Raw genomic sequence first — 51,407 nt, 5'->3', positions numbered from 1 at the left:
AACAAGGACCAAGATCACTATGATCATCTAGTCCAACCATCAACCCATCTATGTGCCCACTAACCTATGTCTGTCAGTGCCATATCAACACATTTTTTGAATACCTCCAGGGGGTGTGATCCCGCCACTTAACTGGGCAGCCAGTTTCATGGCATTACCACTCTTTCTGACAAGAAAGTTTTCCAAATATCCAATCTGAACCTCCCCTGGTAGAACTTAAAACAATTACCTCTTGTCCTAGTCACTACCGTCTATCAGTGATGACACACAGGGAGAATGGATGGCAGGATGGACTGCTTTGAGAATATTCTGTGGAACCAGAACAATAGCAGTGACACAATACATAAGAAAGTCTCCAGTAAGTTCATCCTCCAGAGCAAATGTGCACTAATGGCAAACGGTATTCAAAAAGTATTAGGAAGGTCCCCTCCCCAGTCAGTTCCTGGGGCTTTTCTGTCTTCACAACCTTGAATTTAGGAAGTTCTGTAGTATCTGTATATATAGTATGTAAGAGTTGGAATTTTACATATAGGACTATAACAAAATTTTGCCTTACTTTGTGTACTTAAGTCTTGTGTTGGGCTGTCTTCCCTCCAGCAAAGTTGACTGAAAAACTGGATGCAGTGGCAATGCTGCCAGCAGCTATTTTCTATAAAAAGCTAATAATCCTTTGTGAGCTGTGAGAGAAATGACAGAAATACAGCTTAACTTCTGAACTGCATGCACTACACTTTGATGAAATAATGCTCTGACAGTGGGACAGTGAGATCACTTTCTCCACATGGAAGTCATTCTTCACAACAGTGGTAGGTCAGAATTTTCTATGTCAGTCAATCATTTTACCTGTGACTTTGAAAATCTACAGTGCTGCCAACATGTTGATAGTGAAAATCATATGATTTCACTGACAGAAGTATTTGACTAATCTTTTAATAGTGCTTAGCAGGATCCATGTGCTGCTTACCTGCCTTTGAATTTTTGACTAAGAATGGATGTCATTTTGCAATATTTTGTATGGAAATAATGTCCAATTCAATGCTGTCTACTATCTCCTTAGACAGTCAACATCTAAATTAGCTATATGTCTTCTCCTCTTATTTCTTTCATTTGGAGTGCAGACAAATTAAATAACAAAATTAGCTGGATGGATAGCATGAGGTATACAAAACTGAAACAGAAAGCAGAAGACCAGAAGTAAGAGTTTTAAAGAAGCTTTGGTGATTTTTTTGATATTCACAAGAAAAACTACAAAATGCTGTACTGGACCTGTCTTAGTTTTGCATAAAATATACTTTGAGTAATTTATTTGGAATCTAGTTATTCAGATTATGATTATGTTTTATATGTTGAAGATGAAAAAAGTGTATTTCTTGATGTCTTTTCTACAAAGGCTGTGATTTCTGTCTTAACAGTGAGGTTTTCTGCCCTGGAGTCTCCTCCTAAGGTATTAAAATTTAGGTTGTTAAGTCTTCCAGCTTTCAGGAAGTTGTAATACCTGGGATTATCCTAGGTTAAGTATCCAGGGCAGTTATGTCTCATCTGTTGCTTAAGGGCCCAGTCTCTTCGTAGGTCCATTCATAATCCATCAGAAATCTGATTAAATGTAATTTAGTCTGATTCACATCTCAGTGTTTGAGTCTACATTAAAGGCAGAACATTGTACTTGAATAACTAGCCAATATATGCTAAGTATGTAGAATGAAGTCTCTCGTACTGATTAAAATGTAGGAATCATTTTATATGATCCCCATGTTCCAAAGAATATGGATCCTTTTTTTTTTTCTTTCCTGGGATGGTAGAGTTTTCTGTTTATACTGATAACTGCTTCCTCATGTACCATCTTTTGGTTTTCCTTTCTTTGAAGCCAGCAAGACACTCTTGTACTGTAATCATATTTATTTATTGCATATGCATCATGTTTCATGAAGGACCAAGACTGGATATACAAAGATTACTTGGGCAAGTGATAACATCAATTTCTACTTATGAAATTTATGCAGAATGCAACAGAATTGTATTCCATTCATTTGTTTATACACTGAGGAATTCAGTGCTGTATGTTATTCCACTATCTACACTACATCACTACATCAAATTGATGTTAGCTTTTACAATAGTTTAAGAGACTGCAGTACTGTACAGTGTTATTTCCACAATGATGATCTTTATTTAATATAATAACACAGCAAGAACCTTAACCAGTATATGACACTTGAAAAGTTGAAAAAATAGGATTTCTGAGATATCACTGGATCAAAACAGCCACTAATCTCATCTTCAGAAAAAAAGAAAATGAAAAACAGTTCTAGCAATTAACAGTATGAACATAAATAAAACACTACATGAAAATATAATAGGCTTATGTAACCTCGCTAATATAGTGACCGTAAATAAATAAATAATTTGTATTGGAAATAGATCTTACAGGTAAATGTGATGTTCTATCCATAAAAGGTTAAAGAACAGATGTGTTGAGGGAATTCACTACATGTTAATATGGAGCCATCAGATCTTGTCCTTTATTTAAATATGAATTGTGCAATTAAAGGAGGAAATCAACTTTGTTTTGTATGAAAAACTATTAGGTATTCTTCCTTTTTTTGAGTACAGAATACTATTTCTGAGAATTCCCAAGTAGATCCACTAATTAAAGGACACTTTTAAAATTCCCTTTAAGGAAAGTCATATCAAATCTTTTTTATTGTCCTGACGGATCTTGATAACACAGACTCTTCAAATTCTCCACAGAATTAAAAGTCATTGGAATATCATGCGTATACTATATTCGAAGATCTCTTTAGGAGTGGTGATCCTTCTATATTTGTAAATTATTTTATCCTGCAAGGCTAGCATATAAAATATTCAAAAAAGTTAGAAAGAAATTACTGCCTTCCAAATGGCTGCCATTTCCCACTTTTGATAGGCATATGGACAGTCTGACTCAAGCAGAGTCAAGCACCTCCACCAGCTTTAGACAGCCTAACAAATCCTAACTAAGGGTAATTTGGCTTCATCCTCATTTTAGTAAGTGCTAGAAAGAAGCAAGACGACTTGTTAAGGCTGCCATCATCATGTACTGAAACGTATTATTTTACAACCATTATTAATAATCATACCAATCTATTAAGATTCAAATGATGAAGGTAGATTTCCCTATTACTCTGTCTTGAGCTAAAGCCAATAATTTTTCAGACTAGGGGTAGAGAAAACAACAAGAAGGAGTAGAAGGAGGTAGATAAGAGCTGTGGGCATGGAAAGAGATATGGGAAGACAGAGAGCTGTACACAATCCATATATTGACAATACTGCAGCACAAATGCTTCAGTCATTCTTAGTAGTTTAAAACGAACATTTACCAGGGAAATTAATGAATGGAATCCTACACTGAGGGACAAGCTTTATCGTAGGAGGAAAGCTAGTGAGTTAACCAAATTTCCACTACTTCTCACAGAATCACAGAATTGTAGGGGCTGGAAAGGACCTCTAGAAATCACAGAATCATAGAATTACCCAGGTTGGAAAAGACCTCAAAGATCATCAAGTCCAACCACAGCCTAACCATAGTACCCTAACTCTAACAACCCTCTGCTAAATCATATCTCTGAGCAAACTCATCTAGTCCAGCCTCTAGACCAGGTTGCACAGGTAGGCATCCCAGCAGGTATCCTTTTCAGGAGACACAATCTCTCCGGACAGCCTATTCCAGTGCTCTGTCACCCTCAGCATGAAGTTCTTACACACATTTGTGTGGAACTTCCCATGTTTCAGTTTGTGGCCATTTCCCCTTGTTCTATTGACATGCACCACTCACCGGAGAGTCTGGCCTCATCCTTTTGCCTCCCTCACCTTAAATACTTATAGACATTAATAAGATCCCCCCGCGGTCTTCTTTTCTCAAGGCTGAATAGACCAAGGCCACTCAGCATTTCCTCACAAGAGAGGTTCTTCAAGCTCTTTATAATCTTTCTGGCCCACCACTGGATTCTCTCCAGGAGATGCTTTTTTTTTTTTTTTTTGTATCAGGGGGCCCAGAACTAGACACAGTACTCCAGGTGAGGCCTCACCTGGTCAGAGTAGAGGGGAGGTGACCCTCCCCGGACCTGCTGGCCACACTCTTTAATGCACCCCAGGATACCATTGGCCTTCTCGGCCACTGGGACACACTGCTGGCTCATGCCCAACCTGTTGTCCACCAGGACACCCAGGTCCCTCTCTGCAAAACTCCTCTCCAGCAGGTTGTCCTCCAACCTGTACTGGTGCATGTGGTTTATTCCTCCCTGGGTACAAGACTCTACACTTGCTTTTATTAAATCTCATCCAGTTCCTCTCTGCCCAAGTGTCCAGCCTGCTCAGGTGTCACTGAATGGCAGAATGGATTTCTGTCATGCCAGCCATTCCCCCTCCAGCTTCATGGACACTATTGCCTCATCAAGGTCATGAATGAAGATGTTGAACAAGACTGAACCCAGCACTGACCCCTGGGAAACACTGCTAGATACAGGCCTACAACTGGACTCTGCACCACCAGTCACAACCCTCTGAGCTCTTCCAGTCAGCCAGCTCTCAGACCACCTCACTGTTCACTCATCTATCCCACACTTCCTCAGTTTCGTTATAAGGATGTTGTGGGAGACAATATCAAATGCCTCACTGAAATCAAGGTATATAACGTCTGCTGCTCTCCCCAATCTACCCAGCCAGTGATGACATCACAGAAGGTTACTAGGTTGGCTGAGCATGACTTCCGCCTGGTGAACCCATACTGACTACTCCTGCAACCTTCATCTCTTCCAGTTGCCTGGAGATAGCATCCAGAACAAGCTGTTCCATCACCTTCCCAGGGATGGATGTAAAGATGACTGGCCTGTTGTCTCACTCCAATTTATAGGAGGGAGAGGAGGTTGTATACCCAGCATGAGATTAAGAACAATGGTTCAAATGTTGGTCTGACCATCATTTGATGGTTGTCATCAGGGGAGAGCAGCAGCAGTGTGGCCTGCCTTAGACAGCAAGCAGGTAGAGCACAGAGCAAGTCCAAGAGGGAGAGGCAGGTCATGAGACTTCTTGTGCCTGATAACCTCCTTCTTCATGAGAAATCTGTTGTCAGAAACCTCCTTGTTGTTCTCCAGTATGCAAATCTCAGGTCGTGAAGAATCTGTTGTGAGAAAACCCCCTTGTTCTTTATGATTGTAGATCCCTCTTTTCACCTTTTTTCCTGCCTACATGACATCCCTGGGTGCACCCCCTGAGATGGCCACCTTCCTCGAGATAAGCCTACACAAAAGACTGCTTCCTGGCCATTACGCTGCAGCTTATCTCTCTCTTGTTGCCCCTGGCCTTGTCCATATGTGTCCCTCAAACAAAGGATTTCTCAACTCTTGACCAGGACTTGCTTGGACTTGTTCATGTTTCCTTCAGAAAGCTTTGAGGCAATTGCATAAAACAATAATTTCTTACACCTGTAGTTGCCTTGATCCTCCTTCTTGCCCTTTTTGAAGACCAGAGTGACATCAGCTATCCTCCAGGCATCTCTTCCATTCTTCAAGACTGCTCAAAGATCATAGAGAGCAGTTCAGCAATCACCTCTGCCAGCTCCCTCAACATACATGGGTGCATCCCGTCGGGGGCCACGGATTTATGTACTCTGATATTGCCCAGGCACTCTCAGACCATCTCCTCCCTCACCAGAGGGAAGCCTTCCATTCCCTAGACACTCTCTCTAACCTCCAGGGTCCAAGATCCCTGAGGGGGATTCTTTTCTGTGAAGACAGAAGCAAACAAGGCATTCAGTATCCGCCTTCTCATCATCCCACACTACCAGAACACCCCCCTCATTTAGTAGGGGACACATATTTTCCCTGTTGACATATGTAAAAAAGCCTTTCTTTTATTCTTTATCTCCTTTTCTAGATTCAATGCCAGGTGGGCTTTAGCCTTCCTCATCATATCCCTGCAGGCCCTGACAACATGCCTATATTCCTCCCATGCAGTCAGTCCCTTTTTCCACATTTTTTGGACCTTTTTCTTTCCCTTAAGTTTATGCACAAGCTCCTTGCTCACACACATAGGTCTCCTGCAACCCTTCTCTTACTTCTTACTCATAGGGATGCACCAATCCTGAGCTTGGAAGAAGTGCTGTTTAAATGCTGACCAGCTCTCACAGGCCCCTTTACCTTCTAACACCTTAGCCCATGGGATAGCTCCAAACAGGTCCTGGAAGAGATCAAAGTTATCTCTCCTAATGTTCAGGGTAGCAATCCTACTTTCTGTTTTGCATCTTCCATTCCAGATCTTGAACTCCACCATCTGTAATTGCTACATCTCAAGCTGCCCCCAACCTCCATTTCCCTAGCAAACCCGTCCTTATTAGTGAGAATAGTACTTGTGGAATGCTTATAGCTGTAGCAGGAAGCATGTGTGAAACCAAGTTCAGTAAAGTAGGAAAATCGCTCTACTAACAATTTTGTCATCTCAAGGCAGAACTCAGTTTCACATGTGTTCTGCCTCCCATTCAGCAGTTCCTCAAGAGTATTTGTAAAATGATGATTTGATAATGCAACTGTTGATGCAAACCCAGTTCTGGATAGCTAGACAAAAACAGTGCTTGATTCAATGGCAACATATCCTATTTACAAGTGGGCAACTTGAGAAGAGGGCACTCTCCAGTGAGAGAACAAAGAAGACAGCATGTGGCATTGGATACTGACTCTGCAAAGACCATCATGATAAATTTGGACTAGCAATCCATACTCTGAAATGTGCTTGTATGACATATTTTACCTTTGCAAGTAACAAACATGACTGTAAACACCTGATGAGTGCTAATATATTGCCAGGAGAAAAGGAAAAAAGCAGTTGTGCTTGGAATGACTTCTGGAATAGTTTGCTTTGTAATTGTGACTTCCACCTTCCACCTTCCCCACAGAAGCATTAATCTTTTGCCCAGCCTCATTCCCAGCCTCTCAGTTCACATCTCTGGAAGGATGCATTCGTGCTGCTGCACTCACTTCTTTGTGTGGAAAGAAAGTGCTTTGCTTTTTGAATGCTATTTATAGAAAGCATCTCCTCAGAGATGGCGTCCCCTCCCCCCGACAGCTCCCAGCATCCTCATTCTGCGGCTACCCACCACCTGATGTCCTATTTTCTCATTGGCTCGAGCTGTTCCCAAACCTTGTGACTCCTGCGAGCTCACACCCAGCTGTACCAGCTCCGAGCCTCCTGCAGTGAGACATAATCTTCACTTCAACTTCTATCATTTGTTCCAAATATACCAAAGCATCTGAACAAGTGCTTGCATTCATCCCCCGAGCCCCCCATCCTAGGTTCAGCCTGGAGGTCACCATGGAAATAAATACACTCCTCAGCTCGTTGGTGTGTCACACAGCTCTGTTACAAGATCTCCGCTACTTGCAGAGGACTGCAACCCATATCATCACATCTGTGACAGAGATTTTATATTCAGATGACCTTTTATTTCCGGAAATTATGAATATCATCTCACCCTACATCTGCTGTTCAAGTAAAAGTCATGAGACCGATTAAGTTTCTCAATGGGATTTCCCTGTGGGTATAAAGCCAGGTGACTGTGACAAGGTCACTCGGAAAACAGTCTTGTGATTTTAAGCTTGACAGAAATCTGGCAGGAAGTGCAGATGAGAGAAATGTCACACTTAGGCAATGATAACCTTAAATATCAGAGAATGAGCTCAGAAATGTGTTTTTTTTTCTTTTCAGACCATCAGAAGGGTTCATGAAATATGTCTGTTTGTTCATTCCTCCAGGAGACCCTCTCTGTTCTTACATCTCACTGTGTTATGATAAATAATGCATTGCCTTCCCAATAGCATTGATAAAACTGCTTCCTTAACCATACGAAGAGTACATTTCAAAAAGAGAACAAGCAGAGCACAGAGATGGAAATTAACCCCAGGACCGCCAGCCTCCATTAGCAATAATGGTGTCTGACAATTCCGGGGTTAAATGAGAAGTAGGTGTCTTTTTACTGAGTTCTGCTCTTTGTTCTTGCTTTAGTGCGTGTCATTGTGGAGACTGTCATGTAAGGTTAATGACAGCCTCTCATTACCCTTGTCAAATATGTAATAATGTGGCCCAACAACAGGGCTGAATGGCTCCTGCTTGTCAGACCCCTATGTTTTGCCTAGCAGATGGTCACTGTGTTTGGAGAGGCCCTCAGATCCATCAGTGCTATCCTGAACACGTGTGTGAGGGCGGCATTTTTCCCTGATGGGACAGCTTGTGGACGGAATACTAATTGGACACAGCAAGACAACTGGGGATTTATTTATTTTTACTCCTGGTAGAAATATGTTGTGTTCCAGGGAGGGGAAAGGAGGGAGTGGAGGGAGGGATGCAAAACCTCACTTCTCCCACTGCCAGCCCCTTTCTTATTGTCTGACTCCTTACACTGGCAAAATCTCCACATTTTAAGTCTTAAGCTGAAAATCTGGACTTAGCCTCAGTCTCAATGGGCAGAGAAATTTAGACTTCAGTCAACTTTTGATTCTACATTTGGAAAAGCTGGCTTCTGTTCTTCTACCTACTGAAAAAAATAAAGGCAAAGATATTGCTTTGGAGAGCATCATGTTAACATATCCCCTTGATATTTCCTCCCTAGTTATTAAGATTAAATATTTATATTATGGTATCTGACCCTCCTGTGTTAGGTAGTGTGCCAACAAAAAATATCTATTCCTACTCAGGGGAACATAACCCCCTTTTGCACTATGCTGGTGGTGTGAAGGGCAGTCATTTGTACCTGTGGAGATATCAGAAGGCTACTCTGAAAGTTGGTATACTCAGCCTTTGACCATACGCCCACACCTATTAAACAGAGGGGTCTTGCAGCAGAAGCGCTCCTCGAAGGTTTGGGCTGGGGCTGCCTCAGTCAAATGGAGAGTTTTTGGTTTTGATTTATTTTTCTTTCTTTCAAAAACATTTTAACTCTTTGTTGTTCAAAATGCAGTCTTTAAAATGTAAAGCGAGTGAAAAGCCATGTAATATTTTTTCCAATTTGGGAAACTTTGCAGTAAGGAACTCAGTTGCTCTTTGTTGAAAATGTATAACATGAGCAGCCTGCACAGACATAAAATAATGCAGTTATGTACAATTCATCTATATCAGGGAGTGGGATTGATGTAACTAAAATTAGGGTAGTTATAATGGTGCAAATGTTCTTAATGTAGACAATACCTCAGTCTGCAGAACATGAAAAATTTGTTCTAAAAAGAATAATCAGACCTATTTGTTTCAGAGTGATGTTAACACTGAAACTTAAATATAGCAGCATACAGATCAACATGGTTAACTACTTCACTGCTAGGCCTTATAATGGAGATATTCCCTATCATGCATGGCTTTTCTTTTATTTTCCCAAGAGTTAGACTAAAATAATGTAATAGTAAAATGAGAGTGGGAAAGTACACTGGTTGCCTTATTCTACTGTGCATTAAAATTATTTAAATTATGGGTTGTGAAATGTGATGAAGCTTCCACAACATTCGTTCATCAGCATTGAAACAGTGCCGAATTGCAGGCTTTAGCAGCAGTTTGTTGTACAATTCATATAGCCAAGCCTATTACAGGCTAGGAAAAAAATTGAGTCAGAAAGAATATTTGCTTTTGTCTTTCCCAGTGGAAAGACATGGAATTCCTACATGGAAAATCCTAATGTTAGTGGATCTTAAGCAAAACTAAACCTAAAAGCCAACACTAAGAATGCCCAAGGTCTTTTTACCCAAACTTTTCAAATCTCAATGATACCTTACCTTTTTGGTAGTTGGGTCCGAAGTGGATGCATTCCATGCTGAAGCAGGGATGACCTTGGCTGGTTGGAGGGTAGCCCTGTCATGGAGCAGCTGTCAGTTGCCATTGTTCTCTGTGTAGCAACGGCATTCTGACGTCATGGGGGCCATGGTCTCTAGGCAGAAAGGTCTGGCAAGAAAGAATGTGGAGTCTTAGACAGAGTGCCCACCTAAAAATATGGCCTTTCAAGTCTCCAGCTGCAGCGAGTGCCTGAGCGTGTTGCTGCTGGTGAGTAGTGGAAGGGATTCTAACTGTGTGAGGTGTGAGCAGGTGGATGATCTGCTCAGTAATGTAGTGAAGCTCAAGGAGGAGGTGGAGAGATTAAGGAGTATCAGAGACTGTGAGCAGGAGATAGACTGGTGGAGTAATTCTCTGCTGAACTTGCAGGAAAGGCAAAAGGGTGATAATCCCCAAACGGTGGTGACCTCCCTTCCCTGCCAAAGTTGAGTAGTGGAAGGTACAGTTTGAGAGGAGGAGTGGAAACAGGTCCCAGCTCAGAGTCAGAAGCAACGCCCATCATGACCTACCTTGGTTCTCCAGGTGTCCCTGCATAATAGGTTTGAGGCTCTGTAACTTGAGGGAGAGGTTAGTTAGGATATGGTGGGAGGTCACCCTGCAAGGCTGTCTGGAGACAGCCATTAGAAGGATTTGGCTTTTTTTTGACCATAAGGTGGCTTACTGAGTACCTATTCTGATGTCTGCTGATGGGTCTTACAGTCTCAAAGGGGGAAACTGATCTTAGCCCAGGAGCTGGTAGGATTCATTGAAATGGATTTAAACTAAATATAAAGGGGAAAGGGTATAAAACCAGGCCAGCTAGAAATGAGCTTGGAGGAATGATAATGGGATCAGGGATGAGGCAAGGGGCTCAGCTGAAGTGCATCTACACCAATGCATGCAGCATGGGCAACAAACAGGAGGCTCACATGGCATGTGTGGGACAACTTGGGGATCAGGGTCAGACAGCATGGGCTCATGAAAGGCAGGTCTTGCTTGGCCATCCTGATCTCCTTCTGTGATCAAGTGACCCACCTGGTAGATGAGGAAAAGGCTGTTGACACAGTCTACCTAGACTTCAGCAAAGGTTTTGGCACTGTCTCCCACAGTATTCTCCTGGAGAAGCTGGCAGCCTATGTATTGTACAGATACATTTTTTTGCTGGTTAAAGAACTAGCTGAAGAGCTGGGCCCAGAGACTGGTGGTTAATGGAGTTAAATCCAGCCGGTGACCAGTCATGAGTGGTGTTTCCCAGGGATCTATACTGGAGCTTGTCCTGTTCAGTATCTTTATTAATGGCTTGGATGAGGACACCGAGTGCGCCCTCAGTGAGTTTGCAGATGACACCAAGTTGCCTGGAAATGTTGATCTACCTACGGGGTAGGAAGGCTCTACAAAGGGATCTGAACAGGCTGGATCACTGGGCTGAAGCTAATGGAATGAGGTTCAACAAGACCAAGTGCCGGGTTCTGCACTTTGGCCACAACAACCCCAGGCAGTTCTACAAGCCTGGGGCAGAGTGACTGGAGGACTATAGAGGAAATGGACCTGGATGTATTGGTCGATGCTGAGCTGAATGTGAGCCAGCAGTCTGCCAATGGTGTCCTGGCTTGTATCAGAAACAGTGTTGTCAGCAGGAGCAAGGAAGTGATCGACCCTCTGTACTCAGCACTGGTGAGGCTGCAACTTGCGTACTTTGTTCAGTTTTGGTCACCTAACTGCAAGAAAGACACTGAGTCCCTGGAGTATTTTCAGAGAAGGGCAACAAAGCTGGTGGGGGGGTCTGGAGAACAGGCCTTATGAGGAGCAGCTGAGGGAGCTAAGGTTATTAAGACTGAAGAAGAGAAGGCTCAGGGGAGACCTTATTGCTCTCTACAACTCCCTGAAGGGAAGTTGTTGTGGGGTGGGGGTCTGCCTCTTCTTGCATGTAACTAGAGAGAAGACTAGAGGAAATGGCCTCAAGTTTCACCAGGGGAGATTCAGGTTGGACACTAGGAAATACTTCCTCTCCAAAAGAGTGGTCATGTGCTGGACTGTCCTGCCCAGGTAGCTGGTAGAGTCACTATTCTTGGAGGTGTCCTAGAAATGTTCAAATGATATACTGAGGGACATGGTTTAGTGGGAAACATTTGTTGTAGCTGGACAGTTGGACTAGATGATCTTGAAGGTCTTTTCCAACTTTGGTGATTCTGTGATTCTAAATTTTGGGGGCAGTAAAATGACTAATTTTCCATCTTTAAATGATTAAAGTAAAAGCCAGATCCAAAAGTGAAGGTTTACAGGGGAGAAGGACATACAGTCTAACTATCTCACTTTTGGGGCTGTGAGTATGAAGCCAAGAGAATGAGAGGCAATTTTTCCACTGCTAGGTTGGCAGCCATCTTCTAACAAATTCTGAAGTCAGCATCCTTTGCTACTTTTTATATTAAAGGTTATAATTATGAATATTAATTACTCAGGTTAACATAGTTCCCTTTTCTCTCTACTGCTTCTCACATACTCAAAGATCAAAGAAATGGGACATTTGCAGTAAACATCTGATTTGCTAGGTACTTGCTCCTTGATACTGGTGTTTTTCCTCACAAGAAGGAATCTAAGTGAAGAAAAGAAATAGTGGGAAATTACTTGAGCTTCCTGAGGGAAAACAAATGAGAAATAGAAAGGAAATAGCATTTGAGTCAGCCTACATGCCTACACACATGATGATGCATTATGTCCTAGGAGATTAAGGCACAAGAAAGGAAAGTTATAATCATGTAGTACATCCACTTCATTAAGAAGACTACTGAAATAAAAAAGTGTAGGCCAAAGCTGCTTATTAATGTACATGAAGAGGACAAAGTAATAAGATAAATAAAGAATGTAATTAAAGCCATGGGCAGCCTTACTGAGTACCTCTGAAATTAGCAGACCTGTAATAGTCATCAGCCATCTCTAGTGGTTTTCTCAGCCTTGTGAGAGAACACACAGCAACATTAGTGTGGAGTCTTTTTTTTTTTTCCCCTCTTTTTTTGTAAATCTCTTTCTAATGCACAAGGTTGTAGATTAGACTTCTAACATTTTAGTCCCTCTAGTCACTTTCTGCTAGTGCAGTTTAGCTCATGACTTTAAAGAATGCTGAAAGATAGGCAGAACTCCCTTGTGACACATTTTAAAACAAAAGCTCCTTGATTTACAGGGAAGAACACAAACCTGGCAACACAGGTTTTGGTTGATCAGGAGGTGTGGTGAATCCAGTAGTATGTTAACAAGAGCCTGGGAAAGAAGTCTGATATTCCTGCCATAGTTGTGAAAACTGAATTTTAAAAGACATTGCTTTTCACAGTGCAGAACATGTGAGAAAGCAAAAGTCATGCTCGGGATGAAGAAAGAAATTGTAGAGGAAAGAACAGTAGCTCCAAATTTCTCAGGCTGAAGGATAAGGACAGAGGTAATGTCTGTTGTAGCTATTCCCTTGAATAATGGGAATGGGTCCAAAGCACAACTCCTGATTTGAAGAAGAGCCTAACTTCAGTGTTGAGATGCACAGCTGATGACCGTAAGGCAATTAAAGTGAATTGGCTGAATTTGTTTATTTGAAGGTAGTATGAGTGATAGCTCTCCTATTTAGGGATTCAGATAAGGCTTGTTTCTGCCTAGGGAGGGTGGGGGGAACTGATTTGACTGATAGAAAGTATAATAGCTTGCTGTTTCAAGCATACTGATATACTGGAGCAGAGCTATGCACCTGGAATTACGCAGATTTTTTCCTAAACTGTCTGTCTTCTGAGCTTGATATGAGAAAGGTATCAAGTTATTTTATGTCAATAAACTAGTCTACATATTTATGTGTAGTGAGCAAAGTGTATTTTGCACTGTTAACTCCCTGAGCCCTTACAGAACCCAATTCTTGTAGTATTTACTATACTTAACAATTCTTTTATGACAGACTGTGACAAATACAGAATAACAATGTCTCAGCTGCTAGCTTAACCCTAGGAGCAGAAAAAAGATCTGCATCCGTAGGAGAGATAGAAGCTCTTGGGGTAACGGTGTGGTTAGGTAGACAAATTAGAAGTCATGGGATGAGCAGTGATGTTTGTGTGAACTCATTACATGTATTTGGATTAGGAGTCATTACTTGGCTACGCTTAATATGTGAATCAGGGTTTTCTCAAAAGACCTCCAACAGTGAAATAATGAAATATTTCTATTTTGTAGACATCAGAAGCTGGGCAACACTGTTGTGGTTATGCATGTTCAGAGACAATAGAGGACAACAGGGAGAAGTGAATATATCCAAACCCGGGTCAAAATCATAGCACTCTATTTAAAAAATAAAGTTAATTAGGATTTGGAGTTAATTGTCTTAATAAGCTTGAATTATTGAACTGAGTAACATTTGCAATAAAAACACAGCTCCATGGGGAGATGCAAAAGTAACCTTTCTCAAGCTAATAGGGGTTGAGATCAGCTTGGACTACAAGTTCTCCAAAACTGTTTTTCCCTGTCTTTCTATGCAGCCAAGGAGTGAAGTAGTTATGACATTTACTGTATGTATTTAAATAAAATGTAACAACTTTCTGCCCCCACTGATGACATTCTAAGATGGGTTAGCAGTTCTGGATATCTGGGTATGCTGAATAGCTGAATTTAGAGGTGATAGCAGGTATAGAAGTCTACTTTAGACATTGGTACTCTGGTGGGGTTATGATTTAGCTACAGACCACCTTGGGAAAAGATTATTATAATAGATTATTTTTTTTTTCAATAAATAAATTAATACCAATTATTAATTTATGGCAGATTTCTTATCTTTTGGTTCCTTTTGGATAGTGTCTTCATTTGAGTGTGGCATACACAAGTCAATCTATATTCACTGTATTTTGGACTTTGGAGAGTAGGTGAGCCATTCCATTAAATGTCCAGTTCTTTCATCCACTGAGCACAAGTAAAACACAGATTTGATTTCTTAAAGATTTCTATTTCCTACAAAGTTTGATGTTTTTTTTTTCTTGTTTTGTTTTGTTTGGTTTTTTTTTGTTTTTGTTTTTGTTTTTGTTTTTTTTTCCCCCAGTGATTTGACTCCCCGAGAAAACACAAAGAATTGGGCCTGAACATATTTAACTGCTATCAAAAGCAAACTGAAATGTATCTTAGTTTTGTGTGGACAGCCAGGACAGATTTGTCTGATCCTAGTTATTTTGATAAGAACCTTCAGCTTTTTAAAACCACAAAACTTTTTTTTTTTCTTTTTTTTTTTTAAATAACTAAAACTTAGACGTTAAAAGTTTTCTTTGCATCTTAACTGTCACTAAATTATGACTGCGAGAAGAAAAGTAATTTGAAAAGGTGCAGAGCACTTCTATTTTAAGGAATTGCCAAATTTAAGAATCTCCTGCGTAGCAGCACAAGAAAAAGAGCAATGCTAACTTTTCTATTTGGAATGGCCATGATTTAATTGGCTCCTACTGATTCCTTATTAATTAAAAAATATTGCAGGCTCTTTGAAGCCTGCATTTGCTTCCTATTTAAAAACATGCTTGTCAATCTTGACCGCCTGCTGCTTTATCAGAATGTGAGCTTATGGATTTTAAGGACACATTAAAAAGTCTGTTTTTCATCCCTTGAGTGCTTATCCTGGACTAGAAAGGGGAGCCAGGAGTTGAGAAGCAGCAGTGTTTCCAAACTCACACATGATTTTTCTAACTGCTGTTGAGCTGCAGGCTTCCCCACTGCCTGTTCTTGACCATCAAACCTGGGCTTTGTGTATCTAACTTTACTTGGGATGATTTCACTGTCCCAAACTTAAAAGGCAAAAAAATAAAAAAAAAAAAAATAAAAAAAAATCTCTATAGTTCTTAATGAGACCCAATTAAATACAAAATTGAAATGCGTGGTTCTATTTCCTCGTGTGACCTTTGTGTCAGGCTGCTGCAAATGGTCACGCTCCCCAGGAAAAATGACAGCCTGCAGAAAGTGGCTGAACAAAAGAGCCACATCTGTCTGCTGTTGGTAAAAAGAAGGCATGCAGCCCATCCCCTGCTGACGGCCTTAATGATGTACCACGGCTTCTCTCAGAGGAAGGCAAGAGAGGCATAAACAAGCCTGACTTCCTCTCCGAATTGCTTCCTGAGTCAGGATGCCTTCTCCTTCAGGAGGAGTTCAATGATGGCTGTGTGCCAATGAGCCCATTTGGCCCATACAATGATGCTGGTACCTAAGTAAGAGGGAAAGTACAGTAGGGACTTTTTCATTTTCATTTCTTTCATATTCTTTCAAATTTACAAAATATTTGAAGTCTGCTGTCGTCCTTTTTCATGAAAATGTGGATAAACAAGATATATATCTCTGCAGACGGCTTTTACTTTAATTCCCCTGCTACTGGTAAATTTGATTAGGAAAAATAAAAGCGCTCAACAAATATTTTAAAAATCTACCAGCTGATTAAATCACACTTTCTCTCTATCTTCTTGCAATATGTGGTTGACTTGGGCATCACTTTAAATCTTCTAGTTTAGATTATGATCTTTAAAATGACATTAAGCTTGCTTTGATGTTCCATGTAAGTATAGGACAAAAGCCTGAGAATTAAATGATTGCTCACGTTGTAGCATTATAATAGCATAGCCTCAAAGTCCAACCAAAAGATAGCAAATGAATCTATTCCAGAAATGTTTGTGCTCCTCCAATGAATCATGTCACCAGTTCTGCCAGAAAGAAAGAAAAAGTGCTCAAAATCTCAAAACACAATTTTTGACAGGACTGAGAGCAGTACCTGAAGTCTGCTTTACTTAACATTTTCTGACACTGTTTTAACTGTCCTATTCTTTGAGGTATATATGTATGTGGGAAGACCTTGGTGTCAGAAGCTGGAATTCTGTCTTGTTTTTGAAAGGTTGTGCCATTCTGGAGCTGAGTAGAGGCAAACTGCAGGTGAGGAAACCATTAGCAGAACAGTTTTTCTCAATAAACATTTTCTCACTGCAGATGGAATCTGCAATTTGGTCCACTGGACGGTAGCTGCTGTGTGAAGTCATTGGGCCAGGTAGAGTAGGGGAAAAAATGAAATTGATAGGGTTTACTAAAATGCTGCCTATCAACTGAGCTATGGTAATTTTCCATTCTAGGCCTGTTCCAATTGTGTGAAAATATGACTTAGCATTAATCTCTTTCAATTAACTTTAAATGGAAAGGCTAAAATTAAGCCACATCACATTACACCTGGGATGGTAACACCATGCCCGTGTTGATTACAATTGCTCAGCTAACAAACAATAACCTGGTAGACTTCTCTGCATCAGTCTGATGACTCTCATAAATGACCTTGAAGAGGATGCTTCATGTACAAAGTAGGCACAGCATCCTACATGGAGGCAGCAAGAAGAAGGCATGAGGTGAAGGCATCAGCAGCAGCTGCTGTTACTTGAGCTTCCAGGGAACAGCCTTCTGAACTGGCTCTGGGATTACCAAGGCCTGAATTGCCTGCTTACCATTCATCTCAGCATCAGCCCTGAAAATCACCAGGGAATGGCTAAATTCATCTGAGAGGAGAGCTGCATGAGCAAACCTGAGGTTTTCGTGGTCCTTTATGGAGACCCCCCAGAGGATAGATCCTTGCTTGTAACTTCTCCAGACAGGCTTCTGTGGAGACTGTAAAAGCATTAAAATTCAGGTTTTCTGGTTTTCTCTCGATTAAGATGAATTTATGTGAAAAGTCTCATGCCTGTGGATCATTGATTGCAAGTTGATGAATCTGGCTGAAAATAATCTGTAAATGACATCTGTAAAATATTTTATCTTTCTTTTTTCCTTTAAATGTATTTTCCTATCATTCTGAAAGGCTCTAGTTATTGATTCATATCTTGTCTGGAAGAAATTGCTATGGATGGGGTAAAGAATAGAACAAAACTGGTAATAGAGCAGAAGGAATAGTAGAAAATCAGGAGAGAAAAAAACACTAAAGAGAATCAGGCTGCTTAAAGGAAGTATTCTAACAGTAAAGCAAATGATGTGTCTTTACTAGTTGCAAAATATGAACTTTGTCCAAGGAAATATATGTATATATGTATAAATATATGGTTTTTCACTGAGTTAGTGGTAGCAAAGTCTTTCTTTGATTAATTTTTCCTGTTGAGAAAAAGATTATGCTTTGATTATGACTGCAGTCCTGACTAAAGTAAAGTATGCTGTGATAAAATTGCTCATAAGTTTTTAAACCTTTGAGAAAACAATTGACACTAGTTTAGTGCCTTTAAGTAATAAAAGTACAAAGAACCTGAACTCAGGTGAAGCCATCCTAGAGTTCGTATAAAAAGAAAGGAAAAGAGAGACTTCCTTTTGAGTCACGTACTAAAGCTGCTTTAAACTGTGCTGTGAGAAAACAACGCTTTGTTTTTCATCTAGTGCAAATGCAGCCAAGCTTGTTAGTTGGTTATGGTCCCTGCTGTACCTAGAGCAAAGAAACCCAAAGGAATGCCTTAACAAGTGCCATCCAGGGGAGGGCAGTGGGGCACAGAAATACTTCTATGCATATTGCTGTGTGGTGTGCAGCAGTCTGCTGGCTGCTTGCTTGATAGCTGGCAGGGAACCCAATTCAGAATTGACAAGATTCATGTCTTCTGCAACGCTTGGACAGCAGGGTCCTGTCCATTCCCTGTTCTTGCCAAGCAGCCTGGCATGCAGAGCAGAGTGCAGATGGAATGGCACAGCTCACCTGGGTGCTTGAGTCTCTTGTATCTGCAGTCTTACTGAACCCTATTTGTCTTTTTGCTGGTATTTTACCAAATGGAAAAAGCTTGAAGCTTAAGCACTGCAGCCTTTACTTAAGTCTCATTTATAGCATAAAATAAAAAACTTTTCAAGTGACAAATTGATGTTATGGGAATATGACATAAGTAGTCTCATACTGATAGCTTTAATTTATCCCACTGTTCTCTTAAGAATCCAATTTATTTGCAAGAAACTTGACTAAAGCATTTACAGGATCATATTTTTACAACTATCCTCTAGATTCTTTGAAGCTACTATTTTCTACTATTTCTTACTATTTCTTCCTTCTTCCACATCTATTCTGTCTATGGACATAATACAGACTTGTGCCAAAGACAGAAGCAAAGTTAGGGTCAGAAAGAACTGGCACTGGATAGTTCTGGGAACTGGCAAAGGAATTCAGCATCTTTTGGTCAAACCTTGATAATGGGAGCCATAGAAACAGATAAAGCAGTTAAATAGTGTGTGCTCCTCATAAGAATGCTGGAATGTGAGGTGTTTTATGAGGGAGAGAGCTGGAAGCAAGAATAAAGGACAGGCTTACAGAAATATAGAAAAGAAGAATGTTGTTCATAATGGAGCCATCAAAGGTAATACAAAAAATCATTGGTGTCTCTGCTAGTTTGTCTTTTTCTTGTCTTCAGTGAGCAAAACACTATTTAACACAAAAATGCTGCTATAAATGTCCATTTTCTCAGAATAAGTGCGATTATTCACAGCTCTGGGTGTGTTAATGGTTAAATATGAATAGTTTCTATGGGTCATTAGAAGGTGAGAGTGCCCAGAGTCATTCATCCGAAACCTTTTATACTCCATAAACTGATATGCAGTAGTTTCATGTAGACAGGGAATGTGTGCAGGTATGCTTTCCAGGCTTCAAGGTAACTTCAGCTTGTATTTGCTGTAAGCTCTGATTCAAGTAGATCCTTTGTGATCATGTTTCATTTGTCCTTTTCCTGAATATCTTGCCTTGTTGCTACTCTGAATTTTAGGCTTCATGACATTCGCTTTGTAACCATGTTAGGCAAGAAATTTAGAGCTACTATTTACCAATATTGTGACTTATTTTAGTGTTTTAGAGATATATACCTTCCAGAGGTTAAAGCAGAAAAAGAAAATGACATTGCTTTGTAATGTATATTGATCACAAGTATGTAATAACATCTCTCGCTTGGAGGACATCACTGCTTACAGTCAAAACCACAGTTTGCTTTTAGCTTTATCCAAATAGGCTATTAAGCTGGCTGGTGAATTGGTTGTTGCCCTTCTCTTTCCTTCTCAGCTCCTCAATGCAGAATATTAACTGCAGGACTGTGTTAAAGCGATGCTGATTTCATTCTAAAGCAGTAAAAGCAAGAGGGAAAGATTGCCAACTTGATACCTTCTCACCTTTGCTAACTGGAAGGTTCCCATAAGTTAGGCAAGATTAGAAATGAAAATCATCTAGACTAAGAAAAAAAAGAAGAAGAAAGCATTTCTAGAGCAGGCTTTGCTCCTACAGACTGAAATGAGCTCTCCTTTCTCTGCGCCAGTTTCTGAAAGAAATGAAAAGCATGCAGCAGAGCACGAATGTGCCCTGAAATTTTAAGGAGAATGTGCGTTGACCTTTAAGCAACATGAGCGCCATGAAGGTCCCTAGCTACCAGCAGGCAATTACAGAGCCCCCAGGTCTGAAGGGAATTCTGCCATGGCTTCCTGCCAGCCCATCTCCTCTTTTGAGCGGCCATATTTTGCAGCATGACCCTGAAAGGGAGAACCAGAGGGAGGTGCAGAGGGGCTGAGCCAGATTGCTGCTGCTGTGGTGGCAAAGACAGGGACTCTGCAGCCCTGGTGTTTCCTCTGCTCAGCACATAGCAAAGAGCACTTCCTCATGTGCTCCTCATCCCATTCCTTCACTCTTCGGTACACTGTGCTCGCTTTGACTCTTGCTGGATTTTGCTGACAGAAGTGACTAATCCTTGTGGGGCTGGCTGTACTGCTGGGAGTGGAGAAGGCACAAGAATGCCCTGACACTGGGTAGAGTGTGGAAGAGGACATCTGAGCAGTGCTGCAGCTCATGGCAAACAGCTGGAGGGATGGCAGGGTTCAGGGCTGCCTCAGAAGGTGATGTGGGCACAGGAGACATTTCTGCACATAACTCGTGGGGGCAGTGATGCCTCTTCCCAGCCAGTCCCTGTCCTTGCCCCAGTTCTTAGCACCCTGCTGGTAATGCCTGAGCAAAAGGGTCATGGCTGCTGAAGCATGTAAGCCTTCCTTCTCTTACAGATAGATGAGGTCTGAGTACACATCTCCTCCAGGTGACCTGATCTAATCTTTCTTTGTTACACATCACTTCTTTTTTTTTTTCTTTTGGAGAGCGGGAAGTGAGGGAAGGCAGCACCTTTTTTTATTCTTCTTCATTTTCTTTTTTTCTCACTTCATTCTGGGATGAATACAACCTTGTAAAGTCTACGACACATTTCTCCCTTTCCATGGGATAAATTAGTGTTATAAATTAAACACACACAGATAACAATTTCAGAATAATGTTAACATCTTCCTCTGTCAGGCTGTGTCCTACAAGTATGCATTAAAATTATTTTTCTTGTGCAAAGTAATTCTTATATGAAGTGCTTGTGTTAATTTATTTTTCTTCCTTTTTTTTTTTTCTTTCTTTCTTTCCTTTAAGACTGTGATATGAAACTGTTCCCTTTAATGTCATCGTTACTGCCCTTCTTTAGCAATCACACCCACACTGTATCCATCCAAACTTGTTACCTGTGCTGCACTGGGTAAAAAAAAAAAGAAAAAAGAAAAAGATAGGAAGAGATTTAACAAGGACAGCTGTAATTTTCCTAACAGGGTAGAAATCAGCCAATTGGAAGCCTTTTCTTGGTAGGCACTGACGAGACACCAGAATATTCACTCCTCAGGTGAATGCAGCAATCACATCCCTTGCTAGCACTACGCCGCGTCAGTGTGGTAGGAGATGGTGAGCTGTAGGCTGCCAGCCTCTGCTATTTATAGCATCAAGAGCTCCGGGGTGTGAGGCAAGCTGTTTTTAACACTGTGGCATTTTCTTCTGTTCAATCATGGAGTAACATCATTTTCAGAAAGTCATTACTTCTGCTTAAGAGAGTGAAAGAATTATACTTCTTTACCTAATTAAATAAGAAACGTCTGTGATATAAAACAAACAAACAAAAAAACAAACCAACAAGAAATTCCACCTCAACCACTTTTTCAAGACTGGTTTAAAGGCCATCATGCTTTCTGGCAAATATAGAAGGGTAAATCAATAAACAACATATAAAAGAAAGAGGAAAAATGCACTGAGGTGCATCAGTCAGCTCCTCCTCTCTCTTTCCCACTTTGGCCTCATTCATTGTGCTACTGTGTAGAGTATGGAGATGCCATGTACAAGGTAAAACACAGAAACCTGCTTGGTCTGATGCTGTGCTTGCCTGACCTAATAAGCAAATGAGCTGACTGATTTGTTGTGGAAGGTTCATTTATAGCTCACAAGGACCTTTTCATTTTCTGCATGCATTTTCCTCAGCACTTTTTAATACTGATAGAGATGTCCTAACACCAAGACAGAAGTATTCAAGGGTCTTGTCTTTGTGCAATGGGATTTAAATGATTCCCATTGAATCACATGGCCTTACAAGGATATCCAGAATGCAAAATGTTCTAGCATGTTCATCAGTTATTAGGGAACCAGGGCAGAAAATTTCCAGTGAAGAACTTATATTTTTCTCATGTACCCCATGGACTCCCTCACACCTACTTTATCATGTTACACAAAAAGGTGACTGGAATTCTTTGTGCAAATGGCCCCAATTTATCTTGAAAAGAGGCATTTGTTTGGTGCACATTTTGTTATATTGAGCATCCACAGGTTATTTTAACAATTGCAATCCAATAAAATTAATGAAAGAGAAATAATGGAAGATGTTTCTTCATCCTCTGAACAATGAAATGGTTGAATATTGCCTGTATACACAGAAGCAAAATATTTCAAACATTTTTCCTTCTAGCCTGCAGAAAGCAAAGTAACAAGTAATAGACCGTGGCTTGGCCTTAGAAGTACAGCAATGGATGCATGAGTGACATGCAAGGAGGAAGGAACCACCTATGGAGGCACAAAGATGGCTGAGTTGACTGCTTCTGAGTGGGTTAATAGTTACTCCACAACCCTAGCTTTGTTCCAGGACCAATGTCCACGGATCACATTCAGCTTCTATGTTAGCTGGAAAAAACTGCTGACTTTTAGAAGGGTCCTGGAATCAGTGAGAACAAGACCAAAGCGTGTGGGACTGGTATGGGGAGCCAGGGATTATGTAGGCAGCAAAATGGTGGGAAGTAACAGACTTTGTACTCAGGAACTGCATCAGCTGGGAAAATTCCCTTGTGACCTTGACTCTGAGCTTTTTGACTCATGTGCTGGATCTGATCATGTCTCATGGATGTATTGGGTTAGTCCCTGTTGTACATAACCCCAGACCATTCAATGTTCTGGGAAAAAACAAAAAACTGTGCTCCTACCTTGTCCCATCTGCAGTGACTAGAGGATGAGTCTTGTTGTGTTGTGAACTCGCAGATCTCTTTGATGGCAGCTTAAATCTTATTATTATCCAAATCATAAGGGTTGAATACTTGTATTTTAGCTTTGGTTCACTTAAGTGGGAAATTCTCTAAAGTCCTTAAAGAGGACTCACTCTGTAAAGACTTTCTGATTTTAGCTGACTGCATTTCTTCAAAGATCTTCCACCCCTGGCACACTCTCTCCTATATTAATGAATGAACTTGTATGTTCTTAGGTTGCTCAGGTGGATTGGCCTTAGAGCCCTTAATTATAATGTACTTAAGGCCTTACTTACTTTGTAGGACTGAACAGAGGGTGGTTTTCCAAATAGCTTCTGGAAGTATAATCTAAATACTGTACTTATCAAGGAAAAAAGCTATTATCAGGACTAGGTGAAAAATTTCTCTATCATGTCCAGAAACTGGACTGGTTTTTAAGGGAACAACCTGCTGTTACAGATGTTATAGATTTATATGGTGATATTATGCTCAAATTTCATAAAACAAACAAACAAACAAACAAAAACCACTTGTGTAGAACTGCTGCTAAAAACAACAACAAGTCCACAGAAAAAAAACCAAACAACAACAACAAAAAAACATCTGAAATTTCATACCTTGGGAATAAGACAGACTGTTTTTCTAAGAGCACTTTGTTAATGCTATCTAAGTCCAAAAACATCAGCCACTGACTTCATCTGGGGCTTGATGGCATATGCTATGGCCGCAAGTATTACATCCTTACTGTATGGAATAGCCATAGCTATCTGAAATTTTACCAATAGAGGGCTCTATTGGTTTGATTTAAGTCACAAAGAAGGGGAATTGGACTTTTTTTTTTTTTTTTTTTTTCCTGGGGGAAGGTTGCTATAGTAAATCCTATAACCTATATAAAAGTAGAGTCAGTCGAAGTGAGTTGAAAGATATGCTTAAAGGGACACCATTTAAGTGTTACTATCATCTCTGATTTGTTGTTGCTTTGTTGTGGTATTTTTAAATACTGATAGTGGCTGATTGCTTATTTCCTTTTGGAAAGGCGCAGTTTATAATGCTGTTAATTATTTTAGGAATAGCAGGATATCAGCAGTGATAATTTTAAATGATATGCAATATTTAAAACCTAAAGAAAATGTATGCTTTACCATTTTTTTTTGTCACGTTTGTTCTTACGATGTATGCTTCTAAGCATGACACACAAAGATAGTTGCACATGCTAATTACAAGAGAAGAATTCATGTTAATAAACATGAAAGTGACTAAAAGGAAAATATTTACTTTCCCAGGAAGAATTTTTATTATAACTTAGTGAAGGTAGAAAATATTATTGATTCAACTGTAGCAGGCCATTCAACAAACTAATATTTCGCCTACTGTATTTTGGGGAATGTTGGCTGCTAATCAGTGCCTGACCTCTATCACTAAACAATGCCTTGATGCCCTGACTCATCTTTCATTGCCACAATAGGCCTTATTCTACTTTTTAATTTTTGTTATTGATTTCTCGGTGACTGGAAAGATGGTACTCTCATAGCATATTCATGCTTTCACAGGTTAGCTACACTGCAGCGTGCATATTCTATAGTGCACAGTAAATGAAATTCATAGTTATTTTAATATGGACTGCACTGAACAGGAAAAAAAATGAAAACAATACTAACAAACGTGTTTACACATGCACAATGTCCAGCATACATATTTTCATATAAATACATCTATATCTTCTAAATGGGGGACTCTGATTTTTAGGTGTACTTCCCTTCTTAAGACAAACACTATACAGTTAACCAAGAAAAACCCACGTCTGCATAAATGTGTGTTTAAAACAACCCATGTGCATATATGTATGAGTACATACATCTGTAAGAAAAATATATAATAGTGCACAATTTCAACATGTGTATGAATGGAGTACACTGAGGTTCATTGTATAGTATAGTTCAAATTCCATTTTTATGCAATGCTGTTGTGACAGTCTTCTTATAAAATAAATATGAACCACAAATGAAAATACTTTAGCTTGTTGTTTTTACATTTTTTGTAGTAATGAATACAGACTTCAACTTGGGAAAAATGGAAAATGATCCTGTTTTCAGTATAAATTTCTCTACAAAAAATCAATTCCAATTTCATCTTTGTTTTAGGGGAAAAAAAAAAAAAAACGAGAAAAAGAAAAAAAAATAAAAGAAAACCAAAAAATCAGGGCTATAAATAATGGCTACCTGTGGTTTTCACAAATAAATACCTCCAAAGCAATGGAAGGCTGTAGAAATGCACAGATATTTTATTTTCCTCTCCCTCATGAATTTGGTATGTTGCAGGAATGTACATAAATAGATGGCTAGATATGGCGTGGATTCAGATTCAGCCATTTTCTCCAAATAAAAACATATGTTTTCCTCTTGATGTTGCTTTCTGCCCTTTGGAATGCATTAACACGTTAATAATGGAAAGGCTGCTGTAATGTATGGTCTACCTATGATGCTTTTAAAAATCTCATAAATATGAATCTATAGGTGCAAGAAAGCCGTATATACTTATGCCTATGTCGTAAATCATCCATCCTTTGTTTAAAAAAAAAAAAAAAAAAAAAAAGGTGGGGGAGGAGGGAGTGAGGGATTTCATACTGGAACCTTTTAATCTTTCCTAGGGAGGACTAAGAAATATGGCCATTAACACTTACCTAGATTTTTTTTACGAAGTCCTATCCCATTCAGTGTTGTTCTATAGGAAAGATTTTGTTCTTCTCTCTTTAATTTTCAGGAAGGGAGAATATTGTTCTGCTTTCTAGCCTTGCAAGAGAGAAATGAATGCCTTTCCCCACCCCCAGGTTACAACTTTAACTCATAATCCCCCCTCCCATGGATATATGTAGATAACAAATAGCCATGATGATATGTATAATGTGAACTGATTTGGGAGAATCTCAGTTTAGTTCTCTTAGGAAAAAAATGGATGCATTTCTGTTCTTTCAGTAGCTGCACACGTTTTCATTTTGGGGTCCATTCTATGTTTTTCTAGAGAAAGGAAAATACACAACTATGCTAGCACATACAACTCTGAATATACTGGAAGCCATATTACTACGTTAATTGCATCTCATGCAGGTATCACTAGTACAAGAGGAAATACATAGAAAAACACCTTAGAAACCACTAGGTTAGCTGATGGTGCTTGAGTGCCTGGCTTCTAATAACACCACACTGGAAATGCTGGTGTTCAACTGTGTTTCATCTTTCTCTTTCTTCAGGGCAGATTGGTTCAGCCAGTACTTTATTCCTGAAACAGTATTCATACAAAATGGATTGCTAGATTTAAACGTACTACCCAGAGCTGCTGACAAATACAATGTTATTCTGTCCCTCCCTCATCACTCTGTAATCAACAAAGCATACATAAGCATAGAGTGTTGCTCAGTAATTTTGGCGATGCTTTCCCTTGTTTGATTGGAAGTATTTCCGAGGAGGATAAATAAGCTCACCCCCAAACTTTCCCCTCTGTTTCCCATGTTGATGCTGTAGAGAGTAGCTCACCACAGGATATGAAGGAAGAAATACAGCAGATAGTGATTCTTCACAGGGAACAAAATTCACATCTTGCTAGCTTTTTCTTCCATCTGTATTATTAGCACTGTATAAATTTAATAATTAGGTGATTGAAGACATTTTAATGATGGAGCAGTTTCTATGATCTGCAAAAGAAAGCATCTGTTTTCCTCATGCAACAATTAATTATTTACACAGCAGAAAATACAGTAGTCTACCTTGAGGATGAGCAGGTTGGTTGTTTGAGTAACGTCAGCAAGGCCTGGTCTGGAAATTATGTCATTCTGACCTTCGATGTCTCTAAACCAATTATTTTTGAGCCAAGCAGTAAACAAACAGTACTCTCTCCTGTCTTCATTTCCACCTCAGTTTTCCCCCTCCTGTCCTCACAAAGGGCCTGTCAGCTTAAACATCACCTTTCCTTTTATTTTCTGTTTCCTGTCTGTGTATTTTATTAGCACCTTTTTCTATCTTACAGTCCCACACATTTTTTTGACATCAGCTTCATCCCTAGCAAGCAGACTGAGCACTGTTCTGCTTTGCAGGAAATATGCAAAAGCACCCAAACCTTTTTGTGATTGTCAGGCGTGGATTCATTTTGGGTAATATATATTTCTAGAGGCTAGGACTTACTAAAGTTTGCAAATGAAAAAGAAGCAGATCCTTGGATCTCACAAAATGTGTTGCTTTGTATTATGACAATGGTGTTCACATGCCTGACATCCTCATAATAATATTAAGGTCTTTTTTTCTAGCATTATGTACTTTATACATTTGTATAAATGTCACAGCTTGTAATCACTTCCTTTGTCATCGGCGATTAATCTAAAAAAATCGAATAATTCACTGCCCCTTGCCATTTACATATCGCCTGCTACCATCTGTTCTTCTCAGCAGCAGTAAATGATGGGTAATTAACTCAGTGCCTTTGTCTTTCCCTTGCTGAATGTCTGACACATATAGATTTTCCTCTGTGTGTGTGCGCGTGTGTGCACGAGTGCGCGTGTGTATGGAGCGAGGAGAGAGGGATGGGAACAACAGGGAGGATTAAAAAAAGGGATGAGGCTGCAAGCCTGACCAGAGAAAAAAAAAGTCAGTGCAAAAATATTTGCAAAGGAGAAAACAGAATGAAAATGCTGGGCCTGAGAAAGGGCTATATCACGTGGCCTTTTCCTCCTTTAATGTCAAAAGAAAAGGAGACTTGGTTGCAGACAATAGCTGCTCTGCACATGCAAGTCGCCTTTTCTAAAGCTGTAAGGTCAAGGTCAAGATGCAACAGTGAGAAAAAGCTTCTTATGCTCCTCTTGTCAGCCTGAGTGCAAAGGGGGAACATGAAAATGAGGCCAAATGGAGGGAATGCACAATGCCATTTTGCTTCTGGACTGGAAGCCAGAAGGTTCACAATGTGTCACACTGAAGCTATGATATAGTGGCTCCACATATTGCATCCTTAGACAAGTGGGCATGAGGCAATATTCAGTGTAAAATTCAAAAAGGAAGAAAGTATCCAAAGAGCTTTTTCCCTTCCCATTAAATAGCACAAGCCACCTCACCACAGGCTGCAGAGGAACAGAAAGACAGGGCATGCCCTTGTTGTCCTAGGACCTAACCAACATTTCCTGGCAGATCCCTTTGATAATATTTATAAGGCAAGGAAGAAATAAATACCTGAAAATGGTTCAGAATTTTCATTAAAAGTTTATAAGATGGAGAAAGCATAACTATGTGCCTCAACCACAGTTACATGACTATTCACATGTATTTATTATGATTTATTTGTCCTTAGGTAGTATGTAGAAGCCTCCTTCAGAACTGAGGTCCACACTGTGCTAGGCATTCTCAAAGCATGTAATATGAAATAGTATTGTCACTCACAACATCCTCAGGGGTTGACCAGTGCTGTGTGTGATATGATCTGCATCATGGGGGCTGGGGAGAGAGGAGGAAAAGAACTTAGCTCATATTTAATGTTATCTAATGTTAAGTTATTCTACTTACGTTACGTCAATGCCAAACGGTACTGTGTATGAAGCAGTGGTTTCTTTAACATTAGAGAAATAACTGAAGATAATTTCCTTATGATTCAAAACTTCTTTCCCAGCACTCTGCCCAAAAAATCTTTTCCAGGGTTTTTTTAACCCTTCCCATGCCATTAGTAGATAATTTTAGTATTTGTACATTTCCAGCTTTCCCTTAGTTTTAGTTACCTGTATAACTTTATACGGTTCTGACTTCCATGCTACTCCATGCTGCTTAAACACAATTCCCCGTGTAAGTAATGAGTTTGGGATGTGGCTTGCTCAGGTTCAGATATCTTTGTTCATGGAATAAGTTTAATTATATTCAATCTGAATGAAAGATGATTGTTTTATCCATGAACTTAAAAGTTGAATGCCAACTGGTATGATGAGACATAAATTGAAGCATTTGTGGGAAGCTCAGGGGACATTTACTCTTCTAATCCAGCTAGAGTTTCTATCATGAAACTTTCTGTGCCCTTATCAAAAAAGTCAATTTATGTCTGTCACTAAAATGGTCAGCTTCTTTGAGGGGACACAGTGATGTGGTCACCAGAGCCTCTTGTTAGATTTTCTTTCAGGTTGAGAGGACAGAAGGTTTCCTGATGCAACAAACTACAGATAATTTCTTTATAACATTTTATCTCCTGGGTTTTCTCTATTTAAACAAAGGGACACTTAGGTTAAAAGACTGGCTATATGTTAATGTGGAACCACAAGTAATTGGCAAATTGCCTCAAAGTGCCTAAAGGAATGGGCAGAAGAAAAAGGAGCTAGCTAACAAGGTTTTACCTCATTATATTGGGTATGAAAATTACAATCCAGAATGATTAGAATTATTTCACTGATATCAATGTGATAAAGCTTTTTATCTTGTATATAATGCATGCTAAGTGTGACTTGAATTAACAAATAGATGTCCAAATATATGAGGACAATGATTATTAATAATTAGTATTTCTAATTTGTATTGTCATAGTAACCAGGAAAACAAAAAACAGAATGACCTTGCCCCAAAATGCTTAATGGCTAACAGGGGCCACAGTTTGCCGAAAAACAGATGGAAACATAGAATAATTGTAACAGTTGACACACTAGGCTATGATATCAGTCACCTGCAGCCCATCTCCCAGCAATCTTTCTTTTCTTTTCTTTTTTTTTTTTTTTTTTGGGGGGGGGGGGGGAGGGGGAAGGGGAAACAAGAAGTTCAGGGAGGGAGGCTGTTGAAAAAGAAAAAAAAACAGCTGTTAAAGGAGGAGGGAGATTATGAGGATTTTCTGGTATTTGTGGGAAGCATTTTCCAAGTAAGTGAAAAAGGTAGAATCAGGAAAGAAAGAAAGCATGAAAACCTCTGAAAAATGTAATAATTTGGTGATGAAGGACCATCACCTTGGGCTGATTTGAAGAAGCAGTGTATCTATTTGTACTGAATGAGAAATGACAGGGTGGCAAGGGCACAGGCTACAAAAGACTTGAAAGTGAATCTGAGGAACTCGTGAATGATACCCAGAAAGAAATGGCAGCTGGTGCAGGGATAAGGAATAGAAAAGGAACAAAGTAGGAGATGATGATGACTTAAAGGGAAACTTCTGTCTGTAATGGAAAAACTTGAATGATGCACATTATGGAGTGTAATACCCCATTGCATGTGGTGGAAAGACATTTAGCTAGACTTAGAAAGAAAAAGAGCGAAAGTGATACAGGCAATAATCTTGTATCATTTGGCAGATGGACTGGATGGCTGGGATATTTTCCACTTCTCAACAGCTCTGATAGGTGAACGATATCTGTTCTTTATGGCAGTGCATTTTTACTGTGAAAATATGGAAGTGTACACTAGCTTGTAAAAAGACAGTGAAACAGAGAAACACTTTAAAAATCTTTGCATATGAAAGGAATAACCAAAATCCTTCTATCTTCATACACACATGCAAGTATACATAGATACATACAGATATACGTACATATACATACGCTGAATGCCACTACTCTTGTTAGAAACAAATGCTTCCAGTGTATTCAAACCAAACTTCATTTGCAATATTGACATGAAATTTGAGATAAATCTAAAATCCGATAGTTTTATATAATGTGTCATTAAAAGGTAATAATGGTTAAAATCTTACCTGGAAAGCATATTTACTTGTACAGACCTTTACAACTATTACTCATCACACTGAAAGCTCAATTCCAAAGCCTCTATCAAATAAAAGCATATTGTGGGTTTTTGTTTTCAGACAAACAACATATAGAACTAATCGGGACAGCATTTCTTCTACAGAAGAAGAATCTACACTATAGTGCAGATTTTTTATCTGCAGTGCAGATTTTTAATGCATTGCCTGTGTTTCTTCCACAAGCAATAGAGATCTGCCTTTTAGCCCACAGACAGGAATTTTGCCAGCAGTCTTATGATTTGTTCAAACTTTAGAAGGGCTTGCTTCCTGAGGGTGCATAACTGCCATTGATGTAAATGCACTGTGTAAACAGTGAAAACAGAATAGACAGCTGAGCACAGAGGCTTGGGCATATGCACATCCATGGTACTGCCTGAGCTAGGCAGAGCATGACTTCACTGAACTGATGACTGATTTTTGCTGGATACTGAAACAGAAGCCTTTTACTCACATCACTCACTCTGTACTGCATCATCACAATGGGAACTCCTACCAAAATGGCTTTCTAAATCTGATATATTCTCAGTAATGTAACATTTGATGAATTGCTCTTCAAGGGTATTTTTGACAATCATATTTTTGGTGGAGGATGGGGAAAATATATTTCATTAAAAAAGATATCTACTGAAGCTTCTGAGGATGGGAAATGAATTGCAGAAAGAGCAATAATTCCCACAGGGGGAACAATACACTAAACAATGTGCTAGATCACTGAAGAGAATTTTTTATGACCTTCGAGCTTTTCATTGGCAGAGATTACAAGACCAATGGACTACCAAGAATGGCCATTCCAAGTGCCCCCTTGTTGCTTTGTACATTAATAGAAAACTTAATCTTAAGGTGCACAAGTTTGGCCACTGTGCAAAAGTTTAGGGTAGATTTATTTGAGTGTTTTATTCTCCCTGCCAAATCTCTCTCTTTCTCCCTCTCTAAATATATATATCTTTGTAAACAGATTGACAGGGTTCTTCACTGTGTACTGAGTTTGCATATGGAAATATCACATAACTTTGGTGAGTGTTTCTTAAGGTCTCATTAAAAGAAAATACAAACCACATCTAGCAAAAAATAAAGTTAACAAATTAGACATGCACAGTGCAACAGTGAAGAGTACAGTTATCTTGCCACCATTTGACAAAACCAAAAGTGTTTTCACTGATATATTCACAATTTCATTCATTCTTGTGATATTTCTTGATATTTCAAGCATAGATATTTGAATCTCAGATATTTAATGGGCCTGACCCACTTTCTTGTGTTCATTTCACTTCATATCAATTGTGATGTGCTTTACTCCCTTCCTGTTGAAAAGCTGCAACTATGTGACTGGAAAAAAAAAAAGAAAAAAGACAATAAAAAACCAGCTGCTGGTCTAGTATTAGATCTGGTGGCCCTGCCTGTGGCAGGGAGGTTGAAACTTGATCCTTGGGGTCCCTTCCAACCCAAGCTGTTCTATGATTCTATGTTTGTAAAAGACTTTCCTCATATCCAACCTAAATCTACCCTCTTTAAGTTTGAAACCATTTCCCCTTGTCCTTTCACCACAGACCCCACTAAAAAAGTCTGTTCCCTCCTTTCCTGTATCCTCCCTTTAGATACGGAAAGGACACTATCAGATCACCTCAGAGCCTTTTCTTTTCCAGTCTGTACAGACTCAACTCTTTCAGGCTGTCCTCGTAGGAAAGGTATTTCATCCCTTGGATCATTTTTATGACCCTCCTCTATATGTGCTCCAACTGCTCCATGTCTCTCCTGTAATGAAAGGACTCTACATCTTGACGTAGTATTCCAGGCGAGGCCTCATCAGCAGAGAACAAAAGGGCAGGATCACCCCCCTTGACCTGCTAGCCACATCTTTTGATGCAGCGCAGGATACGGTTGCAATTCTGGAGTGAGAGAGCACATCGCTGGTTCGTGTCCAACTTCCCAACCACCAGTATGCCCACGTACTTTTTAGCAGAGCCAAGTTCAATCCTTCCATCTCCCAGCTTGCACTGGCAATGGAGGTTGCCTCAACCCAGGTTCAAGACCTTGCACTTGAATTTGTTGTACCTCAGGAAGTTCTGCTGGGCCCACTGCTTAAGCCAGTCTAGGTACTACTAGATGGCATCCTGTACCTCTGGCATGTTGACTGCACTACACAACTTGGTGTCATCCACAGACTTGCTGAGGAGGGTGCACTCAACCTCACAGTCAATGCCACTGACATAGATTTTAAAGCATTAGGTCCACACTTGCACTGATCTCCATCCACTAACCACCACTCCCTGGAGTCAGTTCTGCAGCTAGTTCTTTGTCCATTGAATAGTCCACCTGTCAAATCCATATCTTTCCAATTTGGAAAGAAGGATGTTGTGGGGTACCTTACTTATGTCCAGATAGATGACATCTGTGGTTGTTCCTTTGTCCATTGATGAAGTAACAGCATCAATGATGGCCACTAGGTTGTTCAGGCAGGATTTTCCCTTGGTGAAGGGTTCTCCCACATCACCTAACTGTCATCCACATACGGCTTTCTTTTGCAAGCTATATCAAAGTGACCTTGCTTAAAGTGACCTGGAAGAGCAATATGCCATCACACTGGCAAATCAAGAATTTATGATTCCTGCTTATCTCTACTGCACTTGGCTATTACTCTTTACTGTCTAAGTATAAGGACATTGCAAGGATCTCTGAGAACTGCTTGCCCAGTAAGTTTATGACAAAGCAAATTCAGAACTTAGGAGTCTAATTTTCACCCTGAAATGTTAAAAAAATATCTGGCTTCTCAAGAAAGAAACTATTATCCTTACTGTGTTCTTTTGCTGGTTAGTTTTGAGCTTTATTTTAACTCCTACCCCTTTGATTTCTCATTAAAATGAAGAAAATGTCCTTTATTTTGAAGAAGAGTCTTTTAGAAACTATGGAGTCCTTTAAGCCTTCCACACCTACAGGGAGATGTTGAGGGGTCATGGTGAAGGCTATGTAGGCTCTGAATCTCCATAAGAGATTGCTTGTCTAAGGCAGTAAAATCACCAATGTAATCCTTATCTAAATCACCTGTGTCATCTCTTTTCTCTTTAACAGCCCTACAATTCTGCTTGTGATATTGCTTAAATGCTAATTTCAGTGGGGGAAAAGAAATAATAGTAACATCCCGCTATCAGTTATTCTTGAAAGATGTACAGGTTGCCACAAAATCTAAGTGAAATATCTAGAAAGGTTTGAGGAGCAACCACAAATAATTTAAGTGTTTTGAGTAATTGCAGGTACAGAACCAAATATTGATGGACACAACAGGAAGTCTGACTCTAAGTGGATTTTTGCAAGACAAAGGAAGTTAAGACAGAAGCATTAAGCTTTGCTGTGATTACTTATGCCCACCAACTCTTTTATTGTTCTAATAATATCTTAAAAATAGTTTGAACAGTGTATATAATTTATTTAATACATCACAAATAAGCCTGGAGTTGGAGTAGTGTACTAGCAAAAGACAAAGATCTTATAACAAGCCAAATAAGCTGAAAGAATAACAGAAAAAAAAATTAGAGCACACAGCAATAAAAGTTGGACTCCAGTCAGTGCCAGACTGCCAACTGTTAATAAATTATGTCTTTGGTCTGTCATATTTGAGATGTTGAACAAAAATGTCAGTAGGAGTCTTCATATGTTGCTATTTGAAAGCTCATTATTAAAGACAAGTCGTCTCTTCTTTCTTGTCTTATTTTATTCTTCACCAACTGGATGGATGGCTGTATCACAGTACCTATGGATGCTTGCTGACTGTTATTTCTGGAGAATATGGCTAAGAGGTTTGAGAAGTAACCAGAAGAACTGATGAATCATTTCAATACCCAATGTAGAATATTTTGGCTTTTATAATGCAGATGTAGAATATGGCTGCATCATGAAATTCTCCAGTATTCTCATGAGAATTCAGAAATACAACTACTGATTTAACCTTATCTATGTAGTTTTAAGCTCCATAAAGCAAAATGCTAATAGTCAAGAATGAGATCAGTGCCTTGACTTAATGAATGTCAGACAGGCTTTCCATACAGTTTGCAGAGAGGACCTCAAAAATTACTAGTCAGAAAATACTGACTCACATATTCAGCCTGAAAATTTGATAAAATAAAGAACTATAAGATGTACCTCGAGAAGTTTCCATGTCATTGTGGTAAGAGCCACTGCACACAATTTTATTCCTATTATAGTGTATGTTTCAATTAAAAAAATTGCAAGCTTTCACTTTTCTACACTTCTATTTGCCTCTAGCCTTATATATATGCTCCTGGGAACTTGAAGATATTAATGTGTGTATGTTTCAGGCTGTGCTGTGCCTACGATCTGGCTCTAAGACTTCTAGAGTCTTGACCTGGCATCTCTTGTATAATGATGAACTTTCCTACATAAAAGAGTTTTCACCTGTTCCACTATGATTTTCAGTAGCAGTTTGGTCTTGTTCAACACCTTCATCAATGACCTTGATGAGGGGAGAGCAGCCACCCTCAGCAAGCTTGCTGATTATATGAAATTGGGAGGACTGGCTGACATTCCTGAAGGCTGTGCTGCCATTCAGAGAGACCTGGACAGGCTGGAGAACTGGGTGGTAAGAAACCAGATGAGGTTTAACAAAAGCAAGTGTAGAGTCTTGCACCTAGCGAGTAATAATTGCATGCACCAGTAGAGGTTGGAGGATGACCTGCTGGAGAGGAGCTTTGCAGAGAGGGACCTGGGTGTCCTGGTGGATGACAGGTTGGCCATGAGCCAGCAGTGTGCCCTTGTAGCCAAAAAAGCCAATGGCATACTGGGGTGCATTAAAAAGAGCATGGCCAGCAGGTCGAGAAAGGTGATCCTCTCCTCTACTCTGCCATGGTAAGGCCTCATCTGGAGTACTATGTCCAGTTCTAGACGCCCCAGTACAAAAAAGACAAGGATCTCTTGTAAAGAGTTAAATGGAGGGCCACAAAGATGGTGAAGGGCCTGGAGCATCTCCCCTGTAAAGAAAGGCTAAGTGAACTAGGTCTGTTTAGCTTTGAGAAAAGAAGACTGAAAGGGGACTTGATCCAAGTCTATAAATATCTGAGGTGTGGGGGGCAAAGTGGTGAGGCCAAGCTCTTTTCACCAGTGTCTAGAGACAGGACAAGGGGAAATGGCCAGAAACGGGAGCATAGGAAGTTCTGCACAAGAACTTCTCTACGGTGAGGGTTATGGAGCACTGGAACAGGCCCAGGGGGTTGTGGAGTCTTCTTCTCTGGAGATATTTGAGACCTATATGGATGCCTACCTGTGTGACCTGGAGTAGGGAACCTGCTTTGGCGGGGGGGTTGGATTCAATGATCTCTGGAGGTCTCTTCCAACCCCTACAATTCTGTGATTCTGTGATTTTGGGCAAAAGACATAGCTGAGGGTTAAAATTAGGGACTGGATCAAACACGGACATCTGGTGGTCAGGGTCTACTATAGGCTGCCTGCTTGAGGATAGCCTGTGGATGAGGCCTTCTTGCTTCAACTACAAGGGACATGGTGCAGCTCTCACAGGCTCTTATACTGTGATGAGGGCTTTCAACCAGGGAAATAGTTCATGGGAAAGCAACACAGCAGCCCGCAAGCAATCCAGGAGTCTTAGGAGTTTGCTGAGGATAACTTCCTTGTCCAGGTATTAGACAAACCAACCAGGGTGAATCATTGCTGCACATGTTGCTCACCAATGCAGAAGAGATCATTCATGGTATTAAGAAAAGGTGTTGTCAGAAACAACTTGGTATACTGGTGAATGGTGAATTGGACATGAGCCACCAGTGTGGCTACAGAGTGGTGAAGCACTGGCACCGGCTGACCAGAGAAGTTGTGGATGTCCCATTCCTGAAGGTGTTCAAGGCTAGGTTGAATGGGACTCTAGATTGCCTGATCCAATGCGTGGCAACCCTGTCCATGTCCCCGCTTTCATGATTAGAACCAACATTCTTCAAAAGAAATTCTGACTTTCAAGTGAGACTTAAAACTTTTTGGAGAATTCAATACTTAGAGAATATGTTAGCACATGTATAAGATGTGTATCTAAAATACCAGTTAAACCATGCATGTATATCAAGCCATAGCTTTTTCTTGTCCTAAAATATGGGAAAACTTTTATCTGTAGATGAGAAATTTTTAGAACTTATTTGAAATAGAATCAAAAGAAATCCAGGTTTTTAGGGGAAGCATACTTAATTAAATAAACTCTATCAATATTCAGGATGCCCTTAGACTTATTTTAAAGAAATTAGTTTATCTAAGTTTCTTTTAATTTATGGTTGATGTTATCCACAAACCTACAGTTTTACAGTGTGAGATAAACCTTGGATCTCCCATCATTTTGACATAGTGTCCACTTTTTATTCTTCCAATGCTTTCATCTTAAAAGTGATGAAAAAGAAACATATCCAGGCCTGACAATGTCTGATGTAAAATGCAGCATGATTTATGCTGCAGACATGTCCTTAAAAATTGATCACATACTGTCCCACCAGGATATGCTTGCTTACTGGGACAATAGCTTCATTTGTAAGCATCCCCTTGGCAGCCTAGGAAAAGATAGCCAATTAACTGACAGCAGCATAGCATTTAAGTTCTGTTACAGAACTGAATATAGAAGAGAAGCAATGACTAGCTATTGAACTTCAGTGAAGAAATTATTTGCACTACCTGCTGGTACATAAAATATATCATGCACAATACAAATGTTTAGTTCCCCGGGCTTTTAGTCTTAAAGCTCTCTACAATATTGGAGGAGAATAACACACTGGGCAAGTTTACTTTTTCTTACCACTTGGATGATTATTTGGCATTAATTTTCTTAAAGTTTTGCTTTGCATGTCAGCTTTTTGTTGGCAAACTTTGCAGGAGAGTTTGATCAAGTCAGTAAAGATGTGAGAACATGGACAAGATCAGCATTTGGCTCATGCTTTCCTTATATGAGTCAGAAATGTATGAAAAAAAGTTTTCAGTCCTCCTCCCAGACAAACATCCACAGATGGAGAGATAGGCGTGTACTAGATTTGTTTGATTTAAATTTGTTCCCTAGTAAATATCACACTTAACATTTCTGTCTACTCTGCTTATGCTAATCAAAATACTCTGAATTGTCTTTGCATGATGGGACAGCTTTCTCATTTGCATTTTTTAAACAATGACTTTGCATCGATTCAAGACCAGTTGATCAGTTTTGATGGAGTGATATAATTTCACTGGTTATGCTGATTTAAAGCAACTGAGTCCAATTACTCACTAACTAACTGAATATTTATTACACATTTTTAGCTAAATAAAAAAGTAAAAGGTACCATCTCTCTGCTTCCTTCCTCTTTAAGGAGGTGAGAGTGAGCAGAAAAAGTGCAAAGCTGTGATGAATCCTAAGCTACTACCTGTATACTGTTTTGTGATGATTTTAATTTCAGCCATTTGCTAGTTATCCTCTTCCCTATTGTGAATATCCTAGGAAGTGCTATTTGTGATAGTATGTAAATCAAGAAGATTCTTTTGATAAATTGGCTTAAGAAGAAAACAAAGATCACCTTGATTTTGCTGGTTATGCTATTCCTATCCTTATATGTAGGTAGACGGAATACTTTCATGGCCTTCCATAATGACTTAAAAAGTTTTTTTATGAAGTCTTAACTCTAAGCATTTTTTCTTCCCTTCAATAGGTATTGTCCTCTTTAAAGTTAATCTTTAAAACTAGGGTGTTTAAATTTAGGCATATAACACATAAAGCTATGTTTAAAGCTGACAGAGATATAGATACTTGAATCTTAGGCACTACATTTGAAACTTCTTCCTCCTATCTATAGATACAATAGCTCCTGAGGACATTAATGGAGCTGCACTTGGGTCTATCAAGAGAACAGCATTGCCCTTCTTTATTATGCTCCATTCTTAGCTTCTCTGGTGAATTCAGAAAGCCACAGGTTTCAGCTTGATTCTTGTAATGAGCCTAGTGGGCAAAGTAATACAAGCTGAACTCACAGGAGGCATTTCTAACAGAGTTTAAATCTCTTATAGTGTCTTAAACAAGACCTCTATTTAAATTGATTGGAAATCTGAATAGACCACATGAAAGGTGAGATTTTCAGTTAAGTATATGTATGTGTTACAAAAACAGAGACTCAGAGAGCAGAAGAGAAAAAGCTGTAGGGTTGCACCTACTCTCCTGGGGTGAGAGTTTTAAACGCTCATGAATATAGTCCACTCCTGTAATGATACTACCTCGGTGCATAACAATTGCTCAAATGAACATGACTGCAGGAATGACCCAGTTTCTTATTTTAAGGTAACTGACATGGGACGTTTGGTGCTGTGTTACAGTAAAGGTCTTTTCATTTGGGTCAGCCTCCGAGCTGATGTGTAGTGCAGGAGAACGTAGAAAGACCCATTTGCAAATCTGCTCCTGTGAAATTCCCATCAGGACAAGATGAGACGGTACCAATAGCTCACAAACCAGATGCAGATCATGTAAGTATCTGCTGCTTCCTAATTACCTTCGTTAAGTTGTGACCTCCATGTGAATTAACTTGTACAGATTTACCTTCCACCTTCTGCGCTTCCAGCACACCCTGAGAAGCTTTGTTATTGTGATGTATTGTGGACATATGAGATTAATACAGTGGGAAATAAAGGACAACCAAAATCACCAAGATGAGACATCTTCTTCCATTAGTTGCTAGATTAGGATTAGTTTCAAGGATATCTGACACCCAGATGACCTCCTTCAAGTTAATGAGTCAGGGCCAAATCTCAAAGCTCAGACTACTTGACCTCCATCTGCAGTTTTTGCCAAAGTCCAGCACAAGAGGCTCATGACCTATTTACATGACATAGAAAGAGTAAAGTATATAAAAAGTTTTTCTAGAATTCAAAAGCAGGATTAGAAGACAGTGACAGGTAACTGTGTCTCTTTCCCAAAGCATTTCCCCTTGTGGAAATATCTGTAAATTTTTCCTTACTTCTTCACTTCTCTGTGTATACGAGATTCCTCAGAGAGGTGGTGAAGAGAAAGGATAAAATTTTCAGAGCATAAAAAAAGAGTATTCAAATCCCAAAGCTTTTTGGTAGAAAACAGGTGTGCAATTCTCTTGGTAGGCTTGGAAAGCCCTTCTGTCTAGTTTTAATAATAGACTCATAGCTTTCCAGTGTATATTTTCTCTTTAACAAGCATAATTTATAATCTTATCCTGATATTTCCAAAAAGACAAACTTCTAGTTGAAGAATATGATTCAAAGATCACACAGATGGGAATACATAATTTTAGAATAGGAGAGAAAAGAGGATTTTAGTGGTCTTCTAAGGCACACCCCAAATGGGAAATGTAAGTTGCTCTAAAATAGATTTTAGAAAGTTTATGAAGGGAACTGCATAGCCATGAAGGCAAATTCATGTCAACAACAAATAAAGTGTCATATTTTGTTTTCTGATATTTTAGAGAATCAAAATATTAATTAAAAATTAATAAAAATAAAAAAGGTGACAGATTCACCTTAATTATATGAGGGCTGATCCAAAACTACTGCAATCTGTTTTACTATGTTGACCCATGAAGTCAGAGGTGGATGTTGGTGGTATGGCAGTAGAGGCTGAACCTTCCTGCCAACATTCTGTTACATTTTGTTGCTGTGTGGCAGACGGCAGCAGAGAAACAGTCTGACAAAATGGTGTCTGACACGGAAGTGCGTTTGAAGGAAATGTGTATCACTGAATTTCCCCATGGGGAAAAAATGGCACCTAGTGATATTCCTTGACTCTTGGTGAACATTTAAGGAGACCAAACAGTAAATGCGAGAACAGTGAAGTGATGGGTGGTGTGTTTCAACAGCAGAAATGACATGAATGACAGGTTGCGTTCCGGATGGCCATGCACAACTTTCATACTACAAAATGAAAAGCATCTTGATCAGCTTATCTGCATGAGCCAGGTAATGGTGGTGACTATGTAAAAAATAATGTTTAGTATCTGGGAATTGCTCTATTAAATAGTGTTGTTGTGTTCTTTGTATCTGTTGTAGTTTCCATGGAAATAAATAGGCGGCATTACTTTTGGAGGGACTTGAGGTTGTTGTAATCCCAAGGTTCAGAACTTTAGCTAAATGTGTGTGGGACCCAGAAAGGATTCAAATGCATACTTAAGCTTCTGGGTTTCTCTACCTTTTTCTTAAGTATTAGATACTGGCTAGATTTGGATTGAGGACACAGCAGGTCATAGTGATGCTAAATACGGTTAGGAAACTCACTAGTACATCTTAATCACTGTTCACTGAAACCTGGTAATTGGTTTAAGAGGGATTATGTTCTCCTTGTTTAGATTAATAGAAACCACTGTGATGTGTTTTATTCACTTTTTAAAATGAGTGAGAATTCACCCTTTAGAAACTGCGAACTTTATTCAATAATCTCCATTATTATTGCAGAGATTCAAGACACTGGCAAAATTCACAGTGTCTTTTGCTAATAACAGTGGATTTATGTTCCCTGGTGTCATTTCTAGTTCTCTGTTACTACATACTCTCATTCCACAGAGGTTAACATTCCTCCATTTGTAGAGGTTTCTACACAAAAAATTCTAAACAAGGAAACATTTAAACAGAAACCCAAAGATATGACTTATCTGAGATCCAGTAGGATTTTTAATTACATGACTAGAAAAATATTGAGAACAAAAAACAACTGCTTTCATCTTCATATTATCATACAATCATAGAATGGTTTGGGTTGGAAGGGACCTTTAAGATCACGTAGTTCCAACCCCCCAGTATAGGCAGGGACACCTCCCTCTAGACCAGGTTGCTCAAAGTATTCAGCCTGGCCTTGAATGTTTCCAGGGTGGGGCATTCACAACCTCACTGTGCAACTTGTTCCAGTGTCCCACTGCCATCATAGCAAAAAGTTTCTCCCTAATACCTAGTCTAAATCTACCCTCTTCCAGTTTTAAACCACTTCCCCTTGTTCTGTTGCTACCTGCACTTATAGAAAGTCAATTCCCAGCTTTCCTGTAGGTCCCCTTCAAGTACTGGAAGGCTGCAATGAGGTCTCCTTGGAGCCTCCTCTTCCCACAGCTGAAGAACCCCACCTCTCTTAGCCTGTCCTTGTAGGGGAGGTGCTCCAGACCTCTGATCATCTTTGTTGCACTTCTCTGGATCCACTTCAATAACTTCTTGTTTTTCTTGTGTTGAGGACCTCCAGGTGTATAATTTTCTTTTGTTTGCAATGACAAACTTAAGGAAGGACAGAGAAATAGCTATAGTAATACAGATAGAGCAAGACAAGGCTTAACATACTTTTTATGGTTAAGGCACAGCCTATAAGACTTTCACTTTATCAGGGTCAGAAAAGTTATTTATCTTTTCTTCTCATTTATGTGATTTTTAAGTGTAATACCTTTTGGTTTCTTTTTTCCTTTTCCTTTGTTAAACAAACAATCTCTATCTGTGCTTTTACTTTGGCTAGTAATATGAAATGAATAATTTATACCAAGAGTTTGCTAGCAAAGTTTCTACAAGCAGACTGTTATTTCCCTAACTGAACCTTTTGAATAAATTTATTAGATTGTAGCAATTTTGAACTTTTTGGTCTCTGATGTCAGACTGGACATTTAACATCTCCCATGCACTGCTCGACTGTTGGGTGTTCAGATCCACCTTCAAATATATTTCCTTTGCCCTGGCTGAGCATAGGAAACCATTCCAATACAAATACTTACCTGAGCAAATTTAGAATTTAAGAGAACAGATATGCTCCCCCGTGCAGAGCAAAAGTTACATTTCTATCAACAGCTGTACCAGCAAAGACCTGAAGTGCTTTATCCAGCAGAGCCATTAAGGCTCACTGTGCAAAGAGCCAGAGTGCAGAAGGTGCAGAAGATGGACAGTGTAAACCCAGGCAATCTCTGGATTAATGTTCTTTTATCATGTCTGTGTGTCTCATCTGGCTCTTCTTTCTCACAAATGCTCGGTAGTGAAGCAGGAAGATAGCTGTAGCTGTCAATGTTTGTGCAAGTGAGGCCTCGCTTGAGAAAGGAAAACGCCAGAGCTGCTGTATGAGAGTTCTTAATTTTACTTTTGTTTGAAGTATTACTCAACAAAGTGCATTTTAAAGGAAAAAAAAAATTAAAAAATAAAAAAAAATGTCAAATTCTTTACAGTCAGAACGTGCTTGTACCCCCAAACAGACAGCGTGGGCTGATGGGCAGACCAGAGCTTGGTGCAATTTATCAGCAGTTTTTCTAGCTGGGGTCCTAACTGTCTTGTTTAGCATTGACTTGTGTATTTGTTCCTAAAATCAGAGTGCAGTTACGGCTTTTTTAGTATTTCAGCCCCAGCTCCCTTCATCTGGCAAAAAACCCAGGCTGAAGGCACCAGGGCCTGTGTGGAGCCATGGGCAGGCTGCCCTGACAGACTGTGCAGTGCCCAGGGGAGTCTGAGGGCTGGCAGGCCTCATGACTTCACTGTGGTCCGGCTGGGGGCAGCTGCGTTTGCAGCTATCGAACCCCTTCATTCTTAGCAGCACAGCTAATCAAATCATTGGTGATCAGCAATCAGGCTGCCTGAGGTGAACTGAGGACATGCCCTGGCCTGACCCAGTTACATGAGTGTCGGCACTGCTGTATTGGATTGATTTATTAACACAAAGGGAAAAGTAAGGTCTCTTTAAAATGAGAGCTGATGCATCTGTTTCTGAATCCTTAGCAGCAGTAGAGCTGCAAGGAGATGGTTATATTGTTATATTTTTAAACATCAATAAAAAGAATACATCAAGTAATTTCACAAAGTAGCTGAGATCATTCAGCACGCAAACTGTATTTTTGAAAGCCAATTCAAACTGCATGTAAATAGAAGTCAAGTAATCACTATTACCTCCCTAGAAAAATACAGGTTTGAGCAAGCAGTGAATGTTCATTTAAATCCATTTTTGCAAAATCCTTAATTATGTGAGATTTGTACTCTTCCACGGAAGAGGTAGAACATAGCATTTTTCACACACACCCCTGCTTGCTCATGTTTTCACTTATTTTTATCACCTAATGAAAACACTTCAATATAAAGATATTAAAGACTGATATCCAGGCTCTCTTGAAGGTATAGATGTCACTATCAATGTCACAAATTCTGCAGCTTACCTCACCCATTCAAAATCATATAGGGATTCTCAGTAAGATACTTATCTCTGTCTTTCTATACAGATGATCTATACAGAAAACCATTTTTTGCAGCTTTTAAAATACATTTTTGTATTCCCGTATTTACAGTCAGTCTTTTCTTTCAGTAGCAGCTCCCCATTATTTATTTGTCATTGAGAACTGATAAAACTAATCCATAAAATGAATTAAGAAAAATAATGTGGTGATATGCTAAACTGCAAAGCGAAAGAGCTTCAGTATGTCAGCAACAAGAAGGAATCTCAAAGCACATACTGCAAGTCTCTTAGAAACAAAAATAATGCTTGCTGTTAACCTTGGTGTCTGGTGTAATAATTTACTGTGCAGAATATGTGCTGGTATTTTATTATTTTATTTGTTTATTCTTTTTTTTTTTTTTTAAATTGACCGAGTTACTTACCAAAACAGAAATATATCTAGACCAAAACAATTTCATAGCCATCGTTAACAATAGCTATCAATAAACATTCAGAGATATGCACAGTCTTCTTGACATTCTTTGAAGGAATGCTTCCTATTCTGGATTGCTGGTTTATGAATGCCTTTCAAACTGAATTTAGGGATTTGACCTCTACAAGTTCATCTTGCTTTTTATATTTTACAAGGTATTTTTTTTCTTTCTTTTTTCTTTCTTTTCTTCCCATCCTCCCCCCCACCCCTGCCCCCCTGCCCTTACCGTTAAAATTTAGCTTACAGTTAAATTTAGCCACATTTTGACAGTTTGCCAGTATGGCAGGGGAAATGCTGTGGGGTTCTTTTTTGGAACATGGAGTTCTCTACATTTTACTTAAGCAGAAATATTTCCAGGCTATTTTGTGTAAGGGTCATAGTAAGAATTCTGCATTAACTCTTCCCCTCAGGATCTAGCATTGGCTTTATAGCTCACTGCAGATTCTGTTCATTGAGTGGGTTTTGATGCTGTATCAGTCTGAGTAAAAAAGAAGGATAGCTATAGCCTGAATCTTCTCATCTGTTTTCTTGTTCTTAGTCTTCTTCACATATGAAGAAGCAAACATTGTCCTTGTCAAGTGATAAATGAGGCACAATTGGTGACTTGCATGTTTGTCAACATAAGAAAGATCAAATGATTGCTCAGCAGGGGGAAGCCACAGGAAATCCAATGATTTTTGACTAATTAGCAAAATAATAATAACATCTGCCTAGTGATTACCTTGTACTGGGTTGTGGCCTTTTATCAGGCAGCTGCAGACTACTACTTTGAAGGGAACCAGTGGTTTTCTTTGAAACTGGTGTCATGGACTTGGAGGATTTCTGACAAATCTTCTGAGACTTATTGCTCCTTTGTGTAGTTGCTATAATTGGGAAGAAAAATGAGCCTGTTTCTAAATGTTTAAAGAGGAAAGTACCTTCTCTCCTGATTTTATTTGTAAAGACTTTTAAACTGCTTGATGAGTGTGTGTGCATGTATGAGTGTATATCATTTCTATCAAAAGGATGACTGAAACTTAAGGTCACTTAAAACCTACCAAAATGATTTATCTACATTTCCATATAGTAACAGTGAACATAAAAAAAGGACATTGTCTTACAGAAAATATTTTTTTACCGCTGATTTTAAGATTTGAATAGCTTTGGCAGCAAAACAAGTAAAATGGCAGACAATTTGGAGAATTTATTTTGCATTCTGCATCTACTTCCCACTGATCTTCAGAATAAACCTCAGCAAATTGCCCTCAGAATTAGTCATGAGCACAAGGCTGAACATCAAAGATGTGATGGACCAATTTCTGTATGCAGCCAAGTGCTAAAGGTATCAGCTCACCCTGAGCTGCAAACACCAAAGGCCATCTATGCTTTGGGAAATGTGGGCCACCACCTTTCTCCACATTAGCTGATTCACTGGCAAAGCAAGAATGATACTGGTTCAACACTGTGCAGGTGCCATACTCTTAATATTCCCCTTACCCCAAACCCCATCAGGAAGGAACACTGCATTCAGCAAATGGAAGGCACTGTCTCAGTGCACCATATATTGAATTTAGTTGCCTTTTGAAACCCCTTTCATCACACAGCCAGCTCAAATTAGCTCTAATCTGATGATGTTAAATCAAGAAAGTCCAAAACAGAGATGACTGTGGAGTACTATAGTCAGTCCCAAGCTTGATTAGCAAAGCCTGTGGACCCAGAGGCAAAATGCCTGCCTAGATTAATGCCACCAGTTTCACTCTCTGCATGTAAAATCTTCCATGCCTGTAGCTTCAGTAGTGACTCTCTTTTTTAGGTAACTAAATAAAATTTTTTGATTTGTGAGTTGTTGAGTAGCTGCAGAACACAATGAAGTTATTTGGCCTCAATAAATAAATTAAAGCTCAGAAATCTGTAAGCTGATGCTAACTGACCTGTATGTTGGAGCCAGAATACATGGACAGTCCCTATGCCAAGTTTGACTACAGCTATGGGGATCTGTCTGTCATTGTCAGGAGCACTGAGACTCTCTCCTATTAGTTAAATACAGCCCTAAGGGTAAATAACAGAAAAGGTACTGTGGAAGGAGACAGTTATTTCAACACTAACATCAACTATTAGGTCATTTTCACAGAAGGATTTAATCTTAAGGTTTAAACTGGAGGGCTAGCATGCACATTTTTCCCCCCTTTAATTCTCTACAGCATTATTTGGCCAAATTTAGATCCCTTTCTCTTAAGAAAGAAAACAAAGCTTTGCTTCAAAAGTTGTTGCCCATCCCTCAGTTGATAACATTTGTGGCACTGGTCAGAATGTCACTGCTTTCTCTATGGCTCTCTCTGCTTCTTCTCAAAAAGTAGAATGGGGAATGCATTGCAACACTGATGTAAATATGTTTCAAAATTCATGTCATGCCATTAGCATTTATTTGTTGGTAGGAGATCTACTTCATTTAAAGAGTTCGGATTAATATAAATCAGGTGAAAATCACAATATTGTTTACCACTGAATTATCTTCTCTCTTTCTGTAGGAAAAAAAAAGTCTCTCACTGACCTCAGTGGGTGCTGGGGCAGTAGGAGAAGCAAGGAGTCACCTTTATCCATTCTTCACTAGGGCATTTTGTCTTTAGGTTCAGAGTGCATGACCACTCTGTTGTTGTCACTGGAGACAAACAATACATGGCACTTCTTAGCACCATGGAGTGTTAGATATAGTCTTCTCAGATGGCTGTGAGGTAACCAATGATAGGAAGAAACTACCTCAAAGCACAAAATCCACACACAGCTCTCAGCATGTAACAGAAGTAGTTGTCAGAAATAGTTCCCTCCAAATCTTACCTTATCCCGCTATTTCTGCAATAAATTCCTGCATAATAAGATGTCTCAGGCCTCTCCTTCCCTCACTGACAGCCTCTTTTCCTTGCTGTTTGATCAGTAGGAGCTGTTAAAGCTCTAGAGAAAAGACAGGGTCCAGACCCCACTGCTACAGCAGCCTGAGCAACTTCCGAGTAATCCAGATGGCTGCAGAGATCTCTTCCATGAAAACAAAGTTTGGATCCTTATAGTTCATAACTTTGTGATAATTTTGAAACTTCTCACCTACAGAGAGCAGGTAAAGGCCTGCAGGGCTGTGCAGATTATACAGACAGAGATAAATCAGAAAGTGCCAAGTGAGTTGACATTTTGCAGAAGTGCCTGATTGATGTCGGGTTAAGTTGGATGCTGCCAAACTCTCACGAACATCTCTGTAGAGTGGCACCTAAGAAAGCAACGCAATGCAACTCACAGAGTAAACAACTTGAGAGAATGTGTTGTAGAGGACATCAGATTAGAGGGATGCTCAAAAGTTTATCTTGTTGAGTAGTGTTGCACTTGTGAATAAACTCTGAGTAATTTCTAGGTAGGAGCCCAAGAAAAGGTGTTGTGTTCATATTAGGAACAGATAAAAAACTTAGATAAAATGCTGAATGCTACTGGGTCCTAGGTGTTTTTGTGTTGGGTTTGTTGTTGTTGTTGCTGCTGTTGTTCATTTGTTTTTTCTTCCCGGTAGTTCTTGAACTTTATTCCACAATTTACAACTGTATGATTGATGTCCTTCAAATGAGCTATGACTGGGCATCACTTATTTATCTTATTTAAAATTTTTATTAAGTTTAATAACTTTACTGATGTCACAGTCTTGTTTCAGAGACTTGGATAAAACAGGACTGAAATTTCATGAAATTTTCCATAATTTCAATATATATAAACAGCAGCATTAAAATTTAGCAATTGTGTATTCTCAAGCTTTTAAAATGCTGCTAGTATTTCCTTTAAAATAATTAGGTTATGTTGCATGTTTTACAGTTCTGCATCACTGTTACATACTTTTCTTCTGTCAAAGATAATTCTAACCCTATCTGTTTATGATTTCCTCTTTAAACTCTACTTGCTTCTCTGTGATCCAGATGTGCAACCAGGTATTCATGTATAACATGTAAAATCAGAGACTGTACAGCATGTGTTGATCTCTAAAGGTTCTTGGTCACATTTTTGAATGGTTCAGAATTCTATAAAACTCTTGATCTGCACCTACTGTGGCTGCAACATCCTCCCACTGGAGCCCCTGGCCTGCTCTTAATTCCTGTCTTCATTGCTTAAGCACTCATCTTTTCATTATCCATAAAATTGGGCCCTTATCTGTCAAAGATGGAGGCAGGTATGTCTTTTTTCTTCCAGTGGGAGTACTCAAGTCCATAAAATGAAGCATGTGAATAGGGACTGAAGCTGTAAATCGTCAGCTTTTCAAGGCAGACAATTTTTATGCATTGTATTTGCACAGTAAATAGCCTACATGTTCTTTGTTGTTGAATATAATGCAATAATACCACACATGGAATCAGAATTACAGCCTGAATTACTAACTTAAACTGGTCAATGAAAGGAAGGTTCACATTTCCAGATCTGAATAACAAGCACAAGGGTTCTAAATCAATATTTAATCTCATCTGATTTTTTTTCTTTGCCTTAAACAAACTGCAAATTTGACTTTTTTTTTCCTTTTTCTTTTTTCTTTCCCAAGCAACAAAGTATAGAAAGCATTCAGTCAGTATCTTTCATTGGTTTGTTTTCACCCAATAGCTTTTACTATTGTTAATGTACCATTGCTCTGCAACTTTGGCAGCTAGCGGGAACTTTGTTCACAATGTTCTTACAGAGGCCTGTCTTGATTTAGAAATTGCCTTTCTTTTTTTCCCCCCAGGTGCTCATGGCAGATAGGCATGGGGTTAAGGAATGCTCGAAAACTGCTCACTCTTCAAGAAGAAAAAAAGCAGTGTCTGAGATAGCTTTCTGCTCTCCATTTCACCGCCTGCGTTTGGAGGAGCTGCATTGGTTTTGACAGCATTCACACCAGTCTTTCTGAGATGAGACTCTGGTTCATTGCCTTGCACAGTCTAAAACCGCACGGGTCCTTATATTCAATAAAATATTGATAGTCTTTTTGCTGCTTTCACCAGGCAGTAACAAAATGGTGACACAAAAGAATTCCCCAGCTAAACCTATTCAGAGCTTAAAATGCATTATGCAAAACCCCAGAAGCTGAATGACCACAGGACATTTTATTTCAAGGGGGATGCCCACAAATGCTTAACAGAAAGACAAGATTACTGAATTCAACTTACAGTCATGAGGAAAAAAAATAACATCAATACTGCATGATATAATCCAAGCCAGAATCTATATCTTTAAGGGAAATTGCTGTATTTTAAAAGTAAAAATAGTTTCTGGATGATGGGAAAAGCCACTACACATTAAGCTTTTTGGACTACAGATTATTTTGCTGACTGTAAAGCTAATCTCTGAATGGAACCTTTCATTTTACTTTTACAATGGAAAACTAATTAAAGAAATTAAGATTTTATTAGAGTTTAGAACCAAAGTTTCTATTATTGTTTATGAAGTTGAATGGTTTATTTATTCTGTTGTATTATTTCATTATTGCTTATGTGCTTTGATTAGCATAAGTAAAGCTTTCCATTCTTGCAGTGGGGAGTCTCTCTCTTCAGCCTCATAAACTGAACATTGTCCCAGATTTAGCTCTGCCTTTTTCTCTCTGTAGTTATATCTGAATTGAGCTATTTGGGCTGAAGTCACAACAGCCCTTATATTTTTGGCTTGCAAGACAAAACACTTGTTTATTTTCTGGCCTAAAAAAAATCTTTGAAATCTTCTGATATCTTGAATATTGCTTTCTCAGTAAGATATGTTCTTATTCATGATCTCTGGAAAAGATCCTCCTAATAGGATTCAGTTAGGACCGTGGTTGCCATGACCCCCTCTAGTCCTCCAAAATAAGTCTTTGACTTACTGATGTTACTAGTCTTTGGGAATAGTCTATAGTATGTGATTTACAACCTATGAGCTGTTTGTCTCAAATTTCTTCTAGTGTTTAAAAATAAAGCCATATGTTCCCCATCATTATTTAGATGGATACTAGCAGTATAAGGAAGAAGAGATTGCAAATCTGTGGACAGACACAAGATACCTCTACAAATCAGTGAGACTTTGTTGCAGACTCCCAAAATTTGTTACTTTTCAGGTACTTTCTCTGTAATAATTTGTTTCCTTTAATATCAGAAATATGGATACCACAGACTTATGGCTGATCCAAAATTCCAAGTATATGCAGTGGGCAAATTCCAGCTAGCAACAAGAGTCATGTGGTGCTTTAAAACACCATTAATTAAACCTCAGAGCATCCCAGGGAAATAGGGTGATGATACCTATCTCCATTTATCATATGGGAAACAACCAGCAAAAGGTTAGCACCACTCTATTGCACGAGTCAACAAAACAGCAATGTAATTTGAGCTTTTCTGTCCAGTTGCTAGAGATTCCATCTCCCTAAAAAGAACAGAGGCCACTCACTTTTGTGAGCAGATCACAAAATCTCTGAGAGGATATGCGATACTAGGCACGCTATTTCCACGCATGGGGCCAAATCCAGTTATATAGCTGGAAATGTGGAACAGCTTTCCAGATATTAAGTACAATCACACCAGCTCCTACTGATGTAACAGCTGTGTGCAGAGAAGTTTTTAATATAAATCAAGTCAGAAGTGGACACAGAACACTGAGATACATTTCTTTCAAATGCCTTCTGCTTCATAGTTTGCTAAGGACACAAATGCCAATTCTTTTGTACCAGAAGAAAAGGTGCTCTTTTCAAAAGACAACTGCTTCTATTCTCCCCTAAGCACAAAAAGACATAATCAGACATTTCCTATTAGGAGTAAAAGAAATTATGCAGGCTGAATATCCTATGCACCAACGTTAAAATTGCCAACGGATGAGAAGAACGATGGGTGTGCTGCTATTTGTAACACAAAATGATCAGAACAAAACTCAAAGCTGTAATGCATTCACTTACTTAAAAAATTGTATTGTTATACGAGGCAA

The 51,407-nt window shown here is 39.3% G+C and overlaps 1 long non-coding RNA gene across 1 annotated transcript; it reads right to left on the bottom strand.

The window, feature by feature from the left end:
* Window positions 1-8,468: 8,468 nt before the first annotated feature.
* On the bottom strand, window positions 8,469-25,928 carry LOC116652963 (uncharacterized). Its single transcript, XR_004306233.2, has 3 exons — window positions 25,817-25,928; window positions 9,786-9,951; window positions 8,469-8,560 (listed from the first exon to the last, which is right to left on the bottom strand). It is a non-coding gene; the product is annotated as an uncharacterized LOC116652963 (long non-coding RNA).
* Window positions 25,929-51,407: the final 25,479 nt, after the last annotated feature.

Source organism: Coturnix japonica, chromosome 2 (genome assembly GCF_054131305.1).
Source record: "Coturnix japonica strain WE chromosome 2, WE-NBRP24, whole genome shotgun sequence".
Classification (NCBI taxonomy): Eukaryota; Metazoa; Chordata; class Aves; order Galliformes; family Phasianidae; genus Coturnix; species Coturnix japonica.
The sequence above is the reverse complement of the archived record's forward strand: the minus strand, read 5'-3'. Positions and strand labels throughout refer to the sequence as shown.